Below are 72,089 nucleotides of genomic sequence, written 5' to 3'. Positions count from 1 at the left end.
GGTCCCGCCTTTGGGCCACACAATCCAGTCATGTGGGGGTAATACATGATAATAGCTAACCTACCAGGATTTTTTTTGGAACTATTATTATATGAGATGATTTATGCTATGAGAATTCATTATGTTCTGTCATGTTATGATATACATGTTTTTCCCATAAATGATATATACAATTTTACTGGATATGTTTATGTATGATTTTATATAGAATACGAATACTCATGTAGCCACACACTAGTATTAGTTTGTTTCCCTTATTGAAAGGTGTCTCACCTCGAATTATATGAATTTTTTCAGGAGCCTCTGATAGGAGAGCGGATAAAGTTCCGTTGAGGTAGATACGGTTGACCTGCCCTTTCTGAAGGGTATGTATTTTGTGATAGGGTTAGATGATTTTTTGTGGGAATGACCCTAGGTCTCCTTTTGGGTTGTAAATATAATAACAATGGATGTAATAACTCTGATATTGAGATGGATGGTTTATATTTATGATATTGTGATTTTATGTTTCCTACTGCGTAGACTTCCGTTTTGTATTTCTATTATATTCCTGGTACCAACGGGTTCAGGTGGATTATGTTTTTATTATATTATGAAAAAATGTGTGAAGTTAAGTAGGTTGTTACATTGGTCGACCGAACCTAGAAGGGTTCAAAATCGGCCTAATATGGTTGATCGAACTTGTAGTTCAAATTATCCACGGTAAACCAAACTCAGTGATATGGTCGATCAAACCTTTTAATATGGTCGACCAAACCTCTCGGGTTGGAAATTTTTTAAGAGCTAAAACATCATTAATTTTTTAATTAAACTTTTACAAAATACCAAACGTGTCCCCAACGGTCATAATTTTCGAAAAATCTATAAATACCCTATCCATAATTCAGATTAGCAACTTTGATTAACTCTAAAATTCTCTTTAAACCTTTATTAATCAAAGTTTTCCCAAATCAATTTTTATTGATAAAATCATTTATTTGGGACATATTCGTTATCAAAACTCTTCCACTCTCTTTCCACTTATTTATTTCAAAATTATTTTTAAAGAGAGTATTTTGTGTGGGCATTTGTTTTTGTTTGTACTTATTACACAAATATTCTTAAGCCTAAAATTTCAGATTCTCCAAATATTTTTCATTAGCAAAACTTTTGTTTGAGAACATATTTTTCATTTATATATATTCATATATTTTATTTGTGCAAAAATTATTTGAAGAGTAAAACCCTAGGTTCTCTTATATTTTTATTGAAATATATTGTTGGAGAAAATTTCGTATTGGGATTTAAATATATTTAAGCATCTTTACTCTACTGAGCATAACTCATATCATATTAGAGTGCATGTAGTGAGCTATATTATTGTACATTATCTATTTAGTATAAAAGCATTGTCTTTGTACACTTACTTTATTGAATATCTGTGTATTCCCAATGTGTAGTCAGGAGAAGAAGACTAGCCCTGTGAATAGTCTCAGATTTGTTCAGACCTGGTTAGGAGAGCATTGGATTGGTTCAGACCAGATTAGGAGAATAAGGATATGCATCCTCTTGGGAAAGTGTGCAAGGTATTGGCTCCACCTAGTAAGTGAGTTGGGGAATGTGCACCCCGAAAAAACATTGTAAACGGTTTCTGCTCCACCCATAAGTGAACAGGTTTAGTGCAATCCTTGGGGGTATGTCCAAGGTGGGGACGTAGGCTAGTTTGGCTGAACCTCGATAACAAATATTATGTTGCTCTCTCTTTATCTCATTTAATTACTGTACTTTAACTTCCGCACGTGTATGCTTGTTTATTCATAGTTCTAATTATTTGCGTGCACACCTTTATTTAAATGAGATATGTTGCACGTGTATGTTCACACTTATAGCTTATACATTTTACATACACGACCATAATTAAAATGAGATATGATATGTGGTGAATCGGCGAAACGTTTAAATTAGCCAAAAGTTTTAAAACCCAATTCATCCTCGCTTTTGGGATCACACCAATTCCAACAAGAACCCCGAGGACCAGTTGTGATGAGAGCACGATACCATAGCTAGTAAATGGGATAGTGCAACCACATTGTTCTAGATAGAAGTGTTGGTAATGAAAAGTCGATTTGGCCATGGAAGAGTTGTGTACCCTTGGAGTTCGGACCAAACTAGGTAGGCAAATCGAACTTGCAGACATGAGGTTTGACTTAGCCTGTTGGTGGGCCAGCCAGGGCTAGGTCCAGTCTTCGGACCGCACAACCCGATTATGGGCGTTTATATATGATAATGTTGTTTGTCCAAAAAGGGAGTTTTTTCTATGCATATATGTAAATTTATATAAATGGTATTATTTACAGAAGTGATTATATTGCGAAGAAAATGTGTATTTCCAACTGTATAATTAAGTGTGAGTTATATTATACAAAAGTCATATTTGCGAGATAAAGTAAATTAAGAGAGGTGTTTGATTTCACTAAAACTCATGTTAGCTACACATTGATAATAATTTATTCCATTTTCTTGAGCAATGTCTGTGACGACCTGAATAATAATGGTATTTAAATAATAAAGAGGAAGAGAAATGGAAATAGTAACAGAAGCAAGCAATCGACAATATTGCACTGGGAAGGAATAACCGAGGGAAATTGTCATAGCCTTGTTGTAAAAACCCCAAAAAGAGATATAAAAGATTAATAGAATGATTCCAAAAAAATAAAACTAAAATTAAATTAAATTAAAATTTTTAAAAAAAATTAATTAAAAAAAATTAATTAATTAAACGAATTTAAAAAGAAAAAGAAAAAAAATTAATTAATTAAAATTAATTTTTTATTAAAAAAATATTATTAATATTAATTAAATATTATTATTATTATTATAATATTTATCCTCCTGAAGCTTCAACAAGCTTCAGGAGATTCAAGTATATTTGTTATTATTATTATTATTATTATTATTATTATTATTATTAGTATTATTCTTCTTCTTCTTCTTCTTCTTCTTTTCTTTTCTTTTCTCTGTAACTCTCTGCATCTCTCTCTCTCTCCTCACGTTCTCTCTCCCTCTCTCCTCGATTTCGTGACGGATTTTCGCCCAATCGAAAATCCGAAAATACCACTGGACTCCATTCGCCGCTGCCGTCATTTCTACCGGAGCGGATCGGTGGTAGGAGCGGCATAAGCGTATTCCCAGGGTAAGTCATTTCCCCATTTTTCTTTAATTTCTTGCAAAATATAAGCTCAATTGACGAACGGACACCACCACGAGAATTTAGGGATGATTCTCTACAAGTCTAGTGGGACGGAATTCTCGTGGGGGTGTCGGGCCAAAACTCCAAATTTGGGGTGCGGCGATTATTAAGGGGCTTATTTTTAATTAATTAGCATTAATTTAGAAATGCTAAAATATTGAACATTTTGGGTTGAAGTAGGATTTCTGGAATTTTGGGCCCGGGTGAGCGCTGCGAGTGTAATTTTGGGACCCACAGGCAAAATTTAGAAAATTAAGTGGGGGTGTTAAATAATAGTTTAAATATTAATTTGAGGTATATGGAGTCTAGGAAAGGCTAGATGGGTATTATTTTGGAGAAATAGATTAATTAATTTGGGAAAAATGTAAATTGCAGGAGTTGAATTTCAGACGCCAAGGGCATAGAATTTGGGATTCTAGGGAGACTCTCAGGAAGTCAGGTAAGGAGAATAAATTATAGCAGTGTTTTTAGAATTATTATTTGAATGAATATGTGAAATTGAGCATATGATATTTTGTCTGAAAATTATTATGATATAAATATCAGATAAATTGTGTGGCATTTGAGTAATTGTAAATTGTGATATTTTGGAGTGTAAAATATAATAATGTATAATTTCTGAGAAAATATTGAAATGAGAATTACTGATCTGATTAGTGAAAAATAATGTAATATGGTATTATTATATGAGTAGAATTGTTTTGCCTGGAAAATGGGATTTTGTGAATTATTGATATTGGAAAATAATGAAATGTGGTATTTATTTGTGAGTGAAAATTATTTGCATGAGAAATGAGTATTTTGAGAAAATGTGAAAAAAAAATACATGAAATATGATATATGATATTACGAGATGATGAAATGTGCACAGAAAATGATGAGAATATTTATATTAAACTGAATTGTGATATACTGGAATATAATTGATAAAATGCCAATACTGCATAATGATTAAGGGTATGTGGTGGTAAACCCTGTTGGATGATTATGATATTTAGTACGGTACCGTTACGAGTGGTGTTAGTGCAACCACACGGACTCTTGGAGCGTGTGGCGTGACAGTCGACTGTGCCATTGTGTAGGGTTGTTGGGCCCCCTGAGTCCGGATCAGGGTATTAGGTCGGCCAGTCGTACTACAGACGCGATATGTGATATAATATTTGATTTAACCGGGTCGGCCAACCGCGGTTAGATCCAGCCTTCGGGCCGCACAACCTTGACCATGGGGGGAAGCATGGCGTGTATAGAAAGATCCTCAGGATGGCCATGAGTTACAGACGCGATATTGGTATTTGATACCGAGGATACTCATGAGCCGAAAAGTAAAGTGGAAATGAAAAGTGAAAGAATGATAAAATTGGCTAAAATGAGAAATGAAAGAAAGAATGGAAATTGAGAAATAAAGAATGATAAAATTGAGAAATGGAACAGTGTGAGTTAATAATATAAATAATTAAAGCGAAGTGAAACTCTCCGCCTGAGGGCTTACTGAGTAAGGTGAGTGCCCTGATGGGTATCAGATGTGGCTATACCCGGCTGCATAACGTGTTAGGGCAGAGGGAAGCTACCTGTATGGGCGGGTAATCTTCCCTATTCTCAGGAACTTCCCGTGTAAATATGTGTTGGAAATCATTAAATTTGATAAATGATTTTTAAGCTTCTAAAAGCTTGTGTTGTATATTTATATGATTATGTGTTTGTGAATATCTGTGTATTTTCTCAAATGAAATGGTGATTTGAAAAGTAAAGTGTATTATAATTTTACTCATTTGGCCACACACTGTAAATAATCTATTCCTTCTTACTGAGATGTGTCTCACCCAAATTATCTAAATTTTTCAGGGAACAGAGATAGGCCAGGTGGTAGAGCTCCGTGATCATAGGGAGCTAGGACCCTGAGATACAGGGTGAGTTTTGACTAGGGAGGTGTGGTTTCCTAGGATTGTATTATTTTTGGGTATGAGATAGTGTTGTATATTTATGTATATTGATACTCTGGGTATTGTATTCTGACTGATATGTGTATATTGTCTTCCGCTGTTAGGTTGAATATAATAAAATACTTTTTACCCGGTACCCAATGCGGGTCGGGTTGTATGAATGGTACTAGGATTGTTGACGTGGCCGATTTGTGGATGTTGTGGATTTATGACGTGATTATTTATTCCTTAAAAGAAAAAAAAAATTGTACGAAAATCGGGGCGTCACACTTGTCGACGAACACAGGGGATTCGTCGACGAGGATATAAGAGAGCCTCATCGACGAAGCCAACTTTCGTCGACGAGAAGATATCGAGAGAGGATTCGGGGAAGTTTGAAATTCATCGACGAAGGTGTAGGTTCATTGACGAACTTTCTACAGGACTCATCAACAAGGTGACGTGTCTCGTCGACGAATTCAGTCCTATTAATATCAAAAACCTGGATTTAAGCGTCAAAATTTAGCAAAATCTCACACACACTCTCTCTCTCCATTCGGTTTCTCTCCCTTCTCTCTTCGATTTCGGCTCCGTCGCTCACCGGATCGACGAAGGTTAGCTACCCTTTGAGTAGACTAGCGGACCTATATGTGCATGAGATAATGAGAATGCATGGCGTACCAGTGTTCATTGTTCAGATCGAGACCCGAGGTTTACTTCTCGATTTTGGAAGAGCTTGTAGGAAGTATTAGGGACGAAACTTACTTTCAGTACAGCGTTCCACCCCCAGACTGATGGACAGTCGAAGAGGACAACATAGACCTTAGAGGATATGTTACGGGCTTGTGTATTGGACTTCGGTGGTAGTTGGATTCAGTTTCTGCCACTAGTGGAGTTTGCCTATAACAATAGCTTCCAGGCTAGTATAGGGATGGCACCATTCGAGACTTTGTATGATCGGAGGTGTCGATCTCCTTTGTATTGGGATGAGGTCGGTGAACGTTAGGTCTTAGGACCTGAACTCGTGTAGCAAGCGTCTGAGAAGGTAGGTTTGATCCGGGAGAGGATTAGATCAGCTCAGAGTCGGTAGAAGAGTTACGTAGATGTTCGCCGCTGTAAGTTGGAGTTCGAGGTAGAGGGTAAAGTATTCCTTAGAATTGCTCCGATGAAAGGAGTGATGAGATTCAGAAGGAAGGACAAGTTGAGCCCGAGGTATATCGGATTATTCAAGGTTATTGAGCGAGTGGGTCCGGTATCCTACAGAGTTGCACTACCCCTAACTCTATCAAGGGTCCACGATGTGTTTCACGTGTCCATGCTAAGAAGGTACGTGTTGGATCCATCTCATGTTATCAGTTATGGTGAGTTGGAGATTGAGGATACTTTAGCGTATGAGGAAGTACCTGTTTAGGTTCTGGACCGTAAAGTTCAGAAGCTTCGTACCAAAGAAATACCATTGGAAAAGGTATTGTGGCGAAACCACGAGGTTGAGGAAGCTTCTTGGGAACTGGAAACGGAAATACGCCAGAAGTATCCGTAGTTGTTCTGAGGAGTACTTGGATAGCAGGGTGGAATGGTATGGTTCATCTCTGGGAAAGTCTTGTTATATTGTAAGCTCCCGAGACCGTGTATGTATGTAACCACGGTATTCCTCTGCCATAAGTGAAGGAATGTATGCATGTATCATGACGGGGTTGCGTATAAATGGCCGTTATATTCTCTAGAGTATGTATGTATGTATCGTGACGGGGCTGCATATAAATGGCCTTCGTATTCTCTAGAGTATGTATATATATATATCGTAACGGGGCTGTGTATATATGGCTATCGTATTCTCTAGAGTATGTATGTATGTATCGTGATGGGGCTGCATATAAGTGGCCACCGTATTCTCTAGAGTATGTATGTATGTATCGTGATGGGGCTGCGTATAAATGGCCGCCGTATTCTCTAGAGTATGTATGTATGTATCGTGACGGGGCTACGTATAAATGGCCGCCATATTCTCAGAGTATGTATGTATGTAGTAGTATGAATGTGTTTGTAATGAGAGATTGCAAATTTCGAGGACGAAATTTTTGTAAGGAGGGGAGGTTGTAAAAACCCGAACCGTGATATATGGATTTATTATGTAAAAGAAGGGTAAAAATGAAATTTCATAGATTTCGTCGATGAGGCCATAATTCATTGACGAAGGTTGATGGCTTCTCGTCAACGAAATTTAGAAGCTGGTTGATGAGTGAGTGCCGAGAGGTTCAAGAAAATTGAAATATCTAGCTCGTCAACGAGGCCACTGACTTGTCGACGAGGCTAGTGGAGAATTCATCGACGAGGACACCAATTCGTCGACGAATCTACTCGGGTCAAAGGTGCTATAAAAGATATTTTGGGTTGCTTTGGGGCTAAGTTTCCCTAAACTCTCTCTTTCTCTCTCTCTCTCTCTAGAACTCGAAGCTCTCTGTCTCTCTGTCTCTCTCTGTCTCTGTCTCTCTCTCTCTCTCTCCTTGATTCCTTCACCAGTTGTTGTCTGATTCGTAAATCCAACGTTACTGTGAGGATCAGAGAAGGATTCTCTATGTTTCTAGCAAATCGGAATCTCGTTTCGAGCAATTTCGAGTTTTGGGTTAAAATCGAGGTAAGGCGCGGTTTTCATTTCTGATTTAGTATATGTGTAGTAGTACGGATTGTAAGCTTGTATTGTACTGTGGTTTGTAGGTTTTGGATTCTCGTTTCGTAGTTTTGGGGACTATAGAGTTCATAGTTGGAATTTGGGTTAAGGTAAAAGGATTCTGTTTAATTCAGTTTATTTTCGAAATCGGGATCGGTAAGCCTGTAGGCTACGGTCGTATGTATGTTTTGGATACTTATTTAGGAAAATCTATCGGGTAAAAATACAGGGTTTTTGGGTTATAGTTTTCGGGAAAATTGGGGATTTCGGGTATCATCTCTACTTGGTTTGGAAAACTATTAGTTACGTTGAAACTATATTATTGAGGTGACCGTAATCCATATTCGCATAAACTGTATGTAACCACGGTATTCCTCCGCCATAAGTGAGGGAATGTATGTATGTATCGTGACGGGGTTGCGTATAAATGGCCGCCGTATTCTCTAGAGTATGTATGCATGTATCGTGACGGGGTTGTGTATAAATGGCCGTTGTATTCTCTAGAGTATGTATGTATGTATCGTGACGGGGCTGCGTATAAATGGCCTTCGTATTCTCTAGAGTATGTATGTATATATCGTAACGGGGCTGCGTATAAATGGCTGTCATATTCTCTAGAGTATGTATGTATGTATCGTGATGGGGCTGCATATAAGTGGCCATCGTATTCTCTAGAGTATGTATGTATGTATCGTGACGGGGCTGCGTATAAATGGCCGCCGTATTCTCTAGAGTATGTATGTATGTATCGTGACGGGGCTACGTATAAATGGCTGCCGTATTCTCAGAGTATGTATGTATGTAGTAGTATGAATGTGTTTGTAATGAGAGATTGCAAATTTCAAGGACGAAATTTTTGTAAGGAGGGGAGGTTGTAAGAACCCGAACCGTGATATATGAATTTATTATGTAAAAGAGGGGTAAAAATGGAATTTCATAGATTTCGTCGACGAAGCCATAATTCGTCGATGAAGGTTGAAGGCTTCTCATCGACGAAATTCATAAGCTCATCAATGAGTGAATGCCGAGAGGTTTAGAAAAATTGAAATATCTGGCTCGTGGACAAGGCCAACGACTCATCAACGAGGCTAGTGGAGAAATCGTCGACGAGGACACCAATTTGTCGACAAATCTACTCGGGTCAAAGGTGCTATAAAAGATATTTTGGGTTGCTTTGGGGTTAAGTTTCCCTAAACTCTCTCTCTCTCTCTCTCTCTCTCTCTCTCTCTCCTTGATTCCTTCACCGGTTGTAATCTGATTCGTAAATCCAACGTTACTGCGAGGATCAGAGAAGGATTCTCTACGTTTCTAGCAGATCGAAATCTCGTTTCGAGCGATTTTGGGTTTCGGGTTAAAATCGAGGTAAGACTTGATTTTCATTTCTGATTTAGTATATGTGTAGTAGTATGGATTGTAAGTCTGTATTGTACTGTGGTTTGTAGGTTTTGGAGTCTCGGTTCGTAGTTTTGGGGACCGTAGATGTGACACCTCGACCCGCCAAGTGGGGTCCAAGTGCCACGTGTTCCAATCACCTGCATCTGATACCATAATTATCATGCACGCAGCGGAACATAAATAAATAACCTCAAATAAATACCAGAGTTCTATATAACAACCCAAAAACAAATACTACAACATCTAAATATCTGTATCCACAACTAGCATTTAAAACGTAATTCCGTACAAATATATCTATACATATATCAGTATCTCACAATATCCAAGAAACTACCACAAATAGTCCCAGCCTAGGCCTTCAAACCCGGTCTCTAGAAGAACCTGAAAAATTGTTAATCCACTAGGGTGAGACATTTTTCGGTAAGGGTGGAATAAATTATAAGAGTGTGTGACAATTGAGTTTTAATATTTATATCTCAAAATAAACTGCTTCTCATATAATAGTAATAATAACTGAGAAAATGTACCATTAATAACATCCCTAACATATGATATCATGCGCACATCCAAAATGCACAAGTACATAATTTTTATATAGGCGAAAGACCCCAAGGATAGGGAAGATTACCCGCCCATACAAGTAGCTTTCCTTTACTCTGGTACTAAAAAACTACCTACCAAAGCACTCACCTTACTCAGTAAGCCCTTAGGTGAAGTATTACCTCGCCGCCAGTACACACATCTTTATTATTTTAAAGGCAAAGGTTTCTGAGGATCGGGATGTCTACCCGCCCATACAAGTAGCATCCCTTTGCACTGATATCAAGAAACTACCTAGCAGAGCACTCGCCTTTCTCAGCAAGCCCCCGATGGTATGTTTACCTCGCCGCATGCACACACATGCATTCACAATATGTTATACCATTATTTTTATGTTATAATTAAATTCACATGTGCACAACACATCCACACAGGAATCATGCATCTCATACTTCATCTTCTAATGTCCTCAGTACATGGCCCACACAGAGCAACTGCGTACATGTCGATACGTGGCCCACATAGGCACCTACGCACTTCTTATCTACACGTGGCCCACACAGGCACCACTAACCACACAGGGTACATAACATGGCCCACACAAGCGCCATTATCCACACAGGATATAACGTGGCCTACACAGGCACCACTATCCACACAAGCACCACTACCCACACAGGGTATATAACATGGCCCACACAGGCGCCATTATCCTCACAGGATATAACGTGACCCACACAGGCACCACTACCCACATAGGGTATATAACATGGCCCAAATAGGCGCCATTATTCACCAGTATCCAATCCCCATGACCTACCCGTCATACATCAGTAGAACAAGCTCCTCGACCCGCCAATGTCCTACCCCATATAAATGACAATATGACAAGCTCCTCAACCTGCCAACGTCATATCATGATTTACATCTAAGCAATATAACAAACTCCTCATGCCAATGTTATATTGAGATGCATACGAATAACCATACTAGTTAGTTCACATAGACGCAACAATACATTTCCACATAGGAATCCAACAGATCAATTCATTTCCCACACAGTATCCCAACAAATCAATACATTTTCACATAGAAGTCAAACATAACAATTCATTCATTATGTCATCGTCATTCCAAACAACCCCTCATGTAAGCCTAAATACCACAGAAATTCATATTCAATTTATTAGGAAAAATTACTCCCATGTCACACGAATTTAATATCATAAACAATTATCCCAAATATAATCCTAAACCAAAATCATCATTTTCCCAGTAATCAGGTTATTCTGAAAATCATATAGATAAATAATAAATTTCGTATGCTCGTAAATAATTGGTTCACTTTAATAAAATGCTGATATAATTTTATTCCCCCTTACCTGATTCCCTAAATTACGCTTGTAGGGCTCCCAAACTTATACCCGCGACGCTCACCCGAACCCTGATTCAATCAAATCAACCCCAATAAAATATTATTTTAACATTTCCTAATTTATAATAATTAAATACCAATTAATTTCTAAATAACCCATTTATCATAATTTTGGGTTATTTCTACAACGACCCCACGAGAAATTCACTCTGATAGACTTGTAAAGAATCATTCTTAGATTCTCGTGGTGGTGTCTGATCACCTATTTGGCTTAAAATTTAAGAAAATTTAAGATAAGAATGAAAATTTGGCTTACCCCAAGAGATATGCCCACGCTACTCCTACGACAAATCCATTTCTGTAGATATGTCGGTGGCAGAAAATAGAGTTTGGTGGTATTCTCAGATTTCCAATTGGGCAAGAATTTGGTGTGAGATCATAGAAGAAGAAGAGTGGAGAGCGTGAGAAAATATATTTATTTTTTTTTTCTCTTTCTTTCTTTCTTTCCTGTTCTTATCTGCGCGTGAATCTTCTTCTTTCTTCTCCTCTTCTATTTCTCCTTAAGTTCCTTTAAGTTTTTTTTTCTTTTTTTTTTTCTTTCCTTTATCCTCTTTAACCTTTATCCTTCTTTATATATACTTATATATATATATATATATATATAGTACTTATAAATACTTACTTATATATACTTATATATATCCAAAATCCTTAAATTTCTTAATAATAATTAAATAATTAATAATAATAATAATTTATTTTTATTTTTATTTATTTATTTTCCTTCTACTCTCTATTTTCTCCAGAAAGCTTAGCCACTGAATTTTAATTTTTTTTTTGGGTCGTTACAGTAGAGTTCGTAGTTGGAATTCGGGTTAAGATAAGGGTATTCTGTTTATTTCAATTTATTTTTGAAATCAGGATCGGTAAGCTTGTAGGGTACGGTCATATGTATGTTTTGGATACTTATTTGGGGAAATCTATCAGGTAAAAATACGGGATTTTTGGGTTTCAGTTTTCAGAAAAATTGGGGATTTCGGGTATCATCTCTACTCGGTTTGGAAAACTGTTAGTTATGTTGAAACTGTATTATTGAGGTGACTGTAATCCATATTTGCATAAATTGTATACTTGAATTTGTAAACGATATGATTTGTCATGGACCAAATAAGTGTGGTATGTATGGTTGTATATATTTGTTTGAAGAATTTGTAAAATAGCTATGTGGCGACTTATTACCGTACGCTGAAATGTATAGGAACGTGAGTTCCAAAATGATTCCAGGGATTTGTAAAACAGCCATGTATCGGTTAACTACCGTGGGCGAGAGTGGCCGGCTCTATATCCAGGGTGTGAAATATCACCAGTATGTTCCGACTGGTCACCGAAGGGTGTGTTCTACACCGTATGTAACAATGTAATCACTGTGGGTCTGAGTCGTCGCATCGTAGTTGCGTATGTAGCAATGTAATCGCTATGAGATGAGGTGACCTTGTGTAGGTTCAAACTAGTGTGACGACACTGACCGTATGTTTTGGGTATCGTATGTACTGGAATTGTGTTTGTAAAAATACTGGAACTGTATGAAACTGTATGGAAATGTTTCAAACTGTATCGTATTTTATAGTGTTATGAAGTATGTAAAATAACACTAGTATGCCACACACTGATATAACGTGTTTTCTTCCTTACTGAGAGGTGTCTCACCCTAAATGTAAGTACAATGTTTCTAGTCCTTCAGGTAGCCGTAAGTAGCATCCTAACGTATGGGAGCAAGGGTGTCGTAGCAACTGCTAGTACCTATTAGGTACGAGTTTTGGTATCCAGGTTGTCGAAATAGTTTTGTAGACACCTGGGGTATGTTTTGTATTATGGGGATGTATATCCTAGCTTGTATAGACTCTAGTATGATACTGTTTATGTATAAAATACCGTATTCCGCTGTGTATTATGGATGAGTATGGATGTTTGTATGTATGTATATGGGCATCCGTTCACCCCATAGGGTTAGACCCTCTATTTGTATTGTATCATGTACGTTTAAATTGATACAGAGATAGGTTAGGTTACTCAAATTCACACCTGGGACCCACTTGCGGGTTTAGGACGTGACAGTTATTTTCCATGCAAATTATTATTATGTATGAGTAAATTTATTTTGAGGAAAGCATGTATTATATATGTATATTACAAAGGAAATGCACGTTTCAGAAAATACTGCTATTATTTTGAAATGTATATATATGTATAAGATGTCAGAAATTATGATTTTTAGAATACAATGTATGGCTTTATATAGTAAATGTGTGGCATGAATATTACTTTACATGAAATGTATTACGATATGACTTTGTTTCAAATGAAGCATGTTTTTAGGTATATGAAACATTACAGTACAAATGATGTTGAAAATACATGATAATTGATTTATTTTTAGGATGAAATATATGAAATGATTTTGGCACGAGACCATATTTATAAAATGTTCAGCGCGAGACTATATATATGAAATGATTTTGGCGCGAGTGTAATGACCCAAAGAATAATGGTATTTAAATAATAAAAAGAAAGGGAAATGAAAACCAGAAACAGAAGGAGGCAGTCGATTTCGTCGACGACGTTGCATTTTGGAAAGGATAATCCCGAGAAATTTTTCAGCTCATCGTCGATGAAGATATAACAGGAGCTCGTCGACGAGGCTGAAATTCGTCGACGAGAAGATACCGAGAGAGGATTTTTGGAAGTCTGAAATTTGTCGACAAGGGTTGGAGTTCGTCGACAAACTTTCTACAGGACTCGTCGGCGAGGTGACGTGGCTCGTTAACGAATCCTGCAGTATAAATAGTGTAATGACCTGCTTAATTAACTGGTTTTTTTTTTTATACTAATTTACATGCTCTGATACCGTACTGGGGGAAAAACTCAATCATAAACCTAAGCAGCGAGAAGCATAAATCACGTAGACATTATCATTTAAACACACACACACACACACACACACACATATATATATATATATATACAATACCACACAATACCAAAGTACTACATGTTTCCCAAAATATGTACATATAATTGTTCCCCAAAAATTACCCTCAACTAGCTAGGGTTATACATAAACACTCCCAAAAATATACTCAATCTCTGACAAGGCACCACTGAAGCCCCTCTATTTACGAGCCTGATCTGCTCGCCTACTTGGATCATCTGAAAAATGATTCAACATTGGGATAAACCAACGCTCAGTAAGACGAAATACATTATTACTAGTGTGTGGCAAATGAGCTACTATATCATGAAAATCTGTTTTCAAATAAACATGTGTAACTGAATATATAAATAAAATATAAGTGATAAAATCCACCACCCCTGTCCCTATTGCTTAACATGACAGTATTGGAGTTTATTATTCAAAATACTTCTAGTACAAGTAGGTATGTTCCCTGTTTCTGCAAATCTATACATACATAATAATAACTGAAACTGTTCCCTGTGGCTTTTTGTGTGTCATGACTTACCCCCTCATGACAGGATTGTGCAGCCCGTAAGCGGGATTTACCCTGGCTGGCCAACCAAGAATAAATCACTATACTCCATCAATTGATCTGCCCACCTCAACCCATATCTGGATGGGGAACCTAACCTCTTCAAGGGCTTAGGTGATCGACCTTACCACGTATTATCTAAATAGGTGGTTGCACTCATAAAGTAACATAATATCTGTAGCAATGGTACCGTGCTCTGTAGCTGCAAGTCCAACAGGGTCTGATATCATATAATATATTTTTATATATATATATATATATATATATATATATATATATATATACATCTATCTGATTTACCATGATTTTGAAGTACTGGAATAACCATGATACTGCATAACTGTACTGTAATTCATATGTCGTAATACTGGGAATTGTATAATCATAACACTGAAACTGCATAATCATAATCCTGAAACTGCATAATCATAATATTGAAACTGTATAATCATAATACTCATATTCGTGTAATCATGGTACTGAGATTTATAAAATAATGGTACTAAAATCCATAAAATCACAGTACTAAAATATCGTAAAATCAGGATACCGAAATATCGTAAAACTTATATTCGTACTATATTCATATTCAAAAGTCATACAATACTGTAATACATAATTTTCATCATTAAATAAACTGTATAATATTTTAAAAATACCTAACATAACATATTTCCCTTACCTGACTATTAGAAAGCCCCCATGGAATACTAGTCTAACATCCGCAGGGCCTCCTACAAAACACCCTGAAAATAGCATTTGGCAGAACTAAATATCAGTATTTCATCTCCTACACCATTTCTTATAACTACCATAAGGCCAAAAATAAGCTAAAAGGTCTTACCCTGAATTTGGGATGAAATTCAACTTTGTTTTCCCAACGATCTGCTTCGGCAGACTTGTAGAGAACTTTACCAGGAGCGTTGTGGTAACCTCAAATCTTCGATTCGACGACTAACGAGGGTAGAAACGAAGAGAAAAGGGAGAGAGTGACGTAGGGAGAGAAAAGGGCGTTAAATTGTGATAAAAATTCGATTTTTAGTTATTTATAGGGCCAAATTCATCAACGAGACACGTCACCTCGTCGATGAGTCTTTCATTAAATTCGTCGACGAGGCCCTATATTCATCGACAAAATTCAGAGCAGCCAAAAACTCGCTCGTTATTTTCTCATCGAAGAATCCTTGTATTCGTCGACAAATTTTCTTCTGCACTCATTGACGAACTCCTGTATTCGTCGACAAGTCCTGGAAATTTCCTAAAATTAAAATTATCCTCAAAATGCAATGTCGTCGATGAACTCTACGGCCTCCTTCTGTTTCTATTTCTATTTCTCTCCCTCTTATTATTATTAAAATGCTATTATTCTTCGGGTCACTACAAATAGGGTTAAACGTGATTTTCACTTCATTTTCCTGCGCCGAATCTCTCTTTCTCTCCTCATACGGTTTCTCCTCCTTCTCACTAAGATTTTGGACCAGATTTCCACCAATTCGACGATCTAAAGTCACCACGACACTCCTGGGAAAGTTCTCTGCAAGTCTACCGCAGCAGATCGTCGGTGGGGCTGAGTTGGAAACCATCCCAAATTCAGGGTAAGACTTTCTACTCAGTATTTGATTAATTGACAATTGTAGGAAGTGATATATGTGTAGAAATACTGAACTTTAATTTTTGGGAATGCTGTTTCCAGGGTGTTGAACGGGGAACCCTGCGAGTGCAGGAGTGTTTAATTTAGGGGCTTTTCAGGACACAAGTAAGGGGATAAACTAAGCTAGTATTTTATGAAAAATATGTATATTGTTATAGCATTTGATTTCAAGAAAATAAATATATTTATATATGATTTATATTTGAGAAAATACTGTTAAAAATGATGGTATGTTAAATATACTGAAAACCTGTGAGTGTGGCATGAGTAGAAATTGTTATAAAATACTGTTTTTTGGGAATGTATTAATGATACGAATTTTTATAATGGAAAATCGGCGTATAGGCCGAGATTTTTATATGTTTTTCCGGCATACGAGCCGTGTTTTGTGTATAATTTTCTAGTGTACGGGCTGAGCTATGGATATATTTTGTCGGTGTACAGGTCATGCTATGGATGTGATTTGCTAGCGTACGAGCTGAGTTATGTATATGATTTGCCGGCGTATGGGCCGAGCTATGGACGTGACTTGCTAGCATACGAGCTGTGCTATGATATGATTTGCCGGCGTACGAGCCGAGTTATGGTAAAATGTGAAATACCGGCGTACGGGCCGATGATTTTCATGATATACGTATATATGCAAAATGATATGATTGATTTGAAAATTAATGATATGAAATATCCATGTATCACAGTTTCAATATATGTTATATGGTATCAGAACCTGGTTGGCTTGGCACTTGCATGGTACTATTGTTATGTGTCCATGGTCATCATGATTATGATATTTGTGTTAACATCGTTGTACAGAGCGGTGTGAGATTGGATGGTCGATGTGGTTTATAAGAAGTGTGTGAGTGCCCTTGGTGTATGGACCAGGTTTAGCAAACCCATCAGACTTACATATTATACTTTTGACTTAGCAGTGGTTAGCCAACCATTGTCAGGTCCCGCCTTCGGGCCACACAACCTAGTCATGTGGGGGTAATACATGACAACAGTCAGCTAACCTACTAGGAATGTTTTATTATTATTATTATTATATGAGATGATATATCTTTATGAAAATGCAGTATGTTTTGATGATATATATGTTTTCCTAGATCTGACATAACAGTTTACTGAATACGTTTTGTACGGTATATGTATAACACGAAATACTCATGATGACACACATTAGTATTAGTTTATTTCCCTTACTGAGAGGTATCTCACCCTGAAATTTTATAAACTTTTCAGGAGCCCCAGATAGGAAAGCGGGAAAAGCCCCGCTGATTTAGAGCTGTTTGTCTACCCTCTTTGAAGGGTAAGTTTTAGTAGGGACAGTTGAATTTTGTGGGAAGTTTCCCTAGATCTTGCTTTTGGGATGTATATACTGAAATACAGTGAATATAGTGACTCTGGTATTTATGGTAATGTGATGGATGTTTTCGTATTTATAATATTGTAATTGTGTGTTTTTTGCTGCTTAGGCTTCCGTTATATGATATGATGTATCCCTGGTACCCATGGGTCCAGGTGGATTATGATTTGCTGAGTTGAGTCTTGTGATTTTGTAATATAAAAAAAAAATGTGGAAATTAAGCAGGTCGTCATAGTGAGGCCGTATTTATGAAATGTTCGGTGCGATGCCGTATTTATGAAATGATTTTCGACGCGAGGCCATATTTATGAAATGATGAAAAATGCTATAATATCATGTATTATATGTTATCAGAACCCGAATGTTAGTTTAGTTCAGTTTCAGGAGCACGGTACTGTAACTTATAGATCAGGTATCTATGATCAAATCGGTGTTAACCATCCCATGAGGGGGTGGGAGATGGATAGTCGATGTGACTTTCAGTAGAGTGTGGACGTTCATCTGGAAGTCCGGACCAGGGTGTGGCGGGCCCATCATTCTTACAGATATTTTTGACTCTGCAGTGGTCGGCCAGCCATTGTCGGGTCCCGCCTTCAGGCTACACAACCCATCATGAGAGGTAATACATGACATCAGCTAGCTATTCATCCTGGGTATGTTTTCAGTATTATCAGTTATAACAGATGTTTTATGTACGATATGATTTATTAGCAAATATGAAAATATGTGATTATTCAGTACGATATGATAAACGTTTACAGAAATATCAAATGCACTGTATATGTATAATTGCCTTAAATGTTCATGTTGCCACACAACTGTATTTAGTTTATTTTCCCTTACTGAGAAGTGTCTCACCCCCGAACATTAAATGATTTTCAGGAAACCTAGAGAGACCGGCGGGTCAAGGCTGCCGTTGAGTGAGTTGAGCTTCCTTACTAGAAGGGTAAGCGTTGATCTAAGATCAGGAGATTTTTATTGTATGATCTTAGGGTTATTTTGATATTTTGGAGATTGTATATAAACATAGTATTATGGAATTACAGTTGTAACACCCCGACCCCGAGGGACCTGGGATATTAACTTTTTACTACTGATTTACAGCGGAAGCAAATAAACTCAATTTTTATTACATCAGAGCACTAATCATCCATATTACAATCACTTATTTCAAAAGAAGAAAATTACACAAACGTAAATATCTGAAATCATACTAATATTTCTAGTCAATCTTTATTTTTCTAATCCCCACCCGCATGCTTGCTAAGCCTGATTTCCGACATGTCCTTTAGAGTTATCTGAAATAAAATATGATTGGGGTGAGACGACGCTCAGTAAATAAATAAGATTATTATTAGTGTGTGGTCAAAATGAGCTTTTAAAGAATTTCGTAAAACAATATTTAATACTATAACTTCAAGACTGCTTTTAGAATAAATATAAATTTAAAAATTTCTACATAAAACTTTTGTCATCAATTTCAACAGTAAATTTCTACAATCATATACTATAACTGCTAAATTAAACTTTTAACTTTAAAACTGTAAAAATATTTAATGATAAACATACATATACTTTTCCTTATACGTTTTCTTTAGATTGTCATTTAAGCACCAAAATGATCTTTTTCATGTAAACTTACACATTTCCTTCAAATCATCAGTAATTTTATACACGTAATTAAATATGTATAAACATATATTATAAAAACCACCCTTAGGCCTGTTTGCCGTAAGTCATGTTTACCCCCATGATTGGGTTGTGCGGTCCGAAGACTGGACTTAGCTGGCTGGCCGACCAAACTAAATCAATGTACGTAAACTTTAAGTGAGATTTTCCTTATTAAGTCCTGGTCCGGAACCAGGTGTGCACTCAGGAAAAATCCACTAACATAAATAACCACTCTGTAAACAGTGTGGGTACACTCTGATCCGTATAAACTTTAAGTTGCGGTACCGAGCATCTGTAACTTTGAACTTCCGTTGCCATAAGGGGTTTTAAAATCATCTTATTATAATTTATGCAAATTAAAAAATAATATCGTGAAAATCTCATCTTTACTCATATTTTCATAAAAATGTAACGTAAAAATAAACTCATGCCACACAATTTTTGTGTTAAAAATATATATAATTTTATTTTTGAATAGAAAGAAATGCTGAAAATTTACCTGAGGGGATTGGAACATTTCTTAACCCAAAAATAGATACAAGTATATTAAAGATAGAACTGGTATAATTAAATATGCGTAAAAATAAACTCATGGAAATTTTGTGGAACTAAGTAACATAATTAAAATTTACGTATAAAATAAACTCGGGTATGAATTTAAAATAAAAAGAAACTAATATAATCAAAATTTACTTACCTTCTTCTTTTACCGTGTGCTACGAACACAATAACTATCTTTAAGAAATGAGATCGGAAAGAGTGGGTGATTGAGAACTTATTTAAAAATTCTCTCTCCACCACAATTTCTTTCACTCACTAATCCTTCTCTTCCTTGGAAAATTATTGTGAAAAATGAAGGTTGAGAGCTCCCTATTTATAGGAAAATTTTGGGGAAGAAATGAAATTTATAAAAGTGTGGGGAGATTGGTGAAATTATAATTTTTAAAAATTAAAGAATGGGCAAGGTATGGGTTGAGTATGGGATAGGGATGGAGGCCATGTGGGAGTGCTTGCCACCATTCCCACTAAATTATTTTTTAATTAATTACTTACCTAATTAATTAATCAATAACTTAATTAATTATTCTATTATTTTATTATTTTTTTCTAATCATTATTATCATTATTATTATCATTGTTATTAATTTTAAACTAATTTTAGTATTTATTTATTTTATTATTTATTTTGAACAAGAATTAAATTTAAATTTTGAAAACTCATGTGGGCCCCACATGGTCTTGTGGGCCCCACACAACTTCGAGACCCGAATGGATCCTACGTAACTCGAATAACTCTTATACGATTTTATGCATCCTACATAACTTTGAGACTTGTGTAAATCTCCATACGGCTTCGGGACTCATGTGGGCCCCACACAGTCTTGGGCCCCGCATAAGATACCTATATTATTATTATTTTATCATATATTTCTTCAAATTATATCAGTTAAAACATTATTTTATGTACTTATTTACGTATATAAACAGTGTCTTATGGCTCCGAGACTCATGTGGACCCCACATAGTCTTGTGGGCCCCACATATGATACCTATATTATTATCATCTTATTATGTATTTCTACAAATTATGTCTGTCAAAACACTATTTTATGTATATATACTTATTTACGTGTACAAACAGTGTCTATCCTGTTTATCCTATGAAATTCCATTTTGACTAGGCCGACCTCTAGGGAGCGACTGAGCCGCAATGGTCTCTGAGCACTCGCTAAGACAAGGTCTTTCTTAGGCATCAAACATGGAATCAAGGATCCTACAGAAAAACACTTCTGTATTGATATTAATTTAATGACTATTTTTATTATTTTATTATTATTGTACTTTAATCATATATATATATTTTTGGGTCATCACAACAGTAGACTCTGGTATTATGTATTTTATGGTTTTGAGAATGTAATTTATATTTACTGCTGCGTAGGTTTCTGCTGTGAATGACAGGTGTCCCCATTACCCATGGGTTCGGGTTGACTGTTTTGTGTATTTTAATTATATTATATGGATTTATAAGCAAGTCGTTACAGTGTCTCACCCCAATAAATATATCAAATTTTTAGGACCTATAGGAAATCAAGTTTACGAGTTTCAGGGCGGGACCTAAATGAGCTAGCTGAGAGTGAGTAGTGTTGGGACAATATTTTGTTTATATCTAGTTGTTTTAGTTATTCGAAGTTGTATTATGTTTTTGGGGGGATGTTGATATTAGGGTTGAGAGATAGTACTCTGATATGTATGGTTGTAAAAGTATATTTTATTTTCACTGTTTGTTTGTTTAAATTAATTATGATATGATATTACTTTGGACCCTACAAGGTTCAAGGATATGATGTGTGTGGTACCAGAAGTACCTTTGATGATGTCATTATTATGATTATTTGTGAATTAATTTTTAGGGGCGTTACAAATGCAATATAGTCAAATTGAGTCCAAATTTAATAATTATAAATTATATTTAAACAAAATAAATTGTGTCATACCTAACTCAATTTAAAAATGTTTTTGCTAATGCGCAAACTCATGCAATAAATTTTTTTATTTTAAAAGCTCAGGACATGATGGCCCGTTGAAAAACGAGTCATCCCGTTAGTGACTCGTGATGATTACATATTCACACAACAATTGAGAAAATGATAGGTCTCGTGTCGCCTATTCTACATTTATTAGCATCAATTTGTCATGTATTTTACATTCGAAAAAATAGACACAGACAATGAGAAAGAATAGATTCCCTATGTAATTTATTCGAATGATGATCACATACTGATATAACACATGAGCAAAGCCTGGATCTCACCTCGTGTAGGTCCTATTCTACCTACTTACTATATTAACTCATAAAATAACGAGCCTACGATGAGTAGTAATTTTCTAAAATAAAAACTATACAAAATTTATAGCAAGTGAGTCACAAAAAAAAAAAAAACATAAATTTAATAATGCTAATGAATAGGGAAGTGACATTCATTGAATTTTAGTTGAAGCAATGGATGGGGGTGATGGGTACTTCCACCCCCATTGAAAGGATAGAAGAGTCTCCACGTGTCATTTATTTATAAGCCATGAAAAAGGATCCCCTTCCATTTTGTCAACACAAAAATGAAAAATGAAAGTTGAATGTTTGTTGGATTAACGGTTCACTTCCATTTTAAATAATAATTTTATTAAGAATTCACAATTGTACCATATTTATTAAGAGTTTGAATTTCAAATTCAAGTTTTTTTATTTTTATTTTTCAACACCATGTTGATATATTGAAAATTATTTTTTTTGGGGATAAAAAAGCTATATTATTATGTACAAAAAAAATAAAAAATATGGGTAGTTTGATATCAATGTCAAAAAATAGAGAAATGAAAATCAGAAACGAAAAAATCAAATGTAGAAATTAAAAACTAAAAACTAAAAACTAGCAACTTGGGTTAACATTTATAAAATTAAAGAAAATTTAAAACTTAATTAAAATACGCTATTTTCATCTTTAAATTAGATAATATTATAATAATATAATTAAAATAATAAAATTACAAATAATACACATTAAAAAATTGCTATAATAAAAAAATTATTATAATTATTATAATTTATTGTTCTACATTCAAAATTTACTTTACAATAAAAATTTTATTGGTTTACAATTGAAAAATAGTAAAAATATTTTTTTAATTCGTATTATTATTTTTTAAATCTATGCATATATATATATTAATTATATTTAAATTCATATGTTAAAATTTAATTCAAATAAAATATTTATAAATATTAAAATTTTTGGCTACAGATTACCAAAACAATTGAAAATCATAAAATTTGGTTTCCAATTTTTTGACAAATAACTCATTGTAAAGAAAGAGAAATAGAAAATAAAAAATAACAACGATACCAAGGAGATTCTAAAATTTTTATGCGATTGGATATCTCATTTGCATAAATAAAATTTTGATAGTATTAACTCTTAGGTTAAAATTATAATTTTCATGTTTATGTTTTGTTCGAGTGGGAAATGAGAGATGAGCTATCTTTTTTTTATATAGTCAAATTTAATATTAAAGCCTTAAAAAAAATATAACGGTTGAATAATATGCCAACATTTTTGAAAAGGAAGAGTACAAACTCCCCATGGGTCTTGCTTAGAAGAATATCTAAATGTAAAACAAAGTAAGATTCAATTATTGCAATGGTGAAGTCAATCCTATGATTGTTGTGTTGTGTCAAGCAAAGAGGAAACAAATGTATGACCAAAAAATATTTATAATAATAAATTGGTGTTAGGCATATGGCATGATCAATATGGATATATAGTGAACTTGACAATTTGGGGTGTGCAGAAATTGAGACAAAATTAAGGAAATTATATTGAAATCACATTACAGTGAGATTAATAGTTAATGGAATTACATTAAAATTATTATAAGAGAGATTTGAATTTAATGACAAATAAAATTAAATAATTTTTTGACTTATTAGAAGCCCATCGGACCACTGGATTCTCTTTATAGATCGAAGTTAGTTCATATCTCATCCATTGCATAGATGATTTAAAATTTATTACTTACATGTTAAAAGTATTATTTATTTATTATTTAAGTTATGGGGACGTAGGGTGGTGGGACCCTTTGAATTATTATCCCATTATAAAAATAAATAAACAAATAAGTATCAAATTCGAAACATGAGATAGGATGGAAATGGGCGATTAGATGAAAAATGGACCATCTTTTTATGTATAATTTAAGTTTAATGTAAATTTATGAAAAATGCTTAACATGGAATGTCCATGATATTATGAACCCTCATGGCGGAAGGAGAGAGTAAGAATCAATAGAGGCCCACTTGTATCTTTCCTTGTGTGACGCTCCCTTTATGGCCACAGATGGACACTAACTAACGTTACTCAACACTTAAGTTACGTTTAGCTCACGAAATGCATATTTCTAAAAATAAATTAGTTAAAATTAGTTATGTAAGAAATTATGTTATTACTAGAAAACACATAATAATGTGAAATATTTTTAGTCCATAAATTCATAATAAAGAATAGATAAGGAATAATTATTTATAATATTATTATTCTTTTGATTCTGAAAATTTAAACTATATTCTGTCTTATTCCAAACGAGCAGCTCTGTATTCAAATGTTAGTGCATAATATAATCAATTTCTCATGATGCATTTATATTTTCATAATTTTTTCAATGTCGATATAAATTCTAGAACTTGGAAATTTTAAATATTAAAAAAAATAAAAATAAATCAACCTAAATCTAGTAGCTGTTTTAATAATTGTATTTTGAATCATAAAAATAAAAGAAAATATGTTGTAAAATAATGTAGTAAATTGAATTTTTTCATATGAAAAAAATTAATAAATTAAATATAAAAACTCCACTAGAACCATTAAGCTTATCCTTTAAAACGTTACCCAATGTGAAAGAGAAAATCATTGAACGTTTGAAATTGAATTCTCATTTGGGTGATATGCGGGGCCCACTAGAGGGACAGGCGTATTCGTATCATGCATGATAAAGGCTGGGACCCACTCTAGATACTTATTTAAAAAAACAAAAAAAAAATGCCCGGCATCTGATCGTTAAAAATCAACGATCAGTAGGGGGCCACGTGGAAGAATCACAGCAAGAGGTTGAAAATTTGGATTTGCCGCGCTTAGGTCAACCCGGGCCAAACAGCTTCGGAATTTGTCAGTACCCGAAGTAAAGGTTCGGACTCTCGGTGTGGAACCCGCCCCTGCCCGAGCCTCGAACCAGCTGTCCATGCCTAGACAAGAATCCGAGCGGCTGAGGAAATCCGAAACGAAACAAAAATCAAGGCCAAAAGAAGAGAGAGAGAGAACAAAATCCAGGGCCGTGATGATCGTGAGTTTCGTTTTTGATGGATGGATGAAGAAATCACTGCCGGAAAACCAGAGTCAATGCCGGCAGATCCCCGAGGCATCTCCAGCGGCGCATGTCACTGTTTTCTTCTTTCGGACACCTAAACCGATCTTTTAACATTTCACAGTAGCTGAACGGAGCTAGCTATCCGTCTTCATCTCCGATGAAGAGGTAAGTGTGTGTGTGTGTGTGTGTGAGTGTAACGTGATTTAATCTTTTTTGGCTGTTGAAGAAAGATTTTAACATTTCACAGCGGCTCGCTGAAGATCGAGTGGCTTCGATTCATATCAGATGAATCACTCTGTGTGTATCTGTGTGGTGTGTGTGTGTAAAGACGTAAAGTGATTTTAATCTGTTTTAGGATGCTGATGAAATTTTTTTTTTTAACATTTCACACTCACAGTATCTGAAGAGACAGCTTAGTTTCATCTAGATGAATCGGTCTCTCTCTCTCTCTCTCTTTCTCTCTCTCAATGGTCTATTTGTACCGTTTAAGTTTAGGACTCTTGGGATGTTGGAACATGTGGCTCTCACACGGCTTCGCATCAGTTTCAATTCTCTGTCTCTCTCTCTGGCAAGAACGGCAATTATTGCGGGTTTTTTTTCTTTAAAATTTTAATTTAGAAGGATCTGTACAGCTTGCAAATGTTATGTAAGCTAAGAACAGTCCTAAGTTTGAAACTTCAAGATTAAATTATTTATTTTTTGGTAGAATCTTGAACTTCAATTCTTCAACGGTTCAACCCCTTTTTTACTCCGCTGCAAAAGTTGCCGTTTCGCTGGGATTTTTTTTTTCTTTTTATTTTCTTTCTAATTTTATTATTCAAATTAAATGCCAACTGCTGCCTTCACATGCAGATAATGGAGGCGATGGTTTTCACTCGAATAATCCATCTTCTGATTCACTGAAGATTATCACATCGTCATCTTTTCAAGTTTTCAGCCACAGTCAAATTAGCCTACTTCTGAGCCGCGATGTCAACTCTGGACAACTCATCTTCGCCGTCGCCGGTGCCGTCGACGGAAGCCGGGCCGGCGACGGCCGGGACTGGGCGTAGGGAGATGGACCCGTTGTTGAAGGATCTGAGCGAGAAGAAGCAGAGCTTCCGGCGGAACGTGGTGTCGCTGGCGGCGGAGCTGAAGGAGGTGCGGAGCCGTCTGGCTTCGCAGGAACAATCGTTTGTGAGGGAAACACTAACCAGACAGGCATGTGATGTTCTAATTTTTATGCGATAAAAGTATTGAATCTTGATAAATTGAATCATTTGGTTCTCTTTTTGTTCTTCTTCTACGATATGATCAGTTCTTTTTGCCAGTGGGGGCCGTGGGACCATCTGGGATTTGTTGTTTATATTTAAGTTTATTTGTGCTTGGTATCTGGGTTTTTGTTGGTTCCATAGTTTTGTATATTGAAATTGAGTGATTATGTGGGATTTCTTCTCAGGAAGCAGAGTGCAGGGCTAAGAAAATGGAAGAAGAGATTTGCAGATTACACGAGAGCTTGGAGGAGAGGAATGGACAATTGCAGGCTTCGGCATTTACGGCGGAGAAGGTCCCACAAATCACTGTTTGTGATTCTGCTTTCCTCCATTTTAAATTCTTCCATTTCTGCTGATTCCTACTTTACCTTTGGTTGATCATAATAATCCTTTGGGCTCCGTTTTGAATAAAGATTTAGCTATAGAAAACGAAGAAAACAAAAATTTTCACTGTATTTTCTAACATCATCAAGAATAAAATTTATTTGTGATAATTTTTTTTCCCTTCCTCATGATTTCTAAGTTTCAAATGGAGCCTCCTAAGCTCAAACTTAATTTTAACGAAGTGGGGCTTTTAGTTTTATTTTGTATTTTCGCTTGGCTTAATTTGGTCGACAAGGTTGTTTGTTGCATCATGCTGTTTTAGGCCACTTCTCTGGTTAATTGGTTTGTCTTCTAGGTCCTCTATGTGCACATCTCGTCCTCATTGTTTAGGTCATTGTTTTGGATTTTCCTTTTTTTTTTTGGCAGAGCTTTTGTTGAAAAGAGTGCCCCCCCCCCCCCCCCCCAACTGTGTTCTTTTTGTATTGTTTGATTCTCCTTATTTTATCATTTGAATGTTTGTTCTATTGAAATGAAATTTAGCTCAGAGTGAATAAGATGTAATAAATTTAGAAATTAAACCACTTTCAGATGTATTGTGGCCTTTTGCCCCTGGGATATATTGTGGTAGCGAGGTCATTGGTGTTGTGGGATTTGTTTGCATCTTCATCACAGACAGTGGGAGCATCTTCAACTCACCAATTTGGGAAAAAAATTGAGGAGAAATGGAAAGGAGGCAATTTATTGGAGCTTGGTTTTTATATGAGGACGCTTAAGATTGTTACCTCAACTGGTTTATTTATGGTAAAGTGGAATTAGCCAATAAATATGGTCTCCTGAAATTATTTGCTACCCATGCCTTATCTGCGCACTACTTTTCAAAAAGCAAAGTGTGATAGTGACATCTATTTGCTCATTCAAACTTAAGTTGAGCAAAAAGCATGTATTGGTACCTTGATTATAGTTCCCCTCTTTTTTTTTTTTTTTGGATACGATCCGGGTGTCCACGTCCGTTTTTACGGTCCGCGACTAATCCCGCACCCCGTGCCAGCCGACCCCACAGCCCACGGAGAGGGTAAATTTCAGGAGCCCGCCGCAGGAATCGAAGCCGGGATGGACTGAATGACTTACCTCGTGAAAGGAAATCCCAAAGCCCGCCCTGTCAACTGGGCTACCCCCTAGGGGTGATTATAGTTCCCCTCTTAAATAGGGAAGAGGAGGCGGGCATCTCAAATAAGATACCTATTGGCTCAAGCTTCATCTTCCCCCCACCCCAATTTCCCCTCTTGAATTTAATTAAACTAGCTGCTGAATCATTTGAACATATTAATTTGCTTCTTCAAGTCAAACTTCTTCAGACTTTTTTGGTTTAAATTGGATCATCAGCTGGAAGAAAAATCATGTTCCCACTCTCTGCCTTAATGAATGAGCTGAATGTAAATCACTATTATGGTAGCCAATACCTGTAGTACAGAAATCTTACTAATAATAGTCTTTGTTAACCCACATTATATCATACCGAATGGGAAAAATATGTCAGTAGTTCTGTTTACTACTTGACCCAACTAGAAGAGAAGCTGATGTATCTGCTGTTGACCCTTGGAATCTCTAGTAACTAATCATCAAACCAGAAGCATATTTTAGTTATTTCGGAGAATTATGTGAAAGCAACTATTTTTTATTTTTAAAATCTATCTTTACATTTTTATTGTGCATACATTGTTTATTCTCTACAAACATGTTTTTAAATACTTAATGCAAGCACATCTGATTTAAGTTCAAAATTGTCTCACCTCTATCTAAGCTGTCATGTTGAAAGTAGTAAACTAATGGCATTTTTTTTTTTCAACTAATGCTTTAAACAAGTCAAAAGAAAAATATTCTTAAGAAACTCAAAGATTCCTAATTTTATATATTAACACCAAAGTCTTTTTGTAAATATAAGCTGTGGGGTGTTGATAATATCAAATAAATTCTAAGCTTTTTGTTGTTCTCATAAGTTGATTTTACAAGTAAAGGTATGATTGAACATTGAAATAATCCAACTCCTTACTCATCAATGAATGTGCTCATGTAATGTCCACTCCTTAATGTAAATAATTCCCTATGATATCAAGCAACACAGAAATTATCCTTGAACTAGTATTAGCCACTGAATATTGGGAAATATTAGTATTGAACCGTGGAACATAATAGACATCTTGAATATTATTTGTTGTTAAAGAGCTATGAATTTCTGAGAGAAGAATCCTACTTGGGTACTACTAAATTTGAATCACTTTTCCTGATAATTTTTTTTTCTAGACCTGAATTCCTGGCATTTATAACAGCTTCATATTGCAATACATGTGATTTGTCATCTTGCTACAGAATTAAAAACAAATACTATCTGTACATGAATGCCCTATCGAGTTGCTCCTTGAAGGCCTATTTTGCATTTTACAGTATGAATCTGTTCAGAATTCCTGGCGCTTGAATTAAACATGCTCAATGATTTGAGCGGATGCCCGCCAATTAAACAGCTGAGATTGATGAGTTTTTGCTTGCTGAATGGTTGTACTAGTAACAGGAATTTCTGGTTCCTTGTAGTTACATTTGCTTTTGACATCTGCTCTTGCATTGCAAAATGCAAATAACTTATCTCTGTGCTTGATATAACTTAGTTTTTTGCAGGTTCTGTTCATTCTTTATAATCCCTATTTAAATTTTTTTTTTTTGGTGGCACAGTACCTCAAGGAGTTGGATGATCTTAGATCGCAACTTTCAGCCACTCAAGCAATTGCAAATACAAGTGCTGCATCAGCTCAGTCAGCCCAGTTTCAGTGCTTGGAGCTATTAAAGGAACTGGATGAGAAGAATAGTTCATTAAAGGAGCATGAAGATCGTGTAAGTAGGCTAGGGGGGCAATTAGATCTTCTTCAGAAGGATCTTCAAGCTAGAGAATCTTCCCAAAAGCAACTGAAAGATGAAGTTCTGAGAATTGAGCAGGACATTATGCAAGCCGTTGCCAAAGCTGGAGCAAGCAAGGATTGTGAACTGAGGAAAATATTGGATGAGGTTTCTCCGAGGAATTACGAGAAGATCAACAAGCTTTTGATTGCTAAGGATGAAGAGATAGCTAAACTGAGAGATGAAATCAAGATTATGTCTGCTCATTGGAAGCACAAAACTAAGGAATTGGAATCACAGGTATCCACTTTTTCTTTTGCTTCTACATTTATCCTTTTTCATCCCTATACAATTCCAGAGCATATGTTTTTTTGCTATTCATTTATGAGCTTCAATCCGTTTGTTGAACAGTTAGAAAAGCATCGGAGGGCTGATCAAGAACTCAAAAAGAGGGTTCTGAAGTTGGAGTTCTGTCTCCAGGAAGCTCGTGCACAGACACGAAAGCTCCAAAGGGTAATCTTAATTCCCATTAGCAAAGCGTACTGCATACCACTAATTACTACACATACGATTTTACACTCTCTAAAAGTGATTAAAGTGACACATGATGAAATTAAAAATATATTTTCAAGAAATAAAACCATAACTATTCTAACAACCTAATATTAGTGGATATTTAAAATGTGTTTAAGTTTTGGGATAACCCACAATGAAAATTCTTCTAGCTATGCAAATAATGCTTCTTTTTTGTCCACACTTTTTAAATGTTGTCTTAGCATTATTCTTTCAATTGTCGCAGATGGGAGAGCGACGGGACAAAGCTCTGAAAGAACTCAGAGATCAGTTGGCAACCAAGCAGCAGGCTGCAGCTGTTGGTGTTGAAAAACAGAATTTCTGGGAAAGCTCAGGTTTCAAGATTGTCGTTTCTGTGTCTATGTTGATCTTGGTGGTGGTCTCGAAGAGGTGAAAGTAGTGTCATCTTGCATTGTAATGTAAAAAGATAGGATACCATTACCTTGGAACTCTATGGAAGATTAGAATGCTGTAGAGGCCATTTTGGTTGTACAAACACTTGTTTCTGAGGGTTTTCCCCACCTTTTTGTTACATTTAGCTTTAGCCAGACACCCTTCCTGAGTAATGGCATTTGCAGTAGTGGCCAAGCTGTTATATTGAAGTTCTGGCTACAATTTTACATGTGCCTTAGATGTTTAGATCAATTAAGTTATTGATGCTTCTTATAGATGCAGAAAAGGCATGATGATAAATCTCTTCCAACTGCTTCCTTCTATGGTTCCTACATTATTTGGGAAAGATCTCATGAATCCTTTTCTTGCATCTGTTTGGCCTTTCCATTATTTCTTTAGTGTAGGCTACAGTGTAGCTCTGTTACTAATTTTGCATGTAAATTATGTAATTTTCTTTTGGGTCATAAAGTGACAGATCCTAAGGTGGTCATAAAAGTCAAAATGTTTGGTATGGGAGGCACTTTATCAAACTTCAAAGAGCCACTTGTACTATTCTGACCAGTGTTTGTTAACCATTTTGCTATGCTTCTGTGAGTCCAAATAACAAGAGTGTGCTGGGTGCCCACACCTATCTTTCATTTTGTATTTGGAAACATGTATTTTAAGCTTTCGATAGATTTAGAATTATGTGAATTTGAACTAAGAAGGAATTAATTGAGTACGAATTTTCAAATTCAAGCTCTGGTAAGTGTATATTCAAGTTGATTCAGAATCAACATGGTAGGACACTCATATTTTACTAGGGAATATTAAATTTGAAACTCTATTCAACTTTAAGCTCAAGATTTAAGCTCAATTTGGTAATAAAATCATATTCCTAGAACATAAATTTCGGACCTTGGATTTAGATTTGATTGATTTGAACAAATTTCAATACAATTTTGTATTTTGCATTTTATTCAAATCTAATATAATTCCAAATCCAAGCATTTCCAAACATAAGATAAATATATATATGAAGTAATATAAAAAAAACTTACATTTTTGTACTTCATAATAAATTAACAAGTACTCTGACTAGGCTCCTAAATAGTACTGTGAAAATTGAACTGTGTCTGGTCAAGGGCTTGTTTTGAGCTGTTTCTATGTTCCCTACGAGGCTATGACTAGCCAACAGAACATGCAAGTATCTTTCATGTAGAATTGTACCTTCATCAATCAAAATTTACAAACTACCGAAGATTTAAAAGCAGGATCATTCTTGTTATTGAAAATTGAACTGGGGTCCTCACCACTGGTTTTCTTCTGGCGCCAACATAGGCCTATGTACACAACTTCTACAGCTGCAGCTCTGCTCTGTTACTCAATACCAGTATGCTTGCTTCTGCACCCTTTAGTACTCATATCTCTAGAGGTCCAAAATAAATTTTCCTATGATGAAGGATGCTACCAGAGTGATGCAGCTGACGAAGGGTCTCTTACCGGCTGCCATGGATGAAAAGTTGCTAGCAGGAGGAGGGCTGTCAAGCCCAAAACCTGTGCCGGAAGCAGGGTTGCTTGTGTTCAGCACTGTAGGAGGAGAAACAGAGCTGCATATGGTGGGGAAAAAAAGTACTGTATGAGAATTACTTTTCCCTAACTAGGAATTATTTATATAATAGTGCCTAAAAGATTCCAGAGTCGCAAGAACAGAATATTTTACCCTGATGCTGGAGTTCCCAGTGATGGCGGTGGTGTTGTTGGCAACGATGACGATGGTGGCACCAGAGGTGGTGACAATGATAATGATGGTGGTGATGGTGATGATGATGATGGTGTTGCTGGTGGTGATGTTGATGATGATGGTGTTGCTGGTGGTGATGTTGTTGATGATGATGTTGTGTAAATGCAAGAGCCAGTGCCTGTTAAAAATTATAAATGGTCTGTGAAATTAATGGTTTAATTTTCGGAAGCAAGTAGTACATACTGCTACCCAATTATTTGAAACAAAGTTGATCTGCAGAGCAAAAAATGCTGCTCTTACTTGGATTGGCATTAACTGTTGCGGCTACTCCACCAAAGTCACAGCTGGACACAACTGGTGTCTTCTGATAGTAACTGTTAAATGCATATGAAGCATGGTTTTGAAGAGTATTTGGATTGTAACAGCTCCCACCCTGCTGGATTTGGGAACAGTCTGCTCCACCAAATCCACAAGCATAATCAAGCGCTGCTTGGAGTGCACCCTGCTGGACTCCACTCTTGGCCACACACCAAGTTTGTCCTGGAACTGCAGGAGAGCTCATGGTCGCCGGAGGAGGCTGCATCGCCGGTGGTGTTACGGGTCCCGGCGGTGCCGGATAAGTTGTTACTGGGTTAGTAATGGGTTGTGCTCCCGGAACTGTGACTGGAATCGGTGAATTCACCGGATTTCCGGACGGAATGGCAGAAGCAGGATTGGCTGGTGTCATGGTGTTTGGGTTGGAAGAGGGAACGGTGACAATAGGAGGGATAGTGACTGCTGCCGTTGAAGGATTTGTGGGGAAGGTTGTTGTTGGTGGATCAATTACACTGTGCAAGGTTGTTTTGTAATTAAATTGGGTAATGAGTTCTCTGTGGGAAAAGTGGAACATCTGTTCCTCTTCTCTTTTGAGTTCTTTCTGCTCAAATTCTTCCACAGGAGACACTTCTGCATATAACCCATTTACCTTGTGTAAAATTTGGCTGTTGTTCTTGAGGGATCTGAAGACCTTATCAGAGTACCCAGCAACTTCTATGGCACTGGGAAGAGCAGAGTTCTTAATTGTCAAAACCATTGGAACAACATCATTGGAAGAAAGAACAGAAGAGGCTAGCGTGGCTCTTTCGATAACTGACCGGATGAATTGATCTCCCATACTTAATTCCCCACTGATACTGGCTTCTACAATGACATAAGACCTAGTTTTCTTGAGAAAGCGAAATACCTTTTGCATATTTCTGTGGTGTTTTATGTCCGATCTCTCTAAGAACGAAAGTGGGAATGCAGCTGAGACTTTAACTTTGCCATCAAGATGAAAACTACTGAGAAGTGAGTGGATTGATTTCAAGGTGGATGGAAGCATGGAAAGGCTGTTTTCATCTAAAACACCACTCCTGCCGCCGCCTGCTATGATGGTTTTGATGTTTACATGTGGAAGAAGGGTTGTGAGTTGGGTTTTGAGCCATGAAACTGCAGAAGTATTGAATTTTTCCAGATTGCCAACTTGGGTTTCATTTAAGAACAGATCGACCGATACGCCCGTCTCAGACAGACTGTTTAGAACGCTGTGGTCTGCAACAAAAACCCTGATCTGAGATGGTGAGACCTTGTTTTGTTTCAGAAATGATACTGCTTTAAGCGGTGAAGCTGCAGAGTTCCTCCTGGCATCATAAGAGAAACCCACCAGAGTTCCTGTAAAGAAGAAAAAGAAAAATGATCAAAGAGAGTGCTCAAGTTCTAATACATGCTCAAATTTTAAATGCCAAGAATGAACACACAACCTATGTGCTGACTTACCAATGTGGCAACTAGAAATAATACAATTAACACAAAAGAAAGAAGAAAGAAAGGGCAGGCAGGTGGCTAACCAGAAGAGCAGAGAGTGAGAACAGACAGAAGAAATAAGAAGAGGCACTTGGAAGCTCCCATGGCCATTATACTGTTCATCAGGAGTTGTCTGAGTTCGAGGAAAGCAGCCCAGCAAGACTTTCGACTTGTTCTGCACAATGGCTAGCTGTGTTTAAAGCACAGTGCACAGAGAATTGGACTTAACCGTTAGAGATCGAAAGAGAGGGGGTGTCGAAAATAAAAGGGGGAGATTTGGAGAAGAAAAGAGTTTTCTTTTTTCTTTTTTTTTTTTTTGGATGAGAAAAGAAATGTGGAGATGATCAGTTTGTTGACAAAGGTGAAGGTTACTTTGTCATGAAGGATGAGGATGGGAATGTGTTGTCCTTACCATCACTCAGCACTCAACGGTGTGAAGAAAGAATCACATATACTAAACCAAAAAATAAGAAAGAAAAAGAAAAGATCAACAACAGTGGAGAGAATCAGCCCAATATGCTTTTCTGCTTCTTTTGCTTTTCCAAAGAAACAAGCTCAAAATATAAAGCAGCATGCATGACTCGGCAAGTGGTTGGACACATGCAGTGCATATGCTTGTCCAAACCCACATGCCCCCTATTGTTTTTAGCGTATATGGGATAATATATATAATATGAGAGGGAGAGAGAGGGAGAGAGAGAGAGAGAGATGGTTTCGTTCGGTTATCCAATGGATATTACCCTTAAAACTGGTTAATCAAATTTCGATTAACCATTTAAGTGGTTCGATTTCGATTTGCATTTTCTAGCAAACCGAAACTTTGATTCAATTAACAGAACCATACCCACCCCTAAGCCTCAGGGTCAGAATTTTAAATTTTAAATTATATCTCTCTCTTTCTCTCACACGCACTCATCTTTTTATTAACAGTTAGTTCATAAAGTGAAAATATCAAGTAATTTTTTTTTAATTTTGACATTTCATTTTTTAACTACAATGTAATTTTGTACCATCAAATTTGGTTAAGAGATACAAGTGTGTTAATAAAATCATACCAAGAATCTTTTAAATTATTTTTACCCTAACTTTCAAACAACCCTAATTTGTATTTTAGGGTGATAACAATTGAATCAAATTTTAAAGCCCTAATTATGTAATTCTGATAATTACTGTCTAGGGCTTGTCAAAAAACAGTCAACACATTCAAACATGGCTGTCGGTACAAAGCATTATCCCCACACTATAATGCAATAAGTTGAACTGAGGCAGCCCTGAATCATACATCTTCCACTGATTTCACAAGCTCATTCTTCCATAATTGACTCTCTCTCTCTCTCTCTCTGTTAGTTATTTTTTTACCTTTTTAACCTAAGTAAAATAGACCCAAGTAAATTATTTATTTATTGCAAAGCAAAGCTAGCATGCATGCTTCTTTAATTTTCACCAATATATAACCATGTATTTATATAGGGTTTTGAATTTTTTTAGAGAGACTTTGAATTTGGAGTTATTGAATTTGGATAAGATGAAAAATAAAATTGTATTTAAATTTGTCCAAATCCACCTAAATCCCAAAATCCAAGGTCCGAAGATTCCAAATGAGTTAACCGCTTGTTTGGGAGCTTGGAGTTTGAACTTGAAATTAAGACCTCGTTTGGAACCTAACAAATATTATGCAAAGGAAAGGAATATATCAACTAATCTATATTTGCATGTTTGATTATGAAGAAAAATAAGAAGAAATAAGTAAAAATAAATTATACCAACTTTATGAACAAAATTTTAATTTTACACATCATTAGCGATTAATTTTTTCTAATTTTTAGTCATTTTAAGACAAACGAGGAAAATATAAGGGAAAATAATTTTTTTTTTATTTTTCTTTTCTTTCCTCAAGTAAAATTCTTGATCCAAATGGAGCCTATGAGTCTAGAGTATAGATTTGTGTGAATTTAGAGAAGAATACAATAAAAACTACTAAACTTACAAAAAACTGGTTTAGAAATTTATGTGCTAATTCCATGCTCAGTTGCAAATTGAGTAGTACCATAGTATGGAAAAAGGAAAAAAGGGGAACTGCCAAAGTCCAAAAGAAGGCGACGTTTGGCACTACTTTAATTTTTAGCCTTTTTTCTTACATTATCAATTCATCACTACCAAAGTTCAATTTCTGCACTGCATATCTTATCTTATAATACACAAAAGTGAGACCAAACCCATGTAGGATAATCTAAAGCATCTTTGGCAAACTATGCCTTCACGCATGGCTGCTCAAATAGTAAAAAATTAGGTCAAACTTAGAAAATATTTGAAAAAGGAAAGAAAAATATGAAGGGATTTACATTTTTATGTTTGGTTGTTAAGGAAAGTGAGGAAAAAAATATATATATATATATCAAATTTATGAACAAAAATTTGACTCTACACATAATTGATATTTAGTTTTTCCTTTCCTTTTCTTTCCCCAAATAAAATCCTTGATCCAAACACACCTTTAAGAATTCGTCTCTTGTGAAACATCTTATGTAGAGACCCGAAAAATTTAATTAATGAAAGTAATAAAGAAAAGAAATGAAAGGAAAGGAAAAGGAAAGAGGGGGATCAGTAAGGATTCGTCGACGAACCCAGAGTCTTTATCGACGAAGTACACATGTCTCGTCAACGAGAAGATAGCTAGAGTTAGGAAAATTAAGAGAATTTTAGGTTCGTCGACGAAGTGCCTTCGTGGGCTCGTCGATGAATCACTTTAACTCGTTGACGAAGCCTGACCTATAAATAGGGAAATCGTCATTTTCAGCGTGAATTTTCTCTCTCCTCTCGTTCTCTCTCTCTACCCTGCGGTTTTCACTCACTCTCTCTTCGATTTTCGCTCTGTTAAAGCCTGTTCTGAAGATCAAAAGTCACAACGGGGTTCGTGAGGAGATTCTCTACAACTTAACCAGAGCGGATTGTTGATTTGGAGTTCTTGGGCACCACTCCAAAATCAGGGTAAGTAAGGTATTTTAGGGTTTAAGTATTTATTTGGAAGTGTTAAATGAGAATTATTCTAGGAGATGAGTTGACTTATCTAGGAAAAATGTGATTTTTAGGGTTTTGAGTTTCAGATGCCGAGGGCATAGAATTTTAGCTTTTAACGGGTCTCTCAGTAAGTCAGGTAAGGGGAATAAATTATAACAATCATTTTGAGAATTTCTGGTTGAATTAATACGTGAAAATGAGAATATGATATTTTGCCTGAAATTTTTATGATACAAATATTAGATAAAATTGTGTGGCATATGAGTAATACTGAATTGTGATGTTTTGGAATATGAAATATGATTATAGAAATGTTTTCTATGATAAATGGGGAAATATGAGAATATGATATGTTTTATTGAGAAATGTGGAAATTCGCGAAATGAGATATATATACTATTATGAGAATGAAATGGGTATTGAAAAGATGAGAAAGAAACAAAAAATGATGAAAATATTGAAAACAATTTTGAGATTAGATGTGAATACTAGAATGTGAATATGAAAATGTGAATATTGTAAAGTAAATACTACAATGAGAATGTTGAAATGTGAATATGAAAATGTGGATATTGTAATGTGAATATTGCAATGTGAATATTGCAATGTGAATGTTGAAATGTGAATACTGGAATTGTGAATACCGAAATGTGAATATTGCAATGAGAATACTGCAATGTGAATATTGAAACATGAATACGAAATGTGAATGATGAAATGTGGAAATGAGTAACTTGATGGACGATTGTTGATATAGAGCATGGTACCATTGTTAGTGAGGTGTTAGTGCAACCACACGGTCTTGTGAAGAGTGTGGCGTGACAATCGATTGGGGTTTCCGAGAGATGTTGACTGCCCCTAGGTTTGGACCAGACTGTGATAGGTCAATCGTACTATAGACGGACAGGTAGAGTTCTTATTTTGATCTAACCGAGTCGGCTAACCGTGGTTTAGATCCAACCTTTGGGTCACACAACCTTGACCATGGGGGGAAGCATGGCATGGAGAATATCCTCAGGACAGCCATGAGTTACAAACGACACATGGATTGGTTACCGAGGACACTTATGAACTAGATGTGAAATGTGAATGATAAATGAAAGAGCATGAGTTTAATAACATAAATAATTAGGACGAAGTAAAACTCTTCACTTGAGGGCTTACTGAATAAGGTGAATGCCCTAATAATTATCAGTTGTAGCCGCACTCGAACTATTCGGGTAAGGTTACAAACGATATCAGAGCAGAGGGAACCTACATGTATGGGCGTGTAATCTCCCCTATCCTCAGAAACTTTCGCTGATAAATATGGATTGCATGTAAATGAGTTTGAAAAATGGAATTAAAGCTTTTAAAATCTTATGTTTTATATTTATATGGTTATGAGTATAATTGGTATATTTTTCTCAGATAGTATTATCATTGAAATGGGTATATTATGATATAACGAAACTTATATTGCCACACACTGTAAATAATTTATTCCGTCTTACCGGGATGTGTCTCACCCATATATCTAAATGTTTCAGGGAACCATGACAAACCAGGAGATAGAGCTCTAAGATAGAGGTAAGCTGGTACCTTGATAGATAGCGTGAGTATTTTGAGCTATGGATATATGTTTCCCCTCGAGTTTTTGGTTGATTTTTGGGGATGTGTTGGATGTGTGTGTGTGTGTATATATATATATAGATGGTTAGAACTCTGGTTATTTGTATTATGAATGGTTTATATATATTGACTTCCGTAGTTAGGTTTATGTAAATGAGATTTACCGTTTACCCGGTACCCATTTCGGGTCGGGTTATGTTTAAATGGTATCACAGTTTGCGAAGTGGCTGATGTGTAATTAATAATTATTATTTACTGGAGATAGAAAAAAAATGGTATGAAAAACAAGGCGTCACATCCTAATAGTAAAAGTTTAAGATATTTTTGTTTAAGATCTCGAACTCGAATCCTTAGAGGGGTGGAAAAGGATATGAAATGGGAGATTGGTTACTTTCCATTGTGCAGTCCAAGCCCAAATATGAGCTTCCAATCGACAAAGAAAAAGTAAATTTAAGATTGTAAGGAGAGAGAGAGAGAGAGAGAGAGAGAGAGAGAGAGAGAGAGAGAGAGAGAGAGAGAGAGAGAGAGAGAGAGAGAGAGAGGTTATGAAGGTAGAGGATTGCTCATTTACAAAAGTCTCCTCCATAAGAAAAAATTAAGCCCTCCCGATGACAGGCATGATCATTTTGTCAGGTTTCTTTATCCACTAAAACTACTCCAAATAGTAGGTTTTAGGTTTTGTTAGGTTGTACATGAGACTCGCATAAAATTTATTGTTTGGAGCAATTTGATCTAGTAGGGAGGTCTAATCGAAAGATCACATTAGTCCTTTGGAAGAACTTAATTTTTTTCCCTCTTTCACATACTTGTTTGACTTCTAATCCTTAGCTTTGCTTGCCTATTTCAAAATTAAATTAAGGCAATTGTTTGGGACCATAATAGAATAGGTTGAGAGAGGAATGGAACCAAAATTTAGATGGCAAATATATAAAAATGTAAATACTAATTCCATTTTCTTCCCTTTTATTTTTGCGTACAAAAGTCAATATCAAACCAATAAAATAAAATAAAATCGAGAAATGGACCCACTTTCTAAATGAACTAATTGAATGTAGAAAGGGTTTAAAATACCATAATAATAATAACCCAAAAGGGAGTCCATGCATGACTCTGAAAAACAAGGGATAGAAAAGGGAACATTGATGTGGGCACATTTCACCCTTTGTTGTGCTGTATGGTTTTGTTTGGTACTTTATAAATTAAAGTTGCATTGGCTGACATGTGAGAATCAATTTCTTTTCTTCAAGAATCTAGGGATTTGTCTGCAAGAATCTTTCTGTTCCTGCATCTGTCATTAAGCTCTTTTTTTTTCTAACACACAATTAGGGATTCAGAGAAAGGGGAAAGTGGCATCACAATGATGTGCCAGTCCAGAGCTTTTGTGACACATGCAGATTATCTAGTAAGAGGATATAAAGTAATCATGCTGATATTTGATAATCTTTCAATACTCTCACATGTTTTAGTTGGACACAACGCAAAATGTGTTCTATTAAAAGGGTGTAACTCGTTCGAACTCACTTAATAATCCAACTCAAACTTGAATCAATTCAAGTTCAAGCTTAAGTTCAAATTGCTCGAATAGTCTGACAATATATTCTATATATAGATTTAAGATCATATATACTCTATATAGTTTATATACATGTATTTAGCACAATTTTACTAGGTTGAGTTTAATCAAGGACCATTTTAAGACCTCAAACAAGTTCAACTATTTTAACATCAACCATGTTTGAGTTGAATTTCAAGCTTAAAATTTGGGCAGAGTCGAGTTGTCATTCAACTTGACTTGTTAAATGCACCGTGATTTAAAATGAAAATTACAGTGTACTAAGTACGAAAGGATTTAGGGAATAAAATGCACTATGAAGATGGCCAATGAGTTCACAAGAATAATGCAATTTTGCCAAATGCATACAAACAAGTTGTAACCACATCAACATTTTTGGGCATCTGATTCACAAATATTCTCCAAATAACTGGAAAACTAAAAACTCATGCCTGCACTGAACTCATCCTATTGAACAACACAATAATGGTAATCTACAAAAAAGACTTCAAGACGCTTCATATCCTCAGTATGCAAAAGCTATCTCTCTATACAAGATAATTTCAACCATTTCCCCATGGAGCTAAACCCATCTCTAGTCAAAATGGAATTCACTAATTCGGTTCCATAAAATCCACAGAAAGGTTCCTCAGTCTCTAATTAGGTCAATAATGAATAAAGATGAGTTCATTTCTAAAGCTTCATGTACAAAGCAAAAAAGATCTTTCAAATGGTAGCCATCTTTTCCTTTCCTTCACTTGTTCACAGGGTGTGATCGACGAATAAATCACTAAAAAAAGGATCAAAAATTGCTTCTTTTGCTGAGCCATAATTACTAAAGCGCTTCTTCAAAGAGCGTAAATCTCTCTCGTCTTTTGAAGTTCGCCTCTAACATAGCACAATCAAAAATTATATTTTAGAGCGTTACTATTTGAAAGCAAACAATTTTTAAATGACTACAAGGCGCACAACAATCAACATGTGAATAGAGAATTTATGGTTTTTCTGAAGTCAAGAGGAAAAAAACTCACAAATGATTTCTTCAACAGCAATATATCCACCAAGTATTGAAGCCATAGAACATTTGTTTTTGGGAAGCTGAAAGATAATGAAAAGGTAACAGCTCAGCATCCACAAAAACCCTCATCAATGATAGCAGAAAGTAATTCATCCACGTTAGGAATGACAGTGAATGCATGAGCACTTTTCTTACTAATATGGGATTAAAGAATTCAAAGGTCAATAATATTTCCCAAGAACAAACTCTAATAGAATGTTTTCTTTGAGATTAAACAAAAACTCGATAACGAGCCAGTTTAATAATGTATTTAGCAATTAAAATACTTACTATTATTTTTTAATCCTTTTTGTAAATTTTGAGTTCATATTTTGAGCATCCTAGGCTGACTCTGCTGAGAATGAAGAAACACACATCAAGATAGCACTTATACCAAAAGGAACATTGATCAAGGCCATGAGAAAAGATACAATTGTCTTGCACTCTGATCTGATCCATGAGCAGATCCAAAGTTAACCTGATACAGTTTTTATGAGATTCCCTCACCTGTAGTCCTTTAAGTGTAGGATGGGTTGATTCGCACATCCAAACCCAATCCAATGTATTTCACAACCAACCTGTTTTTCTTGGCCTTCTATATAAAGAGGTCTTAATAATTGTTCGTTTCAAGATGCATTGGATGATAGACTGCTAGGCTTGGAGTATGGACCTCTTGAAATCACTGGATTGAACTGTGGGCATAAGCTATTGGTCAAACTGCATAAATCTGTCTCATTGTTTTTTGATTTGTATTATTGTACTTTGAATCTCATCTCTACAGGGGGTTTTTCATGATAGATACATTTGTATACTATATAACACAGGATACAGACCTACATATAGTGGGTTTGCAGGGAAGGATACATACACTCGGCTCCAAATAGCTGAATTAGACTTCATTGAGTTCTAGTAAACCAGGCTATTTAAATTTCAAAGTGCAATCCAATGTCAAAATATTATTCTAGAGAAAGTTTAGTATATCTAAAATTACCAAGTTTCATGCAAGAAATTTAAGTCTTTTTGTTTGAACAAATTAAAGACTCAAGGTAGATATATTTGATATCGGCTTAGATGATAATACATGAAGCAACATGAAGGCTTTATATTGTGACAAAATATTGTATTGTGTGTGCATAAATTGTAAGGGTATTTTTATTTTTTTGGGTAAGATTTACGTTGATATATACATCTGTTTCACGTGGACATGTAAGAAATGATAATAAGAATAGAATTGTATGTGAATTCTACTGACCCTTCATCTCAAACTATTCCGACGACTTCTCCTGAGATTGACATGACATCCAAGACAGGTCTGATTAGTTCTCCCATTCCTCCTAAGCCAGGTCCTCGACGATCGACCCGAGTATCACATCCTCCCGATCGGTATGATGATTACCACACTTCTTTTAACACTACTTTGTCCTCTATTTCCATTCCTACATGCTTTCTGGAGGCTATTAAACATGAATGTTGGCGAAAGGCAATGGATGCAGACCTTCAGGCTCTTCAGGACAATCATACCTGGGATATTGTTTCTTGCCCCTCTACTATTAAAGCCATTGGTTGTAAATGGGTTTTCTCGGTTAAGCTCCGCTCTGATGGGACTCTAGACAAGTACAAGGCACGCTTAGTTGCACTTGGAAACAGGCAAGAATATAGGGTGGACTATGAGGAGACATTTGCTCCTGTGGCAAAGATGACTACAGTGCGTAAGATTCTTTCAATTGCCACTTCCCAAGGCTGGCCACTTCACTAGATGGACGTAGAAAATGCTTTTCTTCATGGTAATATCAAAGAGGACATTTACATGAGTCCTCATCTGGGTTTGTTTTCTTCTTCGTCTTCCACGGTATGTAAGTTAAGGCGATCTCTTTATGGCTTAAAATAGGCTCCCCGAGCGTAGTTTGAAAAATTCAGGTCTACTTTGCTTCGTCTCTCCTTTGTTCAAAGCCAATATGACTCTTCTTTGTTTCTATGCAAGACTCTGACTGGTCTCGTTCTCTTACTTATACATGTGGATGATATTGTCCTTATTGGCACTGACTCCAACTTGATTGATGTTAAGCAAAATCTTCAGGCTTCTTTTCATATGAAAGATCATGGTCCTCTTACATATTTTTTGGGTTTGGAAGTGCACACAAATTCTCCAAGTATATTCTTGAATCAATGCAAATATACCCAAGATTTGATTGGGCTAGTCAGCCTTCAAGATTCGCCTTCGGTAGATACTCCTATGGAGATCAATGTGAAATATCAAAGTGAGGAGGGTGATCTTCTTTCTGATCCCACTGTGTTCCAATAGTTGGTAGGGAGCTTGAACAATTTGAGTATTACTCGGCCTGATATTTCCTTCGCTGTCTAGCAGGTTAATCAGTTTATGCAAACTCCCTGCCACCTTCATTTAGCTGCCGTTTGTCGTATTATTTGATATCTTCGGGGGTCACTTGGTTGTGGGTTGTTCTTTCCAACTAGCTCTCCCCTTTGCCTTGTCGCTTATAGTGACGCGGATTGGGCCGGATATTCTGATACTCGACGGTTTGTCACGAGTTGGTGCATGTTTCTTGGTGATTCATTGATCTCTTGGAAAAGTAAGAAACAAGCTCGTGTTTCTAAATCCTCTTTTGAATCCGAATATCGAGCAAAGTCTACTGCATGTTCTGAGATTGTCTAGTTTCGTGGGCTTCTAGCTGAGCTTGGTTTTTCTTTATCTGATTCTACTCCTATAATACTAGTGCCATTCAAATAGTTGCTAATCCTGTTTATCATGAGCGTACAAAGCACATTGAAGTAGACTGTCATTCTATTCAAGAAGCCTTGGACACTCGAATTATATCTCTGCTTCAGGTTTCTACTCACCACCAAATAGCTGATGTCTTCACGAAGCCTATGACACGACGGCGCCATCAGTTCCTTGTGGGCAAATTGATGCTTTTGGATCGGTCAGCATCAAATTGAGGGGGGGATGTTAGTCAGATACGGTGCCATAATTAGTCTCTCTAATTATGACATAACTTTAATAGGCTGATTGTAGTTGATATTTTATAATTAATAGGCTGATTGTAATTGCCTTATTTAGTCTCCTAGATGGCTGTAATTGCTGATTTTCAGCCTTGTAATTGACGTTTCTATTTGCTATATAATACAAGAACCCTCACAGAGAGAGGTATTTAATCCAATTGACAAGTCATACACAATCTCTTTAGGTTGGCTGGTTTACCAGTGAAAATATCCAAAACAATTCCTATTGACCGAATACAATTTGCCATGCAAATTGCCAAGCTTAAATGCTTGGCCTAGTAAACCACCATTTAACATCTTCTTTGCATGGCTGAATTTCAACGACTCACTCAAGTATCTATGTGCCCGAGTATACGACCACACGACATGAAAAAGCATTACCTCTAATTTGCATTCTAACAAGCTTGGTGGGAGATTACTTGGCCACCATGCATTCTTGGTTGAATGTGGTGTGATATGTGGCTTATATACTTAATGGGAAGCATATACAAGAAGAGGACATAGAGAAAAATCAAAAGTGTTGAGTAGCAAGAAAACCGTCAATGATTTGGCAACTGAATTCATACAATTTACATTCTGTTTGACATTGTCGATAGTTTGGCTCGAGGACTCAGCACAGATTTTTGAATTTTGAAAAGGGTGCGTTAAGTTGGTTGGGGTTTGGAAGGAAACCCTCCGGGTACTTTATATATACACTGTTCTGGGTGTATTTGCATTGTAAGAAGATCATTGTAAGTGTCTTTTGACACCAAGATAGTAAGTACTTTGCCGATTGCTCCCGTGGATGTAGGCATTGTCGAACCACATAATTCCTTGTGTTGTTTTATTTGCTTTCATAAATATTGCGTGGGTGTGTTCTGTATTTGGTTTTCATTGTTTGTTACATTGATATTCCGCAATGCAAATACAATTCATACAACAAATTGGTATAAGAGCATTGTTGTAATGGCTTCGGGTACTTCGTTTGCAAAATTTGACATTGTTAAGTTTGATGGAACCGGTAACTTTGGTTTATGGCAAAGAAGGGTGAAGGATTTGCTTGTGCAGTAAGGCATGGTGAAGGCCTTGTATGGTGTTCAATCGAAAGGCATTAATGAGGCAAATTGGAAGGAATTGAAGGCAAAAACGGTGGCTAGTATCAGACTGTGTCTGACAAATGACGTGTTGTATCATGTCATGGAAGAGGATTCTCCTACAGCTGTATGGCAAAAGCTTTAAAGTCGGTACATGTCTAATTCTCTTACGAATAAACTCTTTCTTAAGCTATATTGGCTTAAGATGGTGGAGGGTTCGGATTTGAACCAACACATCAACGTATTCAATCAAATCATAAGTGATTTAATGCGGGTTCATGTGAAATTCGAGGAAGATGACAAGGCGCTAATGCTACTAAATTCCCTGCCAACATCTCACGCGCATGTGTGAACTCAGTTATGACTTCGACATGGGTAAAGATACCCTAAATTTGGAAGAGGAGACAAGCTCGTTGCTGGGCTTTCATCAAAGAAAGTAAGTCAATGACGTAATTTCACATAGTGATGGGCTTGTGGTGAAGGGTAACCATGAACGTGGGAGAGGAAAATTCAAAAATGGATAGAGTCAAAAATCTCGATATCAATCCAAGAAAAAAGGATATCTGGTGTTTTAAGTGCGATAAAAAGGGGCACACAAAATCGGAGTGTCCGGAATGGAAGAAAGGGAATGCTAAAAAGTAAGAAGGCACTTCAAAAGCAAATGTAGTTGAAGAAGGAAATTCAGAATGCAATGATGGTGACATACTTTTAGTTTCATAGGGGTCGGATCGCCTTACGGACTCTTGGATCCTAGATTCAGCATGTTCTTACCACATAACTCCAAATAAATAGTGGTTCAGCACTTACACGTTGGTAAATTCAGGTTCAGTTCTTGTGGGCAATGATGTTTCATGTAAGATCATTAGAATAGGAAATGTACGAATTAAAATGTTTGATGGTGTTGTAAGAACTCTATGTGATGTAAGACATATTTCAAACCTACAAAAGAGTCTAACTTCATTAGGCACTTTGGACTGTAATGAATTCAGTTACAAGTTCGAAAGTGGAGTTATGAAGGTGTGCAAAAGCAATCTAACAGTGATGAAAGGGCAAAAGTTAGATGGAAACAGTTATGCATTGCTGGGCACTACAGTTGTAGGTGGAGTTGGGGCCGTAGATTCTGAATTTGATGGCACCGTCTTATGGCATATGTGGTTAGGGCATATAGGTGAGCATGGTATTAAAGAACTTTACAAAAGGAGCTCTTGGAGGGTATGAAAACATGCAAGCTGAACTTCTACAAGTTTTGTGTTCTTGGGAAGCAAAGCAAGGTGCAGTTTAAAACAACTATATACAAGACGGAAGGTATTCTTGACTACAAACACTATGATGTTTAGAGGCCGGTGAGAGTAGCATCACGGGGAGGGCATATTTATTTTGTGAGTTTTATTGACGACTACTCACGGAAGGTTTGGGTGTACTTCATGCGGCACAAGTCGGATATGTTTTTCAGGTTTAATTTGTGGAAAGTTGAAGTGGAAAACCAAACAGGGAGGAGAATTAAATACCTCAGATCGAGTACGCTGATTCTAGGTTCATGGAGTTTTGTGAGCAGTAGGGCATTAGGAGACATTTCACTGTTAGATGGACACCTCAACAAAATGGTGTGGCTAAAAGGATGAACCAAACTCTAGTTGAGAGAGCTCGGTGTCTCAAGCTAAGTGCAAAGCCAACTAAGAACTTTTGGGCCGAGGCAGTTAATATGCCTTATTTCTTGGTAAACCGATTGCCAAGGGCATCACTAGAGGGAAAAGTGGCAGAGGAGGTATGAACGAGAAATGCAGTAGACTATTCCAGATTAAAGGTATTCGGTTGTCCAACCTATGTGCACGTATCAGGTGAGGAGAGATCAAAGCTTGACACAAAGTCTAGACGCTGCATCTTTTTGGGGGTATCAAAAGGGTGTGAAGGGGTTCAAGCTATGGGATCCAATGACAAACAAGGTGGTGATCAGTAGGGATGTAGTTTTCGATGAGAAAGCTATGGTGAAGCGTACTCAAGAATTTGATGAAGAGAAATAGGAGCCAGAAAATTGGAGCAGAGATGAGCATGTTGTGTAGGTGGAGTTAGAAACTAAGGGCAATGATCTTGGTCCCCCTGTTGCAGGGAATACTAGCTCGGGAAACTAGCAAGTTGACAGTGTTCCTATACGAAGATCCAGACGCACTATCAAACCACCGCCTATGTATGGATTTGATAATCTGGTATCTTATGCTTTCAATATCAGTTGCAAGGATCCAACTACTTTTCAAGAGGTAGTGCACGGTCAGGAGAAAGGTAGGTGGATGGATGCTATGATTGAGGATATGGAGTCGCAGCATTAAGAATTAGACTTGAAATTTGGTGGAGCTTCCAGATGGAAGAGGGCGATAGGTCACAAATGGCTATATAGGAAAAAGGAAGCAATTTTAGAAAATGAAGGAGAGAAAATCAAGGCACGGTTAGTGGCGAAAGGGTACTCACAGAAGAATAGAGTAGATTATGATGAAATCTTCTCACCTGTGGTCCGACACACTTCCATCAGGGTGGTGTTGGGATTAGTAACTCATTATGACCTATATTTGGAACAAATGGATGTGAAGACGGCATTTCTCCATGGTGATTTGGAAGAGCAAATCTATATGGTACAGCCGGAGGGATTCAGTCAACCCGGGCAAGAACACTTAGTTTGTAAGTTAAAGAAGTCTCTTTATGGGCTGAAACAGTCTCCTAGGCAATGGTACAAACGGTTTGATTTCCATATGATCCGGACAGGCTACAGGAGGTGTGAGTATGATTGTTGCGTATATGTGAAGAACTTTGATGATGGTTCTCTCATTTTCTTATTGCTGTATGTTGATGACATGCTAATAGTTGCGAAAGATTTAACTTGGGTAAATCAATTAAAGGATCTGTTGCATAAAGAGTTTGACATGAAGGATCTTGACTTAGCCAAGAAGGTATTTGGGATGGAGATTCACCGGGACAGAACTGTACGGAGGTTGTGGTTATCTCGGGACGATTATGTAGAGGTGTTGGAAAGGTTCAGCATGGCTGATGCTAAACCAGTATGTACACCTCTAACGAATCACTTTAAATTGTCTACCTCTGAATGCCCAAGGGTGGATGATGAAATCCGGAACATGTTAAAGGTCCCTTATGCTGGTGTTGTAAGGAGTTGAATGTATGTCATGGTGTGTACAAGACCAGACTCAACACATGCAATAAGTGTGGCAAGTAAATTTCTCGCTAATCTGGGTAGACAGTATTGGGAAGTCGACAAATGAATTTTCAAATACTTACGGGGTACTTCTAATTATGACATCATGTTTGGCAAGCAACAAAATAGTCCATTAGTTGTGGGATTTGTTGGTGCTAATAACGGGCTATGCGATAGGGATCAGCATGCCCTACCTATTTTATTTTCAGATGTTGTGATACGTGAATGGCCTCCCAATGTCCACATTTCCTTAGCTGATATGCTGACACATGGATGACCTCCAAATGTCCACAGCAACTCATGATTATTTTGATAATGCTTGAAGACTTTTCAGTGTGAGAAAGACCCAAATTGAGATGCCGAAGTAAGTACGAGTTCAATACCAAAGTGGGCCCCACACAACCTTGTGGGTCCCACATGGCTTTATTGAGCCCCACACGGATTTGGACCCCCTTCTTTGACATATGTTCATATTTAAAGTTTAAATAAGTCTAAGTCAACTTAGCTTGCTTGCATGTGAATATTTAGTAAGTTGTGTTCTTAGTAAGTTGTGTGTGTTAGTAATTTGTATTGGAGTCTTTAATATGTCTTGTAAGTTGGAGCATTTATTTTGTTAGTAACTTGTAAGGGTAATTAATGTGTCTAGTAAGTTGGTGTCTTTATTATTTGTGTTTCCCATACTTGTGTGGGAATTGTTAGTTGTTTAATGTCTTTGTCCCCCCATGCTAGCTAAGCTTGTTAATGCTTTGTCCCCCCATACTAGCTATATATATCCCTTCATTGTAAGAACAAAAGCTAAGTTTGAATATTGAATAGAATTCCATTGTTGAGCTTGAAAGCTTGTCCAATCTTCTGATTGTGTAGTGTGAGGCTACATTGTTCTCTCTGGAGATCAGGTGGTGAGAGACCACTATCTATCCAGTAACTCCATCTCCATCTCCTCCCTTTCATCCACACAACCTCCACCACAGTTACATCCACACGACCTCCACCAAAGTTACATCCACACGGCCAGCACTTTCATATCACCACACGGCCACCATCATCATTTCACTGCATTGTTGTGTTCATTATTGGTATTCACAAGCTTGCACAAAGGACTCCAGGTGTGATCCCACTGCGTGTTGAACAACGTCAAGCATCCATAGACTTTTGTGGTAACATCAGTTTCTATTTGAACCTCTATTATATCTTACAGCCCCTGCAATTACTAAAACCTTAGTTTCAAATTCTGCACTTTTATATTTGATAAACCCTTTGCCTGAAATCTTGAAATTCCAAAACTTGAATAGCATATATAAATCCTAGGACTTTCAATATTATTGCTTGCTAGTCTAAATCAATTGTGGAATATTATTGTGCTAACATAGAACTACATTCTTGAAATATTGAAATAGCATATTTTTCGCATTTAACTTGATTCCTTTGTGAAAGAACCAATTGGGACTTATTTCAAAACAACATCATACACCCTTTCAAAATCCCAAAACATGTGAAATGTCCTCTGGTTTATTGTGTTTATGTTCGGATAATTAAATTCTTAATTTAAAGTGTATAGAGTGCATGTCCTTGTGAGGGTTGAACCGTATGACTAGGTCACCCTTACCCGTCCTACATCATTATGTATTCACCCTTGCGGGAGGACCCATCTATTGGAGGTCCATTGTATAATCCCTAGTGGCATTGTCTACACCTTTGTCTGAATATATGGTAGTCGTCGAAACTGCAAAGGAAGCGTTATGGCTTACTGGTTTGGTCAAGGAGTTGGGTATACAACAAGGTGGAGTTGTGCAGCGTTGTGACAATCAGAGCGTCATCTATTTGGCGAAGAACCAAGTGTATCATGCTAGAACCAAACACATTGATGTAAGGTTCCACAGGATCTGAGAGTTGATTTCTCAAGATGAACTTATACTTGAGAAAGTTCACACATTTGAGAACGCAGCGGATGTCTTGACAAAACCAATTACCACTGAAAAGTTCAAGCATTACTTGGACTTGCTTCATGTCTCCAAGTGCTAGAAAGGAGACGGTCCAAACCTAATGTCCCAAGTTCGAGGTGGAGTAGCAGGCTATGTTTTCGGATTCTCCTAAAGGGCGTATACTTGCCAAGGTGGAGATTGTTGTGATATGTGGTTCATATACTTAATGGGAAGCATATACAAAGAGAAGACATAGTGGAAAATCAAAGTGCCGAGGAGCGGCAGGGAAACCATCGACGGTTTAGCTAGTACCGTCGACGGTTTGGCAATTGAATTCAGACAATTTACATTTCTTCTGAAATTGTCGACGGTTTGGTCTAGTTTGTCAACGGTTTGGCTTGGGGACTCAACGCAGATTTTTGAATTTTGAAAGGGGGACGTTAAGTTGGTTGGGATTTGGAGGGAAATCCTTTGGGAACTTTATATATACACTATTCTGGGTGTATCTGCATTATAAGAAGATCATTGTAAGTGTCTTTTGACACCAAGATAGTAAAATACTTTTCCGATTGCTCCCGTGGATGTAGGCATTGCCGAACCACGTAATTCTTTGTGTTGTTTTATTTGCTTTCATATATATTGCGTGGGTGTGTTCTATATTTGGTTTTCATTGTTTGCTACATTGATATTCCGCTGTGCAAATACAATTTGTAGAACAGAATGACAGGTGAACAAGCCGATAAAATCACCATCGAATTTTGGTCAAGTCCTGAAGATTATCACATATATGTTGTTGTCGAAAGCTATTCCACCATGCAAATTATTCTTGACCAGTAAGATTCTCATTGGTCAATAAGAGCATGATATGATCCACTCAGCCAAGAACCATCCTAAATATGGGTGTTAACAATGTGTCATTGGCCTCTTGCTCTTTATGGTCTTAAAAAAGCTCCTGCAACTTGGTGTGATCGTCTTCAGTTTGTAGTTTCCCAAATGATCCCTCTCTCTATGTTCCTCACTATGAAGATGGATTGATTCTCTTATCGTATGTATATGATATGATAATAACCAGTCCTAATATTGCAGGCATTGAGGACGTGAAATGGCATTTTGCATGCTTTTGAGATGGACTTGGTCCGCTTCATTATTTTCAGGGTATTAAGGTTCCTTCTCCTAAAATATATGTTTATGGCTCAATCCAAGTATGCACAAAAGATACTTATGCATGCCAGGTTGGCTGATGGTCGAGACTCCCATGGTGCTCTATGCAACATTTCTCACTCTGATGATATTTTATTAGATTATTCTATCCTCTGCGATTAGTTAGTTGGATGCTTAGTTTACCTTCCTAATATAGTTTATATTTTTCATGTTGTTAGTTTGTTTTTTAACCTAGGACTACTCAATGTGCTGTGTTATTCCACATCCTACATTACATGAGGGACAAATTTTCGCAGGTTAGTGATGCAAAAATTTGGGCTGGGGATATTTATTATTACAAGTCTACAAGTAGCCTTTAATGTATTTTCTAGGTGGTTCTCTATTCCTCGTAAATGCAAAAAACAATTTTTTGGTGCATGTATTTTCTAGGTGGTTCTCTTATTCCTACTAGATTTGTTGGGGGTATACTGAATTCCTATCCTTAAGCCTACTAATATGGTGCCTTTACCAAGTTGAGCACAGCTGAAGACACAACTGGCTGAGGGAAAGGGCACAGGTGCCCACGATCACTTTTTAATGTTTGCTGCTACACAAGAATTTTCCATGGGTGCAGGGGCAGCCCCACTGTACTGCTTGATTCGTGGTGAAATTCTCTAATCTCTTACCCATGTACAAAGGCTTCAAACTTCAACCACACAAATCTAAGTGTTCTCTCTGCGTTTATTTTTGTTTTTTCTGCTACGGGGTTATCTGCTTTGCTGTATTTGATTTGCACAACATGATTATATTGAGAGAAATGATTATATTGAGAGAACAAGAGTGCCATTCAGATTGCTAAATATATGTCTTCCATGAGCACAGGAAGCACATTCGGTTTAATTACTATTTTGGTTCATCAAAAACTTCAACTAGGTACCATCACTTGCAGATTTCTTCAGTCTCACGTGACAGCAAAGTTCCCAGTTTCTACTTGGCAAATCCTCAATGTTATTTGCACTGGTGAAGGGGTGAGAGAAAGTAATTTTTTGTGAGGATGTTTTTATCTTTTGGATAGTTTCAAGTTCATAATTATATTTATGTTTGTTTCCTAGGTTACCTAAGATACGATTATCAAGATAGCATTGTACATGATTTCTCTTGCATAGTTTCATTCTCATAATTCCAGTGCAGTGCAATTATTCCATCAGCATTTTAGTTATAAAATTTGTAATTGGGATGTCAAAAATAGAGCTTAGCTACGTTGAATTTGTACAAAATGGAGTATTAAGATGTCAGCAGTTATACCTTCCTTCCCAGTAGTCTTCAGTTATCTCCTTCATCTTGCGATATGTATCTGACTGCAGATAATATTGGACATCAGTTTGGTGCAAGAGCGAAAAATGGAATACTTAAAAATGTTTACAACTTATTTTGCATTTTCTTACTTGTTTATCCCCTTTTGGACCCTCAAATAGTTCTGGATCTGCAGATAAGTCGAGAAAAAGTATGTCTTCTCCTGTTCACAAAGAAAGCTTGTTCAGCATGATGAATCAGCAACAAAGAGTTGACCTCAGATGTGGCATATTATAATAATTACAAGTTTCAAATGCACAAATATTTACCGGTATTAATTCTGGATAGGGTGAAGTCAATTATTGATATGAACAGTCCAAATGTGGTTATGGACAAGTGCCTTCCCTCAAGGGTGAATTGTAATGTTTCAGACTCTTTACGACTTAGAAGGATGTTCCCCCTGTGACAAAAAAAGAATATTCTAAATGGGCAGTCATGCAAAGCAAAGCCCCATTACAACCTTATGTTGCATGACAACTTAACCAGTGCAGATCCCGGTGTTCAAATTCGTATGCAGCTTCTGCCACAGCCAAGGCAGCAGTAACCTGCATTGCACAAGGAATGAGTGCAGCAACAATAGTTATACAACAATAGATTTTGTAAACTGGACTGAAATATCAAGAGGATCTGCAGTTCACCTGAACCAACAAACTTCTTGCTTCATTGAAATTCAAGAGCACGAAGCTTTCAAGATCTTGGCCGCCATGTTCAAGAACAAACACAACAAAGCACTGCGGGAAATTTCATTACATTTATTAAGTAAAGCAATCTAAAAAGAAACTTACGCAGCTTGTAAAATGTAAAATAGTAATCCTTGTCACTGTGGTTAATGATCATCAAAGCTTAATAGTTACTACGTTTGATTTTGAAGTACAATTGAAAGAGAAATTTTTAAGATAGGCAACCAGTAGATCAGGGTTGAAGGACAATTAGCATTCAAATTCACAAGGAGATTTGAAGCCAAGCTTTTGGCATTACCACCAATAGACCTTACACTAACAGATAACCAAAAAGAAAATACTCATTTCTGGACCATTTTAGTTTGAAAAGGAAAAAACAGAACCCAAAAACATCTTCATGTAGGGAGATGGATATCTACTAAAGCATAAAATCACATTTATGCAGAAAAACCAACTTAGAAAAGAACCAAAAAACCTGTTTCTCTGGGAACTCCTTAGGATGATCGTTTTCTGAACCATGGTTTTCATCCCAATCTTCCCATGCTCTTATCAGGGCAGCATCATAACTGCCACGGCAGACCCTTAAACTGCAGAACAAGATCATGAATATTTATGTCAAAATCATAGATTCAGACCCTTAAACTGCAGAACAAGATTGTAAATATTTATGTCAAAAGCATTGAATTAAACTTCCTTCCTTGCTCTATCTTTTGCTTTCTCATACACATGTCTATGCTATATATAGAAATAAGAATAGTGCAAATCCTTTTGAGACAAAAATATCCTTATCTTATCTTTTAGAAGTAGGATAAAACACTCTTTAAAATAATAAAGTTCAAACAAATTTAGATAAAATTCTAATAGAGTTCAGACAAATAATAAATCTAACCTCTAAATAGTAATAATGAATATTATAATAAGTTCATAAATTCAGAAATATCTTTCAGATAATAAAGTAAAATTAATTTTAAATTATAAAAATACTCACCAATTAATCGTTAACTGAAAAAAAAATCAAAAGTAGGATACATAGACATGAAAATAAAAATGGAAATATTCTTTTAGAAAACAGTAATTTTGAGATTTTCAAAACACCTTGTACATTCTTGTCATATAACAAACTATTATATCTATACATGCTATTCAAAAATAGTCTAATATTTTCAAAGCATATTTTACATAATAAAATCAATAATAAATTTATTTAAAATTTTTAATGTTCACATGAAAAAAGAATTCCCTCACATGATATGATATATTCATATACACGATATAACTCCCTTTTAAATTTTTGATTTTAAGAACAACACTAGAGATTAAATTAAAAAAGGATAGTTGTGTTGGGCTTTTGTGGAGCCTAGTTGTGTCTTAATTTGGATGACGACCGGACCTCTGTTTAATTAGAGATTTCTATCCTAAGGCTTAGTCCATGGAGCGAAGGCTTTGGAGCCCATTCGGAACGGAACCCTAGGCGCAACATATAAAAAGGGTACTTTCGGGTGATTAGGGTTTGTGTGGTTGTATCCGCGAGAGAGAGCGAGAGCGAGAGAATTGTATCGCCACACTCTCTGTGCTTTCTTCCTGATAATATTGAAATCCCTGCAACTCCATGGACGTAGGCAAAATTGCCGAACCACGTAAATATTGTCTTGTGCGTGTGATTGAATTTTTCTTTGGCGTTATTCTTTCTCTATTTGTTTCTCACAGGTTTCGGGAATTTGTTCGTATATTCCTAACAACTGGTATCAGAGCCTAGGGTTAGGTTCGAGTGGGAGCAATGGCAGAGGAAGTAGGAAGGGCGTCTGGAATAGAAAAGTTTGACGGCACAGACTTTGGAATCTGGAGGATGCAGATCGAGGATTATCTCTATGGGAAGAAGTTACATCTACCGCTTCTAGGAGAAAAACCTGCTACTATGAAGGACGAGGAATGGACACTCCTTGACAGACAGGTACTGGGAGTTATAAGATTAACTCTGTCCAGGTCTGTTGCACACAACGTCGTGAAGGAGAAAACTACAGCAGATTTGATGAAGGCTCTATCTGGTATGTATGAAAAACCATCAGCAAATAACAAGGTACATCTGATGAAGAAATTATTTAATTTAAAGATGACAGAAAACGCATCTATAGCACAACATCTGAATGAGTTCAATACTATCACAAATCAATTATCGTCGGTAGAAATTGATTTTGATGATGAGATTCGTGCACTGATCGTTTTGGCTTCGTTGCCAAACAGTTGGGAGGCAATGAGGATGGCAGTAAGCAATTCTACTGGAAAGAAAAAACTGAAGTATAATGATATACGGGATTTAATTCTGGCTGAGGAGATTCGCAGAAGAGATGTAGGCGAAACCTCAGGATCCGGCTCTGCCCTAAATCTTGAGACCAGAGGCAGAGGTAATGACCGAAATTCAGATCGGGGTAGATCAAAATCCAGAAACTATAATCGAAACAGAAGTAAGTCCAGACCTGGCCAAAAGGGACAATGCTGGAACTGCGGGAAAACAGGTCACTTTAGGAGACAATGCAAAAGTCTTAAGAAGAGGAGTGAGGATGATTCCGCTAATGCTGTAACAGAAGAGGTACAGGATGCACTACTTCTTGCAGTAGACAGTCCACTTGATGATTGGGTTTTGGACTCAGGAGCTTCATTTCATACTACTTCACACCATGAAATCATACAGAATTATGTAGCAGGAGATTTTGGTAACGTATATTTGGCTGATGGTACAGCCTTGGATGTTGTGGGTATGGGAAACGTCCGGATGTCACTGCCAAATGGGTCTGTTTGGTTACTAGAGAAGGTACGACATATTCATGACCTGAGAAGGAATTTGATTTTTGTCGGACAGCTTGATGATGAAGGGCATGCGATGTTGTTTGCTGGTGGCACTTGGAAGGTTACAAAGGGAGCCAGAGTATTGGCTCGTGGAAAGAAATCTGGTACTTTATACATGACGTCAAGTCCAAGAGATACAATTGCAATTGCTGAAGCAAATACTGATACAAGCTTATGGCACCGCAGACTTGGTCACATGAGTGAGAAGGGGATGAAGATGCTGCTGTCAAGAGGGAAACTGCCGGAATTGAAGTCTGTTGATTTTGAATTGTGTAAAAGCTGCATCTTAGGAAAGCAGAAAAGGGTGAGTTTCTTGAAAAGTGGCAGAACACCGAAGGCTGAAAAATTGGAGTTAGTGCACACAGATTTATGGGGTCCTTCTCCTGTTGCATCCCTTGGGGGTTCAAGGTACTACGTTACTTTCATTGATGACTCAACCAGAAAGGTATGGGTTTATTTTCTGAGAAATAAATATGATGTATTTGAAACTTTTAAGAAGTGGAAGGCTATGGTTGAGACTGAGACAGGTTTGAAAGTAAAGTGTTTGAGGTCGGACAACGGAGGAGAGTACATAGATGGAGGGTTCAGAGAGTATTGTGCTGCACATGGAATCAAAATGGAAAAGACCATTCCTGGGACACCACAGCAGAATGGTGTGGCTGAGCGCATGAACAGAACTCTCAACGAGCATGCCAGGAGTATGAGGCTACATGCTGGATTACCAAAAATTTTTTGGGCTGATGCTGTCAGTACTGCAGCTTATCTGATAAACCAAGGACCTTCAGTTCCCATGGAGTTTAGACTTCCTGAAGAGATTTGGAGCGATAAAGAGGTAAATTTTTCTTACTTAAAAGTTTTTGGTTGTGTTTCTTATGTTTATGTTGATTCTGATGCTCGTAGTAAACTTGATGCAAAGTCCAAAATATGCTATTTCATTGGCTATGGTGATGAGAAATTTGGCTATCGGTTTTGGGATGAACAAAACAGGAAAATCATCAGAAGTAGGAATGTGATATTTAACGAACAGGTTATGTACAAGGATAGGTCAACTGTAGTGTCAGATGTCACAGCGATAGATCAGAAAAATTCTAAGTTTATTAACTTAGATGAGTTGACTAAAATACTGTCCAGGAAAGGGGTGAAGATAATAGGGAGAATGTAGAATTGCAGGAAATTCAAATTACACCTGTAGCTGCGGTCCGTAGATCTTCCAGGGCCACTAGACCTCCACAGCGTTATTCACCTGCTTTAAATTATCTTCTGCTAACTGATGGTGGTGAGCCAGAGTGTTATGATGAAGCCTTGCAGGACAAGAGTTCAAGCAAGTGGGAGTTAGCCATGAAGGATGAGATGGACTCCTTGTTGGGGAATCAGACATGGGAACTAACTGAATTGCCAGTAGGGAAGAAGGCTCTGCATAACAAGTGGGTATACAGAATAAAGAACGAACATGATGGTAGGAAGCGCTACAAAGCCAGATTAGTTGTCAAAGGGTTTCAGCAAAAGGAAGGCATTGACTTTACAGAAATATTTTCTCCAGTTGTGAAGATATCAACAATTAGACTGGTACTGGGAATGGTGGCTGCAGAAAATCTACATCTTGAGCAGTTAGATGTGAAAACGGCATTCCTTCACGGTGACTTGGAGGAAGACATCTACATGATTCAGCCAGAAGGGTTCATTGTCCAGAGACAAGAGAATTTAGTCTGCAAACTGAAAAAGAGCTTGTATGGTCTAAAACAAGCTCCAAGATAGTGGTATAAGAAGTTTGATAGCTTTATGCATAAAATTGAGTTCAAGAGATGTGAAGCTGATCACTGTTGTTATGTTAAGTTCTTTGACAATTCTTATATCATTTTACTGCTATATGTAGATGATATGCTTATTGCAGGGTCTAACATTGAAGAGATTAATAATCTGAAGAAGCAATTGTCAGAACAGTTTGCAATGAAGGATTTGGGAGCTGCAAAGCAAATCCTTGGAATGAGAATTATTAGAGACAAGGCTACTGGTACATTGAAGCTTTCACAGTCAGAGTATGTGAAGAAAATTCTCAGCAGATTCAACATGAATGAATCTAAACCAGTGAACATACCCTTGGGGAGTCATTTCAAACTAAGCAAGGAACAGTCACCGAAGACAGAAGAAGAAAGGGACCATATGAGCAAGGTGCCCTATGCTTCAGCTATTGGTAGCTTGATGTATGCTATGGTGTGTACAAGGCCAGACATTGCACATGCAGTGGGAGTCGTTAGTAGATTCATGAGTAGGCCAGGAAAGCAGCATTGGGAGGCAGTAAAGTGGATTCTAAGATATTTGAGGAGTTCATCAAATACATGTCTTTGCTTCACTGGTGCAAGTTTGAAACTACAGGGTTATGTAGACGCTGATTTTGCTGGTGATAATGATAGTAGAAAGAGTACTACTGGATTTGTATTTACTTTGGGTGGTATAGCTATATCTTGGGCTTCTAATTTGCAAAAGATTGTTACTTTGTCTACTACAGAAACTGAGTATGTTGCAGCAACTGAAGCTGGAAAGGAGATGATTTGGCTACATGGTTTCTTAGAGGAACTGGGTAAGAAGCAGAAGACGGGCATTCTACACAGTGACAGTCAGAGTGCAATTTTTCTTGCCAAAAATTCGGCTTTTCATTCAAAGTCGAAACACATACAAACAAAATACCACTTTATCCGTTACCTTGTTGAAGATAAGCTGGTAATACTTGAAAAGATATGTGGATCTAAGAACCCAGCAGACATGTTGACTAAGGGTGTTACTATTGAGAAACTAAAGCTGTGTGCAGCTTCAGTTGGTCTTCTAGCTTAAGGAGAGGAGGTTGAGTTGCAAGGATGAGGGATTGTTTTTCAGGAGGATTGCAGTTGATATTGGTGATTGAACTAGTCTCCAAGTGGGAGATTTGTTGGGCTTTTGTGGAGCCTAGTTGTGTCTTAATTTGGATGACGACCGGACCTCTGTTTAATTAGAGATTTCTATCCTAAGGCTTAGTCCATGGAGTGAAGGCTTTGGAGCCCATTCGGAACGGAACCCTAGGCGCAACATATAAAAAGGGTGCTTTCGGGTGATTAGGGTTTGTGTGGTTGTATCCGCGAGAGAGAGCGAGAGCGAGAGAATTGTATCGCCACACTCTCTGTGCTTTCATCCTGATAATATTGAAATCCCTGCAACTCCGTGGACGTAGGCAAAATTGCCGAATCACGTAAATATTGTCTTGTGCGTGTGATTGAATTTTTCTTTGGCGTTATTCTTTCTCTATTTGTTTCTCACAGGTTTCGGGAATTTGTTCGTATATTCCTAACAAGTTGTGACAGTATTACTAGTTTATTTTAGAATGTGTATAGTAACACTAGATAACTACATAGCAAGTTTACAAAAAATAAGAATTAAAAATTTTCTATAAGAGCATCTTGTTTATATTCTTACTGTATATGTAACAACACTCTTTACATTTCTTTAATATGCATCTGATACTTCATGAGATGTCCAAGATAAAACTATAAACACTAGAAACTTTAAACAACGAAAGCGTATTATCAATTGATTTTAAAAAATCCAAACTACATCACAGATATTTAAATTATACAACAATTGCTCATTTTATTATTTACTAGTGAGCATAAATGCATGCAAGCACAAAGTCAAAAACATATTATTAGTTGACTGGGTGGAGAAGGGAGGGGGAAGAGATGGAGGAACAGAAACAGGGAGTTCACAGAGTTGGAACAATGCTAATTATTTAAGTTACGTTTGTGTAAACATGCAAAAAATAACCAAAGGCTGTAGCATTCTCACTATGACTCTCTACCTTTTCTCTCTCCTCTCTTTTTTTTGGGCTCGGCATACGAATCTCTACCTAGCTTATCTGTCCTCCTTGCCTTAAAATATGAAAGAGAACATCAACTATAAACCTAGAACTTTGCCAACTGCCAGCTTGGGAAACTCCTCTTCGTTATTTCCAGACACCACATACATATGGCAGACCTGTTTCCAACTTTTCATCTTCAGGCTAGAAAAGTATGAGAGCTAGAGGGCGGGCCTTGGATCAATGGTCAGGTTGCTCCTTTGTGACTGGTTGGTTATGGTTTGAGTCCAAGGAAACAGCCTCTCAGCATAAAAAGCAGGAGTAAGGCTGCCAGCTGCACACACCGTGACAAGCCTCCCCCTACTCTCGCAAAGCGGGGAGCCTTGTGGCCTGGGGACTCCCTTTAAAAGTATGAGAGCCGAACAGGCTGACCAGCTATGACAGTACCTCAGATTGGCTGTTAGTTGCAAAGTAATAGAAAGCAAGTTATGCAGAAAACATACTCTATTGTTTTTATGAAGGAAGTACAGGCATTATAAACCTGATCCTCGTCTCCTCTTAAACAATTAAGAGTGTGAGACAGCATGACTTCCTCAAGCAATTCCTCTGATCTCTGCAAAACAGTAAACCACAACATAAAAAGTCCATTACACAAATATATTCCCACTAAACTGAGTTTGTATTTCAAGATGTTAAACATACTTTTCTAAATAATCCACAAACCATGCCATTTGACCAAATACAATATCATTATTCATCCATGTGAAAAAAAAATTCAAATATTCCAGTTCTAGAACTAGTTAGCGTTAATAAAGGCAGTTTCCTGGCATTCACGAAGCTTTTCATGGAAAGGCAGCAAGACAATGTTAGTGTTTACAACAGCCTAACACCTGGTAAGTGCCCTGATGAATACCAGCCAGCTTAATGTTACCTAACAAATAAATAAACCTAAAACACGATGAATGACAACTCCATAGACCTTTATCGCTCCTTCCCTCAGCTCTGAATAATTTTCTATATTAATGGATGATTTTGATCCAAATATGATTCAGAAATCCAGAGAGGGTGAGAGGAACAATAATCCATTGGAAAAAGATATGTATTTTATAATGAATACCTTTTGCACTTCACCATTCACTCGTAAATCACCATCAATTGGAACAATTTTGCAGACAGTTTTACCAATCATGAAAGCTTCTCCATATGTACCTTCACCAACCTTGACTATACCCTCTGAGTAACTGCATCAGATGGAACATCCACATTCAGCTAAAATCTTTTCTGAAAAAATAGATGAGAACATAGTAGCAGAGTGGCAAGTAATACTAATCCATTAAAAGTGTCAGAAACTGAGAATAATTAAACAACCATTTATGAATATAAGTAAAATCCCAGAACAAAAACACCTATAAAATTTCACCTCCACCCCATCCCAACAGAAAAAAGGCAGAAGAAAAATATGATAACTTAAAAACTCAACATTGTTCAGAGCCATAAACGTGAAATTAAATCGAAGGCCTCTAATTATCAAGGATATGTCCATATCCGCTCAAATTCAGATGATTTTATGTAAAATAGACAGCTTCCTTAGCCTTTCATGTTTGTATATATAACATCTTCAGAAAAACTTCGTAAACATTCAAAGAGAAAGTTGAACCTTGAAGCCACCATGCCCAATTATGGTATACTCCCTCATATCCTTAAGTACTATTCAAAAAATAAATCATGCAATTATGTCAGACAATCCATGCTTCTGTGGAGGCAACAAGAAATGGTTGTATTATGCTACTATATATTGCAGCCTGCTTATCTAATTCCAGTTTTGGAAAGACATGAATCAATCTTTTATTTTTATTTTTGCTCCAACCAAAACTGGTTCATACAATGCTCTTCTAAAAATACCATAGTGTTTTGGAGTGTGGATTTAAGGGCTTGGATTTGGATTTGTGTGGGTTTGGGAGAAACTTAATACGATGTCATACACATTTTGTCCATATCCACACAAATCCAAATTGAAGTTCCAAATTCCATGCTCCCAAACATAGGTAAGTGAATTTCTTTAAAGAATGACATGAAAAAAAATAAAAATAAAAAGAAAAAAAATAAAAAAATATAATGAGAATAAAAGACCATAAAGATACAAAGCAACATAAAACTTAGTTAAGCCAAATGAACAGAGTCTACTGATAAAAATTCCAAAAAACAAAATAATAAAGAACTCAAGGTAGTGTTTGGGAGCATGGATTTTTGGGGCTTGGATTTGAATTTGTGTGGATTTGGAGGAAACTCAATACAATTTTGTACTACGTGTTATCTAAATCCACAAATCCAAATCCAAGGTCTGAATTCCATGCTCCCAAACATAGGATTAAGAATCTTACAACATTCTAAGTAGCTACAAAATTTTACTTGGAACTTGGAAGCCAGTTTCCATACATGAAAAAAGCTACATGAAATTTTGTCAGGGCTCATTGCAGCAACATGGTGAGGCAACAGGAATGGTGCAGAGAAATAAGCAGGACTCCATTAAAGAATTATAGCTAATTAAGAAAATGAAAAAAAAATATCTAGTTAGGTATCTATGCAAGTATTTTTCTCAATGTACGAAAATATATAAATGGTATCTGTGCAACTTGTTAAGAAAAACTAGTAGGCAACTCCAAAAAGAAAAGAACAAACCAATAATCAGAGAATGCATCTGATAGCGTTGAAGGAGCTGACTGTCCACAGATTGCTAACAGTGCTGAAAATGGCACCTCGTAATCACTATAGAGTGAAGAAGATTGAGATGCAAGAGAGAGTTTCTTTACTGCAACTTCCAAATCTTCATGACCGCCATCACCAGCATTTAAGGATTCAGCAGTGCTCTTTTCTGAAAACATGCACCTTTCAAAAACATTTTTGCTCATGAAACTGGAATTAAACATGTTCTGAACAGAATGTACACCCCTATGGCTTTGCTGAGAAGCTTTTTCTGGGGTTTTTACATTTGTAGAGTCAAAACCATCACTGCTTTTTGACTCTGATATTGCTGAAGTTTCTAATATCTTGGACAGGGAATGAGAAGGTCCACAACTGTAATTTAACTTCTTGGAGATTAACCATTTTTCTAACACTGAAGACAAAGGTGGTATAGCAACACTATCACGTTGGATGCCCATGGCCCATGTACCAAAGTGCTTAGGTGAGGGGCTCTCCTCCAACAATTCAAATGCATCAACCTCTTCAAAGTATGCTCGCTCTCTTTCGTAGTTTGGAAGATGCACAACTTTTCCCTGTAAACAGCAAAATCGTTAGGTAGCATGAAGGAATCGTAATAAATATGTAACCTCCCCCCTAACATAATTTTGATGCATATTAAGGAATCGCAATAGCTTAAAACACTGATAATATTGGTAGTGGAAATTTCAGAAAAATCAGAATTCAATTTTTTATCAGTTTTTATCCTTATTTTCTGTTTCCCAAACGTGAATTAACCACATGCCAGTGAAATTGCTCAAATATATGATAGTCAAGCAGTGGACATAATCTATTAAATTTAGGAAACAAAAGAAAGAGTATGAGGATCATACTTTGGGAAGAGGTGGTTTAGCTTTTCTTTTTGGCTTTCTTTGTTGAGGCTGATAATCCACACATGTAGCAATTGCAATGCTCGTCCTCCCTCTGCCAAGCACAAATATGAAAATCTTAAATTGCAACTTTATGTATTTTCACCCAAATCATAAAAAGTAAGCCGCCATACATTTGCAACAGTGTGTGCTAACTGCTAAGAATACATTTCTGGTGACATTTAATCATGCAAAAAAGTATATATATATGGGCAGGGAACACAATTCGATAAAATTTTTCAGAAACTCGCATTGAAATTCAGTTTCAAAACCATAATTAAAGCTACCAATATATGAAGGCAATCTAACTGCAGGGAGATTGGATTTTAGTCAGTTAGGGGACCTGTTATGTAGAAGATCAGCTCAGCTGCTAGTAAGATGCATTTTAACAAGCAGAAAACCAAAATTTTCTGAAGGTATATGACTGGGCTGCAGCAGATTGATTTCAAAAAATGACAATGCTGCATAAAGTAGCAGGACAAAACATTTAATGCACTACCACGCACAAACTGGGTGTCATTCAAACAAATCTCTAAATACTTACTCCTGCATTAATCAGTTTAATCAAAATTCAGAAACATCAAATATAAATAAATCCTAACACGCAAAGCACTAACTAAAACTCAAACAAGAACATAAAATTTGCAATATTTGATATCTCCTACACTTATAGAAAAAAATTCCCCCACTTTTGTTTCCATTTCTTTACTCAGTGTAATACTTCTTTAGAAGCACTGGTTGAACAGTAAAACTAGTGCAAAATAGAAAAATATTAGGTAACTGATCTCTATGTCTATGTTATGAATCCTTATTGTTGGAGGAGGTTGCCCACAATTATGCAAATTTCCATAACCCCACCTACAGGGACTTAAGGCTTCATTTGTTGTTGTTGTTGTATCTCACAACTATAACTATCTGTCTTCTTCTGTCAATTTTTTCACTTCTTTAAAATATTCCAATGCAAATTCTAGACTTTGAGAAAAAAAAAATTAACTATTATTTGATCACAGATATTTGCAATAGTTCTTAGTGGCCAGAGAGTAAACATTAGATACATGGAAAATGAAGTTAATTAAATTATTAAAAGGCCAAAAATAAAATTAAAGTACTAATTAATTTCATTAAAAAAAATGAATGGGAGCATATTAGATTGGCAGATAGCTAATTTAAGGAATCAGGGTAGAGATTAAATTAACCTGGTAGAGAGGGAACGATTCCAACTGACCCGCTTGTTGGGAGCCAAACTCATCCGAGCCCCATGGCAGGGATTGGGATTGGATTTGATTCTGAAAAAAAAAAAAAAAAAAAAAGAAAGAGAGAAACGAAGACCAAATAAGATCAATTTTGAGGAGCAAGAACAAAACATGGGTTGAAATTAAACGTCGTGATTTAGAAATTAACCGCCAAGACCTACGGTTCTACTAAATCTTTATGGGCCTTGTTGGGTTTTCTTCTTCTGTAAATTACAGCGATTTGAGGTTGCTGCTGCTGATCTTGTTCTTGTTCCATGGCTATGATTTCTGACCAGAGATCTCCACCACTCGCACCTGTGATGCGGGATGTTGCATTAAATTATGAACAGAAGATTGAAGATGATAAGGAAATAGGGCTATCTCTCTGCCCCGAGTAAAAGTCCTCCTGCTCTTACCTGCCTGCGAAGCCATTGTAAGTTAACAGAGAGAGAGCAAGAGGAAGAGAGGGACGTTGGGTTTCGGAGAGTGTGCTTGTCCTGTCAGCCGACGCACGGATTTTCCAGAGAGGAGAGAGAAAGGGAGAAGTGGGGATTTTGAAGTTCGGGCGGGAACGTCGAGAGCCCGTATTAACGACGTCGTCTCTAACGCATTCGATCAAAACAAAATGGGGACTTTCCTTTCCTTTCCTCTCCTTTTCTTTTCCTTTCTCTCCAAACCATTTAATCCAAACAAAATATGAGTGATTTTGATACGCATTTTTTTTTTTTTCAATGAGATCCCTAGGCTATATTATTAAATTAAACCTAATGTATTTACAGGTATACACTAATAACGAAGTAGAGATTTTCTTTTCCTTTCTTTTCTTTTCTCTCCGAATCATTTCATCCAAATAAAGTGTAAGTAATTTTAAAATACATTTTTTATAGTTTTTCTATAGCTTATTATTGAGTAAAAACGACCTCTAACCAATACGGGTTCACATGAAAAAAAAGGTGATTCAATATGTTAGCTCTCTTTTGTTAGATAAGGATTTGCAATATTTTCTTGTAAGTTACGATCTATTTTCTTGTGAATTTTTTTTTAAATTTTTAGTATTTTCAAGTAATTCAAAAAATATTATTATTTTTTTATTTTTCAATATTTTTATGAAAGGCTAAAAATATTTTTATTTATTTTTGTCATAAATATTTAGATTAACTTTATTATTTTTATATTTTCTATGCAAATATTAAAATATGGAAAACCATTTGGTATTTTCATAATCCTTTGAAAATTAAAAATGAAAATAAAATTATATTTTCTCCCCTAGTTTTTCTAAAACCTCATTTTAATTTTTAAAATTTTATAGCTTTACAATTTAATGAGATTAAAGTTAAAAATTTGAACACTAACTATGTATTTGGACTCTAAATTCTAAACCTTATATTTGGATTTGTATGGTATCAAAAAATATTCGATACAATATTATATTAAGTCTCATTCAAGTTCACACAAATTTAGATTTAATATATGAATTCATACTTTCGACGCAACTTAATAATTTTACAAATTGTTCTCTTCACAAGTAATTACAACTACATTATTACACACAAGTACATATATTTCAATCATTTCATATTTATAATATTTAATTTTATACACAAGCATATTGATTAACTTGTAGAAAGTTAAAATTGAAAATTAAATAAATTTTTAGGTACAATTTACATATATTTAATAAGTTTATAAATTAAAATAGCGATAACGCATTATTATTTAAGCCCTCGCAACCTTCACGTTTAATGTTGGGTGTAATAGAAAAGCATGTGAAATTAGTTGTAATAGTGTTGTATTATAATATTATATTCTCAGAGGATGTTTGGCAAACTCAAGTATCAAGCATGCAATTCTAAATATGTAGATTAGTTTTAAAATATTTAGATAAGTCTATGTAGAGACCCGAACCTGTAAAATAATTAAGAAAAGGGTAAAAAGAGAATTACAGCAGGGTTCGTCGACGAAGGCAGTAGGTCCCTTCAGTTCTTCGTCGCCGAAATTATGAACGTCGTTGACGAAGAAATACCAAACGAACCAAAGAAAATATCCGGATAGGGTTCGTTGACGAAGGTAGAGCTTTGTCTACGAACTAAATGGCTGGTTCATTGACAAAGGCACCGCCTCATCGACGAATTTGACTTGGTCAAAGGCTCTATAAATGTCATTTTTTGTTGCTTAAGGGTGAAGAAAACCTAAAAGCCCTCTCTCTCTCTCTCTCTCTAGAACCAGCGAGTTCTCTCTCTCTCTCTCTCTATGATCCTTCGTCGTTCGTTGTCTGTTTCTATGATCAGAAGTTTCTATGTGGATCAGGGGAGGAAACTCTACAGTTATAGCGGATTAGATCGTCGTTTTGAAGATTTTTGGGATTGTCCCTAAAATCGAGGTAAGGATTTGATTTCGTTTTTTATTCAGTAGTTATGTAGTAGTTGAGATTATAATAAAGTATTGTTCTTTGGTTTTTAGGTTTCGGGGATTCCGGGTCGTTGTTTTGGATCGATCTGTTCATGTTTAGAAATTCAAAAATAGATAAGGAGATTTATTTACATCAGTCTTTTTATAAAATTAAACCGCTAAAAAGTTAGCTTATGTTTATGCGTATGATATGACTGCTTATTTGTGAAGTTTCACCTGGTTAAAATGCTAGTTTTGCGATTTTACGATTTTGGTAGAAATAAGGGTTTTGGCGTATGATCTTCAAACTTTTAAAACTTCTTTATTTGTATTAATCTTAATGTAAGAGATGCTTAAATCCCTTGTTTTTCATTTAAATGCTATTTATCGAGTTATATACTATATACCTGATTTTTTTATCAAATGGGTGTGACATATGATATGAAATTGAATACATAAATCTGTTTAAATACGTATATGAACTATGGGAACTGGAGTTCCATTTTTGCTATGTGAAAAATATGAAAAATAGATGTCAGTTATATATCGAACTATATACGTAAAAAGGGTTAAACTGAGAAGTTGTGTGCCGGTTTATGCCACAATATGATTGTATGAGTTTGTGAAAATACTATAACTGTACAAGTGATTTGTGAATGTGAAACAAGTTAATTCGTTTTACCGTAAATTGTATATATGATATTTAGAAACCCCAACTTGTTACTATTAGAGCCCTAAAAAGCTCACCTTTATAAGAGAGCCTTAAAAAGCTCAACGTTAAGCGCGGTTCCGTTGCTATATATATATTGGATACAGTGCAACCACACATATGATTTTCAGCGTGGGTATCGAGATAGTTGCTAGATATTGGAGCGGCCACTGATGGATTAATGGACCAGGTGGTACCAGTCAGACTATAGTAAATTGCACAACCCATAGGCGAAGGGGTAATGTGTTGGTAGTTGTTATTATTGTATCTAAGCTGGACAGTGTTTTAAATATGCATATTTATGATTTGAAAACTAAAATGGGTAAAGTCATAGGTTTGAATACTGGGTAGAGAGATCGTACAGGGTATAGGCATGTACCCTACTCTAATATCGGGAACTCTTGCTTGTTATGATGCTAAACCATCTATCATGGGAATTGTGTATATATATATATATATATCCTATATTACAGTATTGAGAATATGCTATATATATGTGCAACTATTTTCTATTGGCTTGAATATATATGGTCACACACTGATGTAATATCTTTCACCTTACTGAGAAGTGTCTCACCCCAATATACAACCTTTGTTTTAGGTCCTACAGGACGTCGGTCCTAGTTGCTAGAGGGACTTGGAGGGTCGTTTTGATTTTTGGCTCATGTAAGCATTCTGTATATGTAATAGACTTAGTCTAGAATATATTTTGGAGATTTTGAGAACATGTTATGTTTTAAGTACGATCTTATGTATTTGAGGATACAGTTAGAAGCTCTAGCATGTCTTTTAGATTTCCCATATGGATGTTTATGTTTTCCGCTATGCATGAGATTTCAGATTAGTGTGAACAACACGTATGTCCCTATTCAGGGCGGGTTGTATAGGTATGTTTACCAGATACAGGTATATTGTACAAGTGTAGTAGCACTCTAAGGCCATATAACGGGTCGGGGCATTACAGTCTCATCATATGATGATGAATTATTTTAATTATTTGATAACTAATCTTTGATAAATATGTATAAAGTGTGATTTAAGATACGAGAATAGGCATTTGCATAAAATATGAATCATTGTAGATTTGTATTTTCAACAACAAAAATGTTCAATGGAATTCTAAATAGACCCGTAAATAAACTAAAAACATCCTTTGAGCGTAAGATTTAAACATATTTAAACAAAAATGTTTAATGAATTAGCAATCGTAAGATTTTTAGGTTGTAATTAAGCATCCATTAAATGGCCTATCAAACACGCTAGTTCATTGAATTTTAGACCATGAAAAATTTAACCTATACAATAAAGACCGTAAAGAATTATATTCTTAATATGTATAATAAATAAATAAACTAAAAACATCGTTCCAATTTTAAACATTAATACGGTTGATAATTGTTGCTACTAAAAATTGGCTGGTTGATGTAGACCTAATCTTTGACTGTGACCACTTGCAAGGAATCGAACAAAAAAGGCTTGGGAAACCCAGCATGTACTCTAGGAGATCACTCTGATGCCTAAGTTAAGGACTGTGGGAGGATAAGATTGCAACAGTTAGAAATAGTGGATGAGAATAAGATGCTTGTCTTTTCTTCATATGTCAATCCCTTTTTATGGTTGGGGATGACATGCCCCTACTAAATTTGACATTTATTTTCTAACTATTTTGATGTTGGGGGTTTCATCATGGTTCAATGGTAAGAATTGGAGGTTAATTGCAAAACCTTGACTTGCGTCTTTCATTAATTTGTTTTCCAATCTTATTCTTATGTTATATCAGTTGTCCCCCACCTTTACTCTTTAGTTAAGGAAATTTAGTTTGTAAACTCAAGAGTCTACTTTGTGTTAGTGGCTTTGGATCAATCTAAGTGGTTTTGTGCATTATTTAAGAAAAATCAAGGCACAATCATTTTTATAAATTTTCACCTAAACCATACGATCGACTTTTTTTGGGCCAACCTCGAGAGCCCCAACTCATTTTGAGCTACTAAGTTTGGCCCAAATTATGTTGATTCGAAGGGTTTGTGGCTCAAACCGAGCCGATTAAAAGGGATTCGGCTCAATCCAAGCCGAATTGAGGAATCTCCAACCCGCTTAATGAGGTTCTCGCTCAATCAAAGCTATAACAACCCAAAAATTTTTAAATAATTTGAAATAATAAGGAACATAGAAGGGAAGGAAGAATGAAATCGAAAAGGTGGCAGCAAACATTCGTTGATGAATAGACTAGTCTTGTCGACGAATGTTCTTCTTAGCTCGTCGACAAGGGTATGTGTCTCGTCGACGAGGAATTACCGAGAGGGATTCTTTGCATGACTGAAATTCATCGACGAGTTGGTTGTCTCGTCGGCAAACTGTGTACTAGGACTCGTCGACGAATCGACATGTCTCGTCGATGAATTGATGTGTCTCGTCGACGAATTGACGTGTCTCGTCGACGAATTGACGTGTCTCGTCGACGAATTGACGTGTCTTATCGACAAATCCTTGAGTATAAATAAGGATTTCTTTCATTCCAGCACGAAATTTCTGCATGTTTCCCTTCTCTCTCTAAAGCCTTCGGCCATACCACCTTCTCTCTTCGATTCCGGACCAGATTTAGCTCGGTTCGACGATCAGAAGCTACCACGAGACTCCTGTGAAGATTCTCTGCAATATAGACAGAGTGGATCTTTGATTTGAGTAGTTTGGGAAACATCTCAAAATCAAGGTAAGTGAATTATTTTGGAATTTCCTTAGCAAATATTGTCATTTGGAGTCTAGATAGTGTTATAAGGGCGTTTTGCTAAGATTTGAGGAATTTGGAATTTCTGAATTATAGGGTCTTGTTTTGTTGATTTTTGGTCGAATTTCGAGGAGTAGGTAAGGGGAAATATTTTATAATGGCTTTTTAATAATTTTAAACGACTAGTTTCAAGTATAAATTTATATATATATATATATATATATATATTTATTTATATACATGTATAATTTTCTAAACCTTGATGGTATTGAAATGTTGTTTTTAGATAAATAAATTATATTGGGAAAAATCGTGTGGTTGAAACCTTTTTTTTTTTTTTATAATTAAATGATTGTGGACATTGTGGAATGAAGAATTATTGAGAATGCAAATATTGTTTGATTGTGAATTCTGGCTAGTGGAATATGCTGATGTGGTGTTTATTGTGGTAGAATTATGGATATGTTGATTGATTGGTTGTTGTTGGTTTGGGTTGTGGTTCATGTAAATTATGATATAGCGTTGGCAGTGGTATAAGGAAGTCGTTATATCGTACCTGGTATAACCGTCATATAACGTTGGCAGTGGTATGAGGAGGTCGTTATATGGACGTTTATATTGGGACGTAAACATTGACAGTGGTATGAGGAGGTTGTTTACCTATTTACTATGAACAGAGTGTTATTATGTGTCCTGCATGGACATTTATGCTATGTTATGGTTAGTCCTGTGTGAACATTTATGCTGTGATTTGTTTAGTCCTATGTGGACCAGTCCTGTGTGGACATTTTTGCTGTGGTTTGATTAGTCCTGTGTGGACCAATTCTGTGTGGACATTTATGCTATGATTTGAGTAGTCTTGTGTGGACCAATCCTATGTGGAAAT

The 72,089-nt window shown here is 36.3% G+C and overlaps 3 protein-coding genes across 20 annotated transcripts; 1 reads left to right on the top strand and 2 right to left on the bottom strand.

Annotated features, from left to right (window-relative positions):
* The first annotated feature begins 25,107 nt into the window (after window positions 1–25,107).
* LOC131154405 (nuclear envelope-associated protein 2-like) lies at window positions 25,108–31,007 on the top strand. 18 transcript variants are annotated; one of them, XM_058107152.1, is made up of 6 exons: window positions 25,108–25,443; window positions 26,131–26,478; window positions 26,717–26,824; window positions 29,580–30,041; window positions 30,153–30,254; window positions 30,541–31,007. In XM_058107152.1, the coding sequence occupies exons 2-6, from the start codon at window positions 26,248–26,250 to the stop codon at window positions 30,706–30,708; spliced, it is 1,071 nt and encodes a 356-aa protein (XP_057963135.1). In that variant the 5' UTR covers window positions 25,108–25,443; window positions 26,131–26,247; the 3' UTR covers window positions 30,709–31,007. The 18 variants fall into 18 exon arrangements, with proteins under 18 accessions (XP_057963135.1, XP_057963128.1, XP_057963122.1 ...); XM_058107145.1 differs by having other exon boundaries at window positions 26,717–26,839; XM_058107150.1 differs by lacking the exon at window positions 25,108–25,443 and adding an exon at window positions 25,526–25,713 and having other exon boundaries at window positions 26,717–26,839.
* Window positions 31,008–31,696: 689 nt separating this feature from the next.
* On the bottom strand, window positions 31,697–34,794 carry LOC131154404 (glucan endo-1,3-beta-glucosidase 3-like). Its single transcript, XM_058107138.1, has 4 exons — window positions 34,296–34,794; window positions 32,731–34,119; window positions 32,410–32,608; window positions 31,697–32,296 (listed from the first exon to the last, which is right to left on the bottom strand). The coding sequence occupies exons 1-4, from the start codon at window positions 34,372–34,374 to the stop codon at window positions 32,116–32,118; spliced, it is 1,848 nt and encodes a 615-aa protein (XP_057963121.1). The 5' UTR covers window positions 34,375–34,794; the 3' UTR covers window positions 31,697–32,115.
* A 6,019-nt stretch (window positions 34,795–40,813) lies between these two features.
* On the bottom strand, window positions 40,814–65,932 carry LOC131154403 (serine/threonine-protein kinase haspin homolog). The gene is made up of 15 exons (XM_058107137.1): window positions 65,798–65,932; window positions 65,564–65,696; window positions 65,346–65,435; window positions 64,114–64,204; window positions 63,221–63,816; window positions 61,659–61,782; window positions 61,045–61,154; window positions 54,350–54,461; window positions 53,833–53,925; window positions 53,678–53,739; window positions 53,464–53,594; window positions 53,287–53,357; window positions 53,147–53,199; window positions 41,464–41,530; window positions 40,814–41,320 (listed from the first exon to the last, which is right to left on the bottom strand). The coding sequence occupies exons 1-15, from the start codon at window positions 65,811–65,813 to the stop codon at window positions 41,195–41,197; spliced, it is 1,875 nt and encodes a 624-aa protein (XP_057963120.1). The 5' UTR covers window positions 65,814–65,932; the 3' UTR covers window positions 40,814–41,194.
* Between the last annotated feature and the right edge of the window lie 6,157 nt (window positions 65,933–72,089).

Source organism: Malania oleifera, chromosome 4 (genome assembly GCF_029873635.1).
Source record: "Malania oleifera isolate guangnan ecotype guangnan chromosome 4, ASM2987363v1, whole genome shotgun sequence".
Taxonomy (NCBI): Eukaryota; Viridiplantae; Streptophyta; class Magnoliopsida; order Santalales; family Ximeniaceae; genus Malania; species Malania oleifera.
This window is presented reverse-complemented; position numbering and strand designations above follow the sequence as displayed.

Bases quoted from the DNA above. Each gene is read 5' to 3' on its own strand.
- LOC131154405 (XM_058107139.1), top strand. From the start codon at position 26,248: ATGTCAACTCTGGACAACTCATCTTCGCCGTCGCCGGTGCCGTCGACG. The intron at 26,825-29,579 runs GTCCCACAAATC...TTGGTGGCACAG, and splicing joins CGGCATTTACGGCGGAGAAG to TACCTCAAGGAGTTGGATGA. The intron at 30,255-30,540 runs GTAATCTTAATT...CAATTGTCGCAG, and splicing joins AGACACGAAAGCTCCAAAGG to ATGGGAGAGCGACGGGACAA.
- LOC131154404 (XM_058107138.1), bottom strand. From the start codon at position 34,374: ATGAACAGTATAATGGCCATGGGAGCTTCCAAGTGCCTCTTCTTATTT. The intron at 34,120-34,295 runs GTTAGCCACCTG...TCTTCTTTACAG, and splicing joins TCTCACTCTCTGCTCTTCTG to GAACTCTGGTGGGTTTCTCT. The intron at 32,297-32,409 runs GTAAAATATTCT...CACCATATGCAG, and splicing joins CTGGGAACTCCAGCATCAGG to CTCTGTTTCTCCTCCTACAG.
- LOC131154403 (XM_058107137.1), bottom strand. The intron at 61,783-63,220 runs GTTTGTTCTTTT...CATCTGATGCAG, and splicing joins GATGCATTCTCTGATTATTG to TTACTCAGAGGGTATAGTCA. The intron at 41,321-41,463 runs GTGAGTTTTTTT...GTGCTATGTTAG, and splicing joins TGCTGTTGAAGAAATCATTT to AGGCGAACTTCAAAAGACGA.